Source organism: Podarcis erhardii (assembly GCF_964252035.2).
Source record: "Podarcis erhardii genome assembly, chromosome: 10".
Taxonomy (NCBI): Eukaryota; Metazoa; Chordata; class Lepidosauria; order Squamata; family Lacertidae; genus Podarcis; species Podarcis erhardii.
The window spans coordinates 30,808,534-30,880,098 of NC_138500.1; the positions used below are offsets into that span (position 1 = coordinate 30,808,534).

The window sequence follows — 71,565 nt, forward strand, 5'->3', positions numbered from 1 at the left end:
GTGGGTGCTTCCTCCACAAATAGTCATGGCTTACCTGAAGAGAGAAGAGTTGGGGTAGCTTAGCTAGGTGTTTGAGAGGGAGAGGAAAAATAAGTGCTGGTATAATTTGGTCCAGTTCTCTGGGGGAGTTGGAGTGGGTTCAGGTGGGGATGGCAAAACCCAATTCCCTATCCAAGTTTTTCAGGCACTGACAGTATGACTTCATTATTATAAATATTTCATTTTTCTCTCCTGAGTACGATCTAACATTCTGTAAGAGGCTTTGCACAATGTGATGCCAAATCTGACTCCATCCTAGACACGTTACTGTCATGTGCTTCTGTAAATATTATCAACTGGAGGTGGAGAGAGCAAAAGAGGAAATGAAAAAATGCATGGAGAGGAACAGGGCTGCAGGAGTCAAGACAACAGGGTTATCATCTTTACACATAAAATATACACAACAGTGTAACATTATCTTCCTCATCCTGTTTGGTAGTGAACAAAAACAGATGTGATAAAAATCAGCAATATCGCTGTCTGTTGTTAGAGGTAATTGTGTTGACTAATTTAAACCAGATTTTTGGGGGGATAAGGTGCTATGTATAATGCTGGCTAAGGAGATGAGAAGTGCAACCTGAACAGGCATTAAATTGAGAACAAGAGGATGAGTAATGAATTATTAACTCTTCTTTTCACGAATGCAAGGTGTGCTCTCTTAAGCCTGTGCAGATTGACCACTTTGAAACCACTTTTCTAGCCAAACTTTTAATTCAATCATCCTACTCTTAGCATGGTATGCGGGTGGCACTGTGGGTTAAACCACAAAGCCTAGGACTTGCTGATCAGAAGGTTGGCGGTTTGAATCTCAGCGATGGGGTGAGCTCCCGTTGCTCGATCCCTGCTCCTGCCAACCTAGCAGTTCGAAAGCATGTCAAAGTGCAAGTAGATAAATAGGTACCGTTCCGGCAGGAAGGTAAATGGCGTTTCTGTGCGCTGCTCTGGTTTGCCAGAAGCGGCTTAGTCATGCTGGCCACATGACCCGGAAGCCGTACGCCGGCTCCCTCAGCCAATAAAGCGAGATAAGCGCTGCAACCCCAGAGTCGGTCACGACTGGACCTAATGGTCCAGGGTTCCTTTACCTTTACTCTTAGCACATACAGATTTATATCTTATATTTTGAACCATTTTGTTATCAGTTGTCATGGATGGCAAAGATTAAGGTTTTTCTTTAAACCAGGCATCCCCAAACTCAGCCCGCCAGATGTTTTGGGACTACGATTCCCATCATCCCTGACCATTGGTCCTAGAAAGGGAGTATTCTAAGTAGCATAGTTCAGCCTTTAACCAGAATAATAAAGCATATATTTTACTAACCACAAAACCAGACCTGCCAACTCTTTTGCTTTGCCTGGTTTTAAAACTAATTTCTCCCATTTCAGAAAAGGAGATTATTTTTCATCTTTTTTGGGAAGCTAACTTCTAATTAATTTTAAAAAGTGATCTTCAGTCTTTCCCTGTCTTCTGTTCGATTTCTGCTGTGAGACTGCTCCCTAAAAGAATGCTGTTGTCCTCTAAGTCTAAAGCAAATTGCCCAAGAGCTGAGCAAATAAGCACGCACTTCAGCATGCTTGCACAATATGAATCATAGTCGCTAACTAAATTCAAAGACTGTGCAAATTTGTTGGCTCTGAAAAATATCTGAATTAAGTTATCATTAGCTGGACTTTAGTCAGAGCCTCAAGTAGCTGAGCAGAAGAATGTTTCAAACTACTGATCAACCTTAAATCGTATCACATGGCAAGGATAGGACTGCCGGCTGCTGTGTATCAACAGCAGCCTGACATGCAGACATTTAACAGGCAAAGTTTCCCCCGTTAGCGATAAATGGGGGGGGGGGGGTGTTGGATTTATGTGTGTCATTCTGCTATAAAAAACAGAGGATCTGAGCCAGTAAAAACTGGCAAATCTATGCAGGGGCCACATCAGTTTGCAAGACAACAAATTAAGGTCTTTACTTAATACAATTTTTAACCACACATGGGTGTAGCCAGGATTTTTGTTGGGAGGGGGCAGAACCTCAGATTTGTATTGTTTAGTAGGGACAGCTGCCCCCCTCCAGCTATGCCCATGTAACCCCAATCATGTTGCACATTGTATGTATAACTTGCCAAAGCTGCCTTTCTAAAATTAATTATTCTTTTCTGAATGTAACAAGATTGAAAGACTGACTCTTTCCTGCAATATCCTTTTCACTTTACAGAGTTTCCATTACGTGCGTGGCTTACAAGTCAAGCAAAATATCACTTTCTTTCCTATTAATACAGTGTCTAACATCAGCTAGAAATTGTCTCCTGAGTGTACCAGTGGGGGACCCATTTCATAACGTGAAGGCATTCAGAAAAGTTTTTTTATTGGCAGCTCTAGAGCTATTGAATTTTCATGTACTGAAGACTTGCAGCACTTGTTGGGTCTTTTATTTCAGCGGTCTTTCAAAGAGCTGGTGCTAAGCTGGAGGATGTAAAAGTGCTCTTGTCCTCTAGATGTAAAAGATAGATGTATTTATTTTTAATGCTGCATGACCAGAATTGGCAAACTGTTTTTCTCCAAGTGTCTCAGCAAGTACCTGCTGAAACATGAAACAAAGTCATCAGAAGTTTAAGCAGCATTGCTGAGCCAAAGCTAATCTGCCCTGCTACATATAGACATCATGCTGCTGTCATAGGCAAAGATGTACAGGACAGAGTCTGTGACATCAGCACAGGAGAAAAGCAGCACAAAAGCATGCAAGGCCAAGTACTGTACCTTTTTTTTTAAATAGAATAGTTTAACAAGTGGGTTTTTTAAATCTTTGATGAAAAGTGAATATTTAACTTACTAAACAGGATTGCTCTGTAACCCTCCTTTTCCTAAGAAGCTCTAGTTTACAGACAGCACTATAATAGCACTAATAATATCCTGTTCATTTACTTGAGAGCAAGTCTCACTGAATTATGGTGAACTTACTTTTGGAGTAAAAATGCAAGGGATCAGGTTGTTAGGTGGAGAGACCCCAGGCAGATAAGGGAATTTCTTCCTGTCCCAAATGAAGTAACCCTAGATAGCTGTTCCTTGTTTAGCTTTCAAGCCATTAGGAATATTATTCACACAATTTCAACATATGAACTGGTGTTTTTCTTCAATATGGGGTTAGTTTTATGAATCTAGCCAGTGTGGGGTACAGTAGTGTTCAGAATGCCAGAGTATTTAGTCATGAAGCCCTTTGGGTGACCTTGGGCCTGTCAGTATCTCTCAGCCTAAACTACCTCACAGGGTTGTTGTGAGTATAAAATGGAGAAGAGGAAGTAATATACCATCTTTTAACACTGGGTTAAAAACGTATAAATAAACAAATATTATCAGCACACACTGCACTACAAAAAGCAGCTGCATGAAAGAAAATCAAATGGTGTCTCCCACTGGGTTCAGGGGGGTTTACGTCTATGTAAGTCTGCAAAAGCTTTAAAGCTCAATCAATGCACCTTTTGGCATGACTCTAGCAGGCTGTAGGTCTGGCGAAGCATGTACTGTACTGTATAAGCATATATACCCCCCTCCACGGAGTCTCTGAGGTGCAGAAGCCCCCACAGGCCTGCAGAGGCCCACCCCCTCCCCGCTCCCTTCGCCCCGCCCCCCATGTTGCCGGGGCTGCGCGGGCAGGAAGGCGCGCGCGCTCTTCCTCCGAAGCTCGCGCCAGCCCCATGACTGCCGCGAAACCGGGGGCGCGCCTGGCTTGCCGCTGAGCCCAAGCCTGCCACTGGTGCCCTGGCTGCGAGCGTGTTGCGCTCTCCTCCATCGCCAGCCAGCCAGCCAGGCAGGCAAGCAGGCAAGCAGGCGGGGCGGTGAGCGAGAGGCGAGCCGGAGCGCGGGCTGCCATGCCCAGCTAGCCTTTCCCTTGCCTCGCACACCACCCTTGCGGCACTGCCTCCGCTAAGGCTGCCCCTGCACGGCGCGCCCTCCTTGCCGGGCAGCGCGGGCTGGCTCGTTTCCCCTTCGCCGAAGCACCCCCGGCCCGCCAGTGCAATAAACTTTTCGCAGCCGACAGAGCGACCAGCAGAGCGGCGGGTCTTGCCCCGGGGTCGCTCCCAGGATGGAACAGGGCGCGTACGGAGCTGGCAAAGCCGGGGGCGCCTTTGACCCTCAGACCTTCATCCGGCAACCTCACACGATCCTCCGGATGGTTTCTTGGGTAAGGACTCGGAGGACGCCTCCCTGGCCGCGCGGGGGAGGGAAGGCCATTGGCGTGGGAAATAACAAAAACACGTGCAAAGCAATCGGCACGTCTGAAAGAGAGATCTGCAGAGAGCCCTGGGCGGGCTTGACTTGGCTGTGGGGTTGATCCCTATCCTGCTGACTGAGCACCCAGGGCAAGCTTTAGATGACACTCAGCGGGGCTTTAAGGAGGAGGAGGAATGTCCTTCCCAGCGCGCGCGCGCGCACGCGAGATCGTGGAAAGGAAGATTAGGAAAGCCCAGCGCCGGGTGGTTGGATTTGGGGGACCCACTTCTCGGCTTCCCCTGCCCCCGTGGGGCGAAGGAGATCGCGGGGTAGGGGTGCCGGCCAAGCGGGCAACTGGGGTGGGGGGAATCCTGCAACGCCGCCTGCCCAAAGTGACCTCTAAGATGGGAGCGAGGCCGTGTCTTCGCTGTCATGGAGCCCCCAGCTCGGCTTGCTTCTTCCATCTCCGTTTTCCGTCTCTTGTGCAGCGCCGCTTCTAGTCGGCGGCGGGGCGGCAGTGTTTGCAAACTGGTGCTCTGTGTGTGTTTGTGTTGTGCAGACTGTGGAGCACACAGCTAGCCCGGCAAGCAAGGTGCAAAATGGCATTGTGAGCGCCCTTCCCCCGCCTCTCTTCATTGCCCAGATCTCTCCGGGTGAAGCGTTTGGAAAACTAGGAAACATGCCCTCCCAGCCGCCTTCTGTATTGGAGACTCCCCCTCTCTCTTGTTTCTTCCCCTTTCCAAAACTACTGCCGGCTTCCTTTGAAAGATGGAAATGGTTAAGCCGGTCCTCCAGCCTCGTAAGCCTGACGCTGCTATTATTAAATGTTCATGAAAACATGCAGAAAATGGGAGAGTTTCCCATAACCTGCGCGATGAGCTGTTAATGGTGAGGCAGTTGGACGAGAGAACTGCAAAAGTGATTCTGAATTTCAGCTGCCCTTTTCCTAACCCTTCCCTTAATTTATTTCAGTTGGTTCCTGCTTATTTCATTTACAGAGGATGGGGGGGGGGCGCGGAAGGAGGGGAGGGTGCAAATGCGTGGTGTCCTCCTCTTCCAAATCCTCCTCCACCTTCAGTTTTACCGTGTAGCAAATTTTATGTAACGTTCATGTGTGATGGAGGAAGCGAGTTGATGGGATCCGTCAGCAAGAGGAGGGAAGGCTGGCTGCTCTCTCGACTGTGCGGCTCCCTCTGGGTGGGGGGAGGTCACTTATCTTGTGACACTTTCGCCATGGCTGCCCGTGTGTGCCTGGAGCATTTGCAAGAAGGTCACTGGGATTAAGGGAGCAGGCTGCAAACAATAAGCTGGAGGGCGGCAGAGAGAGATTTGTCTCTTGTGGGAGTCTGTAGGGAGAGAGGGAAGGAGGACACAGCCAGGTAAAGCAGATCTTGGAGGTGAGATGCCTTCTTCTCACCCTCCCCCAGTAGGCCAAGAAAGAGAGAGAGGGGGAGAGTAAATGTTGGATAGGAACAGGGCATCTCTTGTTGTGAGGGATGATGGTGTAGGAAGAGTTTGTTGTTGTTTAGTCGTGTCCAACTCTTCGTGACCCCATGGACCAGAGCACGCCAGGCACTCCTATCTTCCACTGCCTCCTGCAGCTTGGTCAGACTCATGTTTGTCGCTTCAAGAACACTATCCAACCATCTTGTCCTCTGTCGTCCCCTTGTGCCCTCAATCTTTCCCAACATCAGGGTCTTTTCCAGGGTGTCTTCTCTTCTCATGAGGTGGCCAAAGTATTGGAGCCTCAGCTTCACGATCTGTCCTTCCAGTGAGCACTCAGGGCTGATTTCCTTAAGAATGGATGCGTTTGATCTTCTTGCAGTCCATGGGACTCTCAAGAGTCTCCTAGGAAGAGTTTAGCCTCTCCTATTGCAGCCACTAAGGCAGGGGTCAGCAAGGTTTATCTTGCCTGGGCCGGATTGGTGCCGCAGAGACCCCTCTGTGGGCTGGATTCTGCACCTGTGATTTTCAGCATTTGCGCTTGCACAGACGCGATTTTAGGCGCCGTGGAAGTGAGTCCCCATACTGCACTGTGCCGGTTTAGTGCAGCATGCGAATGGGCAACTCAGTTTGGGGGCAGTTCATGGGCCAGTTAAACAACCTCCGCAGGCCATGGGCCTTAGGTTGCTGACCCCTGCAATAAAGTTAGCCCAGGAAGTTGCCTTGAAGTGTTTTGTTCATCTCACCCACTATTTGTCTACCTTTTGCAAGCACAGCATTTATCTTTGACATTTATATCTCACTTTTCTCAAGGTTCTCCCCCTCCCCATATTCCAAATAGTTGTTGCTTTTGGGCAAAGAGAGAGTTAGCAGCCTCCCCAAGCACAACCAGTGTGCCTGCCACCTGTTTTTCTGTCGACTGCTGGTGCCCCTTCCCTTCCTGTGCTGCCTGACTGCATGTGACTTGGAGGAAATGTTTGGAGATGAGAGAAGGAGGAAGGAGCTCTGCAGAATTGCTAGCAGTGCCCTGAAGAAGGGATTAATATGGTTGGCTGGTGTGTCTGCCTGGGCTCATTTTGCAGTGCTGTATGCTAGTGTTCGAACCAGAGGGCGGAAGACATTCTAGCAATAATCTCCTGGCTTTCACATCCGCCAGTGAAATTCAACATGATGTGGTGGGAGAACCTTTTTTGCTGTTGCGCAAACACTTGAATGAGGCAAAGCAGCAAAGAGCACAGGTGACAGCGCTGGCCCAATTATGATTGACATGACGTTAGATGGGACACTTCTGTCCTTGATAATCTGGGACAGAATGTTCTCCCCTTTAAAGCTGTGACTTCATTCTGTTACTGCAGGGCTTTCCAAGTACAGGAGAAGAGAGAGGGTTTCTGCAGTCTGCTTCTTTCTGCTTCAGAATATCACCTTATTGGCTCTCTTCACGAAATCAGATGACTTCCCAGCTGCAGAAAGAAACCCAGCATCCAAATTATTCTTGGATGTCCTCCTGTTTCCCCAAAGCCACCAACTGCCTACTGCACCTTGACCTTGGAAGTGACTTTGATACCCTTCTATTTCTTGTGATAGTGTGTTACTTTGCTTTGTAAAAACACGTGAGTTGCAGAATAGTGGAAACTCTTAAAGACCATTCCTGTGCCTAGGAGTAGGTCCCATTGAATTAAAGGGGCTTACTTCAATGTGCATGAAAATCTCAGGAATTGGAGTACTGGCTTAGCTGAGCAAGTCAAGAGATGGAGAAACTTAGAGCCTCATTCCTCCCGCATTTGAATGTTCTTCTCTCCCATATGGTAAAAGTTCAGTCTTTGTGCCTCTCACTCGTTTTTCACTCCTGTACTGTAGGTTACAATTTCACTTTAAATGCAAGCTTAAGCATGCTTACTTGGAAGTAAGTTCCACTGAGTTCAGTGAGACTTGCTTCTAGGCAATGTACATAGTAATATAGCTGTACTGTACATGTTTGAACTCCGTCATATCATTAGAGATGTGCTCGGTACATTAACTTTGCATAGTAAAAGAAATCCCCCCTTTCTCCATCAAGTCTGAAGTGCTTAACAGATGAGGCACACAATATTAAATCTGCTAACCTATTTTTTCCTTTTTTGTCTCAAGTATATTGCAGTGGTGGCCAGAATAGAATTTGTACCCTCCATGCTGTCTCCAAAACTTTCAGACTCTTATTTTTGCCCCCCTCCCCCCAATTACTGCGGCAACATTTTAGAACTTTAAGGTGCTTGTTTTTTAAAAGCCATATTCTAATCCTCATGGCATTAATGGCAAGGCTGAAAATGCAGTGGCAATGCCTGCTAATGGAGCCATCTCCAACTTGGTGCCTGTCAGGTAAACACCGTCTTGCTGGCTGGGGCTGATGGGAGTTGTAGTCCAAAACTTATGGAGGGCTGTGTTAATGGCTCAGAAATAGGAAGGTAAGAACTAAGTTCAGTTTTTCCAAGTCCCAGAACCTCCAGATGTACTTCATGAACTGCATGGGAGTGTTCACTATTGGGGCTTCTGGAACAATACATTGCCGTGTAGGTACAATATATTGATAGGTTGTGGTTGTACCTGCAGCATTCCACCATCGGGATGAGCTTCATGACAAGCAAAACAAGCCAACCCATACAGATTCCCAGTGTGGCCCTAACCCTAGCCCTCAAAGGAAAATAATGAGATACCTCAATGGTTAGATGTGCAGGCGCATCCGATTTGCAGATTTCTGATGTTTCAAGCCTTGTTTGTTTATATGGAAACTCATATGGCTGCAGAAGTTGGGAGATTTGTAGGCCCATTCTATCCACAGTTAAGGAATCTCCAGTTGGGAACGGTAGTGACTAAAAGAAGACAGGAAAGAGTTTCTGAAATTCCTGGCACTTTTCTAGAATGCCATTGTAGAGCTCAAATCTCCACAAGAATCTGGGGGCAAAGATTGTGGGACAGAAAATAACAGTAACAGACCAGCCCTACGTAAGCTTACTTGGAATTAAGCACCACTGGGCTCAGTGAGACTTAGGACTAAGTAATTGAGCAAAGGTCTGCAAGAAAAGACTGCACACTGAATTAAAGGCATTTTGAGCTAATAGTGACTTCACAGCTGCTCTGCAGAGTTGCCAGTTTCTCAACCAGCCACTGCAGCTGTGCCTGTAGCAGTAGCTTGGTGTGCAGATATTTAAAAAGTGATAGCGTTTTCTCTCCATCGTGTGAAAACATGCAAATGCTGGGATTTATTCCGCACCTCAAGCTGCACAGGAGCAGACCAAATTGATTTTCATGGTCATTTGGCAACCCTAATGCTACACCTGTCAGATGCAGTGCAGCTTTTGGAAGCCCATGATCAGGAATACAAAAATAACCCCCCTCTTCTGTGAGGTGTCATTGGTGGTGGCAGTCCAATTCGAATTGTGTTTGGAATTCCTATTTAATTCGATGGGACTTAACTTCCCAGTATAAATATGTTTCAGGCAGCATCTTTAAATGATCAGGCCCTGGCATATTACCATGCTGATGGTACTAACACTGTTGGAGTGATAAGATGTCACAGAAAGTAGGGCTCAATATCCTAAGTGGTTTTTAGAAGAAAGAAAAGCTGTCTTCTGTTACACCTGCGCATCCTGAATGCTAGGTGAGATTATATTTGGGCGTGAAAGACACCTTTAATTCACTAGTTTAATCCAGTTTTTCTCAACCTTTTCCTGACCATGTACCCCTTCTGACCTTGTTTCCTTCCTGTGCCTCCCCCCCCCCACCACCAAGTGTAGCCAGGGGGAATATAGGGGGCAGCTGCTCCCCCAATAAGTAAAAATCAATACAAATCAATGGTTCTGCCCCCCCCCCCAATATTGACTATGCCTATCAGGTAAATAAGGTAGCTATTTAAATGTTTTATGTGTAAATAGAACTTGTTTTATTTATAATTTTTATAATTTATACAAAATACAATTACCGGTACAGTACATAAAAAAAGGAACATAATGAAATATTGTTGAAACAGAAAAACATAGCTCATAGAGCTGGCAGGGACTCTAAGGTAGGAAACTTAGCTAAAGCATCCATGATAGATGGTCATCCAGCCTCTGCTTAGAAACCTCCAAGAAGGAGAGTCCACAGCCTCCCGAGGGACATCCATCTTCCATGTATTATAAAAAGTAAACAACACTTATTTGGCCCCAGTTATTTGACATAGAGGTTGAAACCTACAGATACAGTCCAAAAGGCACATGGGGAGTTCTGTATATATGGGAGAATTTTGAAAAGCAGATGATCCACACTGAGGATTGTCATCTGGAGGAGCCCTGGCTGCCTAGATAAAACACTATAGTCCCACACACCTTTACCTGGGAGTAAGGCCCGCTGGCAAGTTCTTAAAGAAATGGGAGTGCCTGATCACCTCATCTGTCTCCTGAGAAATCTCTATGTGGGACAAGAAGCTACAGTTAGAACTGGATATGGAACAACTGATTGGTTCAAAATTGGGAAAGGAGTACAACAAGGCTGTATATTGTCTCCCTGCTTATTTAACTTATATGCAGAATTCATCATGCGAAAGGCTGGGCTGGATGAATCCGAAGCCGGAATTAAGATTGCCGGAAGAAATATCAACAACCTCAGATATGCAGATGACACAACCTTGATGGCAGAAAGTGAGGAGGAATTAAATAACCTTTTAATGAGGGTGAAAGAGGAGAGTGCAAAATATGGTCTGAAGCTCAACATCAAAAAAACGAAGATCATGGCCACTGGGCCCATCACCTCCTGGCAAATAGAAGGGGAAGAAATGGAGGTAGTGAGAGATTTTACTTTCTTGGGCTCCATGATCATTGCAGATGGTGACAGCAGTCGCGAAATTAAAAGACGCCTGCTCCTTGGGAGAAAGGCGATGGCAAACCTAGACAGCATCTTAAAAAGCAGAGACATCACCTTGCCAACAAAGGTCCGTATAGTTAAAGCTATGGTTTTCCCAGTAGTGATGTATGGAAGTGAGAGCTGGACCATCAAGAAGGCTGATCGCCAAATAATTGATGCTTTTGAATTATGGTGCTGGGGGAGACTCTTGAGAGTCCCATGGACTGCAAGAAGATCAAACATATCCATTCTTAAGGAAACCAGCCCTGAGTGCTCACTGGAAGGACAGATCCTGAAGCTGAGGCTCCAATACTTTGGCTACCTCATGAGAAGAGAAGACACCCTGGAAAAGACCCTGATGTTGGGAAAGACTGAGGGCACAAGGAGAAGGGGACGACAGAGGACGAGATGGTTGGACAGTGTTCTCGAAGATACAAACATGAGTCTGACCAAACTGCGGGAGGCAGTGGAAGACAGGAGTGCCTGGCGTGCTCTGGTCCATGGGGTCACGAAGAGTCGGACACAACTAAACGACTAAACAACAACAAGGCCCGCTGAACTCAGTGCAACTTTCTTCTGAGTAGACACATAGTTATTTACTAGATGCAAGTCAGCTGCACCAGACGACCCTTCTCGGCTAGGCACTGTGGTGGATTTCATCCTGCGCCTTGCAGAGCTGGGCTGACATTGCCAACGGGCCCAGCGCCCATTGGCAACATCTAAAGGCACCGATCCAAGAAATGCACATTTTCAATGCAAAAAGGAGCATTAGGCCCTGGTGGGCCTTCCCCTTACCCACTTGTGATTGGACAAGCAAATAGCCAGCCAATCAGGATTTTTTATTTTAAAAATGTGGTTTTCCCCCTTCACTTCTCACTTCCCTCTGTGGCCACCTAGCCTTGTGCTGTGGCCCCCCATTTATGCAATTTTCACCTGTGCCCCCCTTGGAATATCCTGGGGCCCCACAGGGAGCCATATGGCTCCTGCTTGGGAAACACTGGTTTAATAGGGAATTAGATCTGCTCAAGTCCACTAATGACCAAAAATAGTTCTGAAAAGAAAACAAAAACCCTTCATTTTTTGATGATGTACATTGTTGCCATAGCAGGAATTACCTTAGTAGAGACGTTCCTTACTGCGTAGGAGAGGAGCAGGATCTTAAGAAGGCGATCTGCAGTATTTAAAATTATTAAATATATATTTAAAATAACTTTTTAAAAAATAACGAAGTGCTGCCTAATTAACTGAGGGCGGTTCTTTTTAGTGAATTAGCACCTTATGTACAACCAATTGGAACTGCCTTCCAGATAAGCCTGCAAAAGCTGCTACCCTGCTCATTCCCACTTACTTCATAAGTCACTTGTAGAACATTCATGACATCAGCGAACAAGAGTAAAATAACCAACACATTTTCACATTTGCAAATGCTTCTCTGCTTGATCACCTGGAGGTAATTCTTACCTTGCTGAAGGTGATCAAGCAGGAAAACGGCTGTTTCTAAGCCTCAAATAGATCAGCCTCTATTTATGGCACTAACTTTTATAGATGCGAATGCTCATGGCCAGTAGTATACCACTGCTCCCAGTAGCCTTCCTGTTAAGGCTACACACACACACAAAAGCAAACAACTCTTGCTTTGAAGCTATCTGGGAGGGCAAGTTTTCATTGTTTACCTTTCCGAATCATTTTTTGCATGCAAGGCTATACACAAGCAGAATAATATTGGCATAGGAAGAAACATGCCTGCCTTCCAAACCACTTTTCTGCAGTGTTGAGTGTGGAAGTAAAAATGTGGCTAGCAAGATCCTTGTAGTGAGGTGTGCCTGTTGCGTGTGGTTCAGGTTTTCCAGTTTGCCTGGGGAGCTCTTTGTTCACCAACAGCTGCACTCTTCCTTTTAATAATAATCGAACAGCTTTGTGGTGTGTCTTTGTTTTCTGAATGCAGTGCCTTTTGAAGTGGCATATGTTCAAGGAAGCTAGCACATAAGACAACTCTGTGTAACAGGGGAAGCTATGCTTCAAATCATGCAGGAGTTGGCAACCTTTTGGTGCATATTTGCAAACCAGAGAAACTCTCATGGGCACCCCAGAAACTGCCACTTATTCTACTGGCTACAACAGGATACATCCTTCATGCTTAATTTCAACAGTGGTGGCAACCGTCTGGGAAAGGCCTCGTTGGGCCCCTTTGTAGCTGTGGTTGTCATGTTGCCAACTTCTATTAAAACACAACATGGCCCCTAATCTTCAGAAGAGGGTTGTTGTCTTTTTGTGTTAGTGGAGCCTTACCTGAGAATAAGCCTCACACAGTGCAACTTAATTATGAAGCCTGGAATTGTGATGCAAAGGGCAGAGTTGATAAGCTTTCCCCCATAGCGCTTTCCCCATTACTATCTGGAAAATGTTCCTCCACCTGCCTTGCGCATGTTAAAAAAGGCATGGGAGCTCTGGTAGAGAAAAGATTTGGCAGCCTTATTTGTCACATGATATACAGCAATCATTCCTGTCCCCTCCATTTTGCAATTTGTCTCTGGGTACATCAATATATCTGGCACTGAGCAAGCTGTAGCTTTATAGGTTACACATTCACATTTTATTATAGCATTATGTGCTGTTTCAGGAGATCTTATTCTGGGCATTCATTTAAAAGTTCTTTGACAGGAACTGCATCATGTGAGTAGGAAAATGGCTGTCTGGAAAATCATAATAATTGTATGGTAATGATTGTTAACAAGCTGCTGCCTGTTTAAGGTTTTTTGTTTTTTTTAATCTGCTTGCAGAATAGGGCTTTTCAAAAAATAGAATCCAAGCCATATTTAAAGCCCACCCTTTTCACTTGGAAGTATTTAAATGTAAAAAGACCTTTGCAAGCTGTCTATAAAATAGAGCAGAGCTGAATTTTCATTGCAGCGCAGAGGGAAATAGCACAGAGGGACGAATCATCGGGCAAATGGGGATATGCTGTATTTGTTTTCGGGAAATGGCAGAGAAAGTGCTCCAAAATGAGAAGGGCTCATGCATGAAGCTTAAATGCTGAGAAAGATTGGAGGTGGCAGCTGTACTGTGAATTAAATGTGAGCTTGCAGCAAGTTGTGGCAGAAAAGGTACTCCTCGTTATTTCAAGCAACATATGCAGAGACACAGAATGTTTATTAACGTTGTGAGACTGTTACATTCAAACCAAACCTCTTGGTTGCAATCCTATGCACCTGTTATGAGGGTGTGTTTTTTTTTGGGGGGGGGGTATGCCTGAGTCCCTCTTCTAATTCTTGGATCCAGCACAATTGCTGGAGTAGCCAAGCCAGCATAGTAATGGTCATTAAGGGAACAAAGGGAGTGGCTCTGTGCTAGAGGACAAATGGGTGGGCCTCTCAGTTAGTTAGAAAGACAAAAGGCCAGAGTGGAGAGTTGAGTTATGGGAGCTAGAAGCTGGAACAGCAGAGAGAGAGAAGCCATGGCTGATTTCCAAGGCTGTGGCTATGTGAGAAGCTTTACCCTCTTGTGGTGTTAATGCTACGAAGCCTTCCATCGTAGGTTGTGCAAATGAACCATATAACCTAATGATACCGCAGTCTCCCTGAGTAGGCGCCTGGAACCCCCGGCATCTTGTGCCACTCAGAGGTTGGGGTGGCATGCAACAAACCTTTATCTAAGTCCAATTGCACTTGACAACAACAACAACAACAACAACAACAACAACAACAACAACAACAAATAATAATAATAATAATAATAATAATAATAATAATAATAATAATAATAATAATTTATTATTTATACCCCACCCATCTGGCTGGGCCTCCCCAGCCACTCCGGGCAGCTTCCAACAAAACATTAAAATACAGTAATGCATCATGATGGATTTACTTCTGAGTAGACATGGAAAAGATTGCCCTGTTAGTAACAGAAACATTGTTGGACATTCCAAGCAACACAAGCCTTCATATCGCCCTCATGAACTTCCCCTTTATGTGAAGGAAAATTCAAAGATTCAAAGTATGTCTTTGAATGACGTCACATGGAAGAGGGAGGCGCCACGAGTCCCAAAATAAAGAGAATAAGTGGTGTGCAATAGTCTGTTCTGCTAGTGCAAGATATTTCTGTTAGTGGAACAGGACTTTCCTCTCTGTAGCTCCCACCCACCCAAATCTGCTCTGGAGGATTGTGGAGCTTTGTCTACAACCCGTTCAGCAAGCATTGTTAAGCAAAGCAATGATCCCAGTGAGTTTTAAGCAACAATCCAGGGCATCTTCTCCAACCTGCTGTCCTTCATATGTTGTTGGACTACATCTTCTCTCACCCCCAGTCAGCATTGCCAGTGGTCAAGGATGATGGGACTTGTAGTCTGGCAACATCTTGAGGGCACCACATTGGGGAAGGCTGCTTCACTGAAATGTTTTCAGAGCATTGGGGCGTGGGTGGCAGTGGAGCACCCTTTTGGAGCGAGGGAGCCACTGTGATGCAATGGTTAGACTGCAAGAGGAGGAGTGGAAGACCCAGATTCAGAGTCTCCGCTCTGCCAGAAAGCTTTGGACCAGGTTTTATCTCAACCAACCTCATGGGGATAGCGTCAGGATAAAATGGGAAGGGAATCGAACTGTTTTTGCCATCCTGAATTTCTTGCAGGAAAGGTGGAATAAAAACAACAAATTGAGAGTTCTAAAATATTCCCCAATAAAAGCTTGAACATTCAAAACTCAGGATCATTGTATTTGACAAATACCGCTTCATATTCCCACTAGGATAGTTCTTACTTTGTTTGAAAAAATAAATAGCAAAGAAGTCATTTTCCCTCGTAATGGCATCAAAATCTCTCCAGCATACAGTTATTGGGTCCAGAGCTCAGGATTCCTCCTGGGCTTTGGTTACATACAAGGCAGAAATGACAAGTCATCTTGTGATACCTTAAAGGCCAACAAATTTGTCAAGGTGTAAGGATTCATGGACTTAAAGTATGTTTCCATCAGATGCAGTAAGTGTTATCCTGAGTTGCAGGTAACACTGTTGGAGTTCTTTAGGCTCTGCTTTTTGCAATGCTGCAGAGACAGGAGAAGCCACGTCTGCTGAGATCCTAGACCTACCCCAAATGAAACTTTTAAGGTGCAAGAGCTCTCTTAGTGTCTGAACCTTGTACACCATTTAGCATTGTATCAGAAATACAGATCAGCTTCCAGACTGCCATCAGATGCAATAAGAGCTGATGGTTCTCTGATTTAAAAAAGAGAGAGCAGCAAAGCAAACTCTGTTCCACGAGTAACGTTGACTTTGGAATTATCAACACAAAAGAAGGGGGATTGAGAGAGACTCTTGCTTTAGTCAAATTAGGCAGACAAGTCTCCAGGTAATGACTATCCTTGAGGACTGCCCAAGGCAGGTGTATGGGTCATTAGCATCCATAGCAACAGTGGAAGGTACCTGCAGTCTTATTTTTCCTGCAAAGCGTTCTGCCAGCTATATGTCTTGTGCTGTTGTCCATTCACAAAAGTCAGCCAATTACGAAAACATTGCAGTGCTTTTGAGAAATATTATATGCCTTTTCCTGCATCCCACCAGCTGGAGCTATCCTGGGGTATAGGGGCAACTTGTGTGACTCTTCCCTGAGGTTTTATGAACAGCAGCAGTAGAGCCATCAGATCAGACCCCTCCAGATGTGTTGGTCTAAAGCTCCCATCAATGCCAACCAGTGTGGCCAATGGTCAGGGATGATGAGAATTGTGGGACATTAACGTCTGTTGAACATCTGGACAAGTGGTGGGGAACATTTGGCCTTCCAAATCTTGAACCACAACTCCCATCAGCCCTAGCAAGCATGGCCAATGGCCTGGGATGATGGGAGTTGTAGTTCAGCAACAGGTGGAGGGCCAAAGGTTTCTCACACATGATCAAGCCCACTGGGTTGGGTTGTACAGTTCAGTCTGTCAGGATGTCAGCTGTGCTGAAGGAAGGAAGCCAGGAGGTAGCTCTCCAGAGGCTCAGACAGGGGTCTTCTCAGTTGCCTGATTCCTGGTCGTTCAAACCAGAGAAGCTAGGAGTTGATCCTGCGACCTTCTGCGTGCAAATCATGTGTTCTGCCACTGAGCTCTGCTCCCTCCCTGCAACTCACAATCGAGATCTCTTCTGCGGAGAGGGATATTATTATTGTTCCCCAAGGCTGACAGGTCCACAGGGCTCTTGTCTCTTCCTGATTTGCATGGAAAGAACAGTTCCCCCGCTGTGCCCTTTTCCATCGTAGAGCTGCAATGATAGGAGAACTCCTGCCTGGTAGAAATTATTCTTCTGAGCAACTCTTAAAGGTACAAGAGCAGACTTGGGATCGGACCGCCTTACATGTTCCCTCCTTGTTTTTTCTTCTCTCTGGCTAGGTGTGATAAAGATTGCTTAAACGCAGCCTTTCCCAGCCTAGTGTTCTGCAGATGTTATGGGCTGCAAAACCCACCAGCCCCTGCCGGCACACCTGTCCCATCTAGAGCTGATGGGAGTTGCCCAAAATATCTGGAAGGTTTCAGGTTGGCAAGGGATGGGTCAGAGTAAAGCAGATGCTTTTGTTAACGTAGCCTTAGATTAGGCCGCAGTAGGATCCAGTCATGGTTCCAGATGAGTCTCCAAGGGAACAGAAATGGCTCTGTGTGCTTCCTTCATTGGTGCTGATCTCTTCCAGCGGGTGGTAAACCAGCTAATGCTATGGGATCAGCAGTTAAGCTGGGGGAGTGGGCAGGGGATAGGGGCCAGATGCAGCAGCTTGTAAATACCATTCAAAGGCAAGGAAGGAGAGTAGGCCGCAGTTCACATCCTTATCAGTTTGCTGCAGTTCAGTCGCTTGCTCTCTGTGGGCCATGAAATGTTTTTACTGTTTGCCTGTTTGAGGGGTGTACTAAGGAGGTATTTAAATATATCCGAAACAACTAATTGCTTTGAAGAGCAACGATTCAGATTGAGAAATGGAACTTGCGTTAACCCTGCCTTTTCCTGGCAGCTCCATGTGTGAACTATGGTGGTTCCACATAGTGGTGCAAGCCAAGTAATTTTTGACTCTGGACTTCATGGTTTCACCAGCGGAGGGGACAGTTTTCAGTCAGTGCCAATGTGTGTTACTTCATTTCCTTCCAAATGTTTCAAGGTAGCCCAGCTGTCTTTGGGGCTCCTTCTGCACATTCTGCTGAGTGGACCCCCAGACTTTTGCCCTGAAGTCTTGCCCTTATGGCACCATTGGCTCCACATTGGCATTTGTTGCAGCAATCACATAACTCGGAAGGCTGTTGCACATATGTCTGATCAAAGCTGCCCCGATGCATGTACTCCAGTCTATGCCACTCACAAGTTACCTGCTTGCTTTGGGTAACCTCAATATTTCCAGTAGTGACTGTAACGTGTGGTGAACTGGCCAGCGTGCTCCTGCTGTTTGAGTTTCTTGGCGCTCGTGCTCAGTTCTGCCACCAAGCATGTCTCTGGGGGTGTAATACGGAATCCTCTTATCTTCAAAGTCCATATGGCACAATTTTGGATGGATGCAGCATAGACGTTTCTGAAAAGCATAGCTTGGGTTGGTTCTGCTCTCTTTCTATTCTAAAAAATGTGTACTTAACAGCATGGAGTAACTTAAGAAATCTGAAAAGCAGGATTGGGGTTGGAATCTGACCTCGCTTCCTCTCTCTCACAGGTTATTCCAGGTGATGGCTCAGACGTATTATCAGGGAAGCGTGTGTGAAGCTTTGCTGGGGCACTCCGACTGATTCTGTGTGCATAATGGATAACATCATTTCTTAAAACACTTAATCCAGCAGCATTTTCATGATAACAATAAAAGCTTCTTTTTTTAGCATATTTTTGGTGTATATGCCTTTGAGGTCTTTTTGATACTACAGTCGTACCTTGGAAGTCAAACGGAATCCGTTCCAGAAGTCCATTTGACTTCCAAAACGTTCAGAAACCAAAGCATGGATTCTGATTGACTGCAGGAAGCTCCTGCAGCCAATTGGAAGCCCCGTTGGATGTTCGGCTTCCCAAAATAGTTTGCAAACCGGAACAGTCACTTCCATGTTTGCAACGTTCAGCAGCCAAAACGTTTGGGAACTAAGCTGTTCGAAAACCAAGGTACGACTGTATATGTTGTTAGGGAGTGGCCCAGGTCCCAGATCCCAGATTCAAGGCCTTTGCCCAAAGTGTTTCTAAGTACCCAACAATACCCTTGCTTCAAATAAAAGTGTGTCCGCTTATAGAACAGCAGAACTGCTACCAAACACTTTCATCACCCTTGAAACATTACTTGCTTAATAGCCGCTCTTTGAGTCTGAAACTTGTTTTCCAAGAGATCTGCTAAATTCTGAGCATGGGTATCACCCAGAAGTGATTTATAGCTTTTTTAACATTTTGTTTTCAGTGGTGGGGAAACGCTATAAGGATGTGTTAACCATTAAATGTTAAATCTATATGTATGATTGAGTATATTACTTTATATTGATAAAATGGCTGTTATCCCATCCTGAGGGATTAGGCTAGAAATAATGTTACTTTTATAAATGAAGTAAGAAATAAGAATACGCAAAGGGAGAAATAATCTCGTTCCTGGCTCTCTGGAGGTACCCAAAGCTTGCAGCTGTGAATGGCTGAATAGAAATGAAATGGGAGTTGGATAATCTGTAGCCAGCAGCTTCCTCGTTTTTCTTGCTGTGAACTTGGAACTCTCTCTATATTTGGCAAGTGGTCCTGCAAACGCAAGAAAAGCTTTTGCTTTGTTCCATCCGGGGTAGATTTGATTATAAATCCAGCGAGGAATATTATGTAACAGAACAATTTCCTTTTCATAACTCAATTTATAAAATTTCAGCAAGGGAGATATTGTAGCAGCCTCGTGACTGACGGGGAATCATGGTGAGTTAAGGGCTGGGAGCAAAGAGGCATGCAGAGCCTAACTGAAAAACAAGACGAGCATCGTAGGATGGCGAGGGAGAATGACAAGAGTTCTTCCCATGGTGCTCAAGGAACATTAATGGGCTGAGTTGCAGAGGCATCACATGATACTCAGGAGGGCTTAATAGCCTGCTCCAAACGGGCATCATGCTGCACGCATCACATGGCACTCAGAAGGTTCATCTACGCTAACTGCCCAGTTTACTGTGCAGCACTGGGGCCAGAAGGGGGGAAATTGCACGTTTGCAGGCCTTGATTTCTGGAGGTGGCAATGCAAGGAGAATACAGTGGTACCTCGAGTTACAAATGCCTCAGGTTACAAATGCTTCAGGTTACAAACTCCGCTAACCTGGAAGAGTTACCTCGAGTTGAGAACTTTGCCCCAGGATGAGAACGGAAATCGTGTGCCAGCAGCGCAGCAGCAGCAAGAGGCCTCATTAGCGTAAGCACGCCTCTAGTTAAGAACAGTTTCAGGTTAAGAACGGACCTCCGGAATGAATTAAGTTCATAACCAGAGGTACCACTGTACCTCACCACAACAGTTTGCTTTAGGGAAATAGATGGATATGCAAAGAATTTTCCAAAAGAGTTGGCAAGCAGAGTAAGGAAGCTATGGGGGGCAGTTAAAATGGTAAAGGATGCTTAAAATGGTATCTTCTGGACACTGGAATTCTTCCCCAGACCTCATCTGAATTTAAAGTCTTCACAATGTACAGTATTCACTTTGACCAGGCTCCTGATCCGGTCCGTGGTGTGAGAAGGGTTTTTCTTCTTTCCCATGTGCAGTGATCGGGTCAGGAGGCAGGCAGCCAATTCATTTTGCTCCCAATCAATAGCTAGAAGTTTTCTTTTTTATTATTATTATGTGGCCAGATCATTTTTCATTGCTAGAAACAGGGTTTAGAAAACGGTTGCTTCAGGCAGACAGCTTCAAGGGGAGCACAGTTTTTCTCCCTTCTCTCTATGAATAGAAAAGGAAAGAAAACCGCAGTCCAGAATTGAGTGGAGCAATTCTGACTTCTTAGTTCAGGTATGGATGAACCATGATCAGTAGTGTTGGATTCCGTAAGCTCTGAGAAGCCTTGTCTGGGTTCTGGAAATAGACTCTTTCCATATCAAGGTATACCTCGGATTGTTCCTTTCTGCACTTAAAGCACTATTGGGCATATTTATTTAAGGAGTTTTATACCGACTTTTACCAAACAGTTGACAGGGCAGTTTGCAAATTCAAAGCAAAATACATAATATAAAATGGCATAATATAAAACTAAAATAAGAACTAGATTCAGGTAGGTAGCCGTGTTGGTTTGATGCAGTCGAAATAAAAAATTAAAAATTGTCCAGTAGCACCTCAGATGGCATTCTTCAGATGGCATCTGAAGAAGTGTGCATGCACATTAAAGCTTATACCCAGAACAAACTTAGTTGGTCTCTAAGGTGCTACTGGACAATTTTAATTTTTTTAAATTAAAATAAGAACTGTTTCAGCAATCACCTAATTTTGCAATTCTGCTATTCCTCATCACATTTCCTCTCCAACAAAGGCCTGGTGGAAGAAGTGTGTGTTTACCTGTTTCCTAAATGAAAGCAGCGATGCAGCAAGGTTCACCTCCATGGGGAACTTATTTCAGAGTTTCAGAGATGCCACTGAGAAGTTGCAATTACAGAACCCCTTGCTCTAGATCATCAGTGGAACACCAAATGTTTCCCCTCCACTGTTCTTAAAGGACAGCAGATTGATATGGAATTCTATGGAGTTCTAATTGTATTAAATATATATATACAATATAAGAAACAAAACAAGCAAGAACAATACAGTTACAGCATCTAGCACAGCACATTGGAAGGCAGAAAAAAAACACATTAAGCAGTCTACCAAAACAACCAGCAATTTCCAAGTGGTCCATGGGGTTGGGGGAGTTGGGAAAGTGCAAACGCATTGCATTGGTGTGTGATTTTGGGGAGCCAATGTTTCAGAGGAAAATGTTTACACATAGATGATCTTGTTGACTATTCCATGATTACGATGCTTGCAAAACTATATCTGAACGTTTTCCAGAGGTACAGTCAGGTTGTCTGTATACTGGGATTGCTGAGTGACTGCAGATGGGGAGGTAGAACACCTCCCCAGTTTTACAATTACTACTCTGGGTCTTAATCTTTATAAAAAGCCTTAAATAGCTTGGGAGCAGATTACCTTAAGTTACCACTGGCTCCCAAACAAGCCCGTCCTGTTATTAAGACATTCCTCAAATGGACCCTCTTCCCCCACCCCATCAAATATCAGGCCATTGGAGGCCTATGTGGAAGCTTTTTCAATGGCACCGCCCTGACTTAGTAACTGTCCCCACAGAGACTCTTCTGGTGCTGAGGCTGATGCCTTTCCAGTGCTAGGCAGACTTAAAAAAACAAAAAACCACACAGCAATAGTTGCCGTGTGTTTTAGCATTAAATAAATGAATGGGGATTGGAGAACTGTAGCAGTAGTAGTCGTAATATTCAGCTAAGCAAAGGAAAGTAGGCGGTGGCAGGAATACTGAGCTAACAGATGGGAAAATAGATGGCAGAGATGGCAGGTGGAAGACTGAGTGGGTGCTTGAATCGTGGTGGCGAATTACTAGTTCTGGGTGACTTAGAAATAACACTGCTTCCGTTCTCGGGCATCTTCCAGCTGGATTAGCTACCAGCAATGGCTGAAAGCAAAGGAGGGGCTGTTCAGATCTAGGGAGCTTCTAAAATAGTGCATTAAAACACCCGGGGTACAATCCAGCCACACACTGCAGCATAGTTAAGTCTTAGTTTGGCTTAACTTTGCCCAAGCTTTCCCTCCACCATAAGATCAGACCCTATCTTATGTGTTTGAACCTTCCGAATTCCTGTTCTATAAGCTATTTTATTCATTTTAGGTTGCATTTTTGTCTTGGCTGTCTTTTAATACTGTGTACTGTGTAGAGCAGGCACAGGAAAACTCGGCCCTCCAGATGTTTTGGGACTACAACTCCCATCATCCCTAGCTAACAGGTCCAGTGGTCAGGGATGATGGGAATTGTAGTCCCAAATCATCTGGAGGGCTGAGTTTGCCTATGCCTGGTGTAGAGACTGGGGGAAAATATTAAAGGCTTTAGAAATGATTTTGAATAAATCTTCCATTTAAATGAGTTGGGTTTGTATCCCCAGCATGTAGAGTGAAATCTTCTAAACCCCTCTCTCGCCTCCCCGCACCCAGCTCTTCTCCATCGTTGTGTTTGGCGGCATTGTGAACGAAGGCTACGTCAACCGGCCAGATGAAAAGGAAGAGTACTGCATCTTCAATCGCAACCAGAACGCCTGCAACTATGGCATCACCGTGGGAGTCCTTGCCTTCCTCAGCTGCCTTCTTTACCTGGCGCTCGATGTCTACTTTCCACAGATCAGCAGTGTCAAGGACCGCAAGAAAGCTGTGCTCTCTGATATTGGTGTTTCTGGTGAGCTCTCCAGCGGATCAGAACCGCAGGGGTTTCCATATGGATGGTGTGTTTATACCATGGTTCTTTGTGAAGGAGGCTGCAGTCCTGTGCACCCTTGCTATGCTTGCTATGTTTCATTGTCCACAGAGGGGCTTAGTGATGGCGCCTAGGACTGGGCTGCACAGAGACCTCTTATTTCATAAACTTACTGATAAGCCACCACAGTTGGAAATGCCTCTACCTCTTTTCCATCATCTTCATTTCCCCCTTCCAGATTTTATTATTGGTTTTTCTTCCTGTTTCACCCAATCGGGTTGGGGAGGACCCCTAGTTCAGTGGTGAATGGGGCAGATAGGTAATTTATAGATTTAACTGGTTTTATGGTCCTGTCCTTTCCTTCCATTTAGATGCTAATGGTTCAAAATAGGGTAAGCCAGCCCTGCTGTATTTGGGAAGTGATCAGCTGCTCATTCTGTTGAATGAGGCCCTAGATCTCTGCCCCAAAAGCCCTTTCCTGACTGCAAAATTATCCATGATAGGACACAGCTTTGGCATGCAGAAGGTCCTAGGTTCAGTCCCAAGCATCTGAGATGGCTGTTGTCAGTCCAAGGGTCTCAAGTGTAAAACTGCTCCATACATTCCTATTTATTTCATTGTTTCCTATTTTATCATTTATCTGACCAGTTCTGTATATGTCCAACGGACGGCAAATTGGTTCATGTCCTGACTGACCTGTCTTCAGATAAGCCACTTGACCTGCAGTGTAACTTCTTCCATGCTCAAGGACAAGGATCGATATCTGTACAGAACAAATTGATTTAAATGACGCCCACGTAGATCAGGATCTGTCCCTGCAGAATAACTGCAAAATGTTAGTTCACGCTGCACTACACTAGTTGGCAAGACTGTCTTAGGCTCAGTAGTTTGCAGCTGTCACTAGTAAGGTCACCAGTGAGCCAAGATTAACCCACAAAACGATCATTGATTGGTCATGTTCATGTAAGCAAGAGTACACAAATAATTCCTGCAGAGAAAGGCAAAATGACCTACAGGGGAGTTACATGTTAGTTTTGGACTTGTTTCTGTAATGAATAAAAGTTGTTCGAGAGGTTTTGCAATCACTCCCTCCCCCTATTTCATCCCCTGCCCCCGCCCCAGTTAGAAATTTCATATTTTGTGTGAGAGCTCTTGGACAAAACCAGAAATGAGAATGGCAGCTTTCCAGATATTTTAAGTGCAGGGTGGTGGTATGTTGGGTTGCAGAATTACCTCCTAATTGCTGATGAGCTTTTTCCAATCAAAACATATATGAATCCAAAGTCACTTTCGAATACACCAAATTAAAGCACCATTGAAACCAGTGTGCCATGCGCTTTCTGGGGGCTCTGAAGGACTCTGTCGAACTCCTGACTCTCATAGCAAGGCCCAAGTTATTTTCTGCTTCCTGTGAACCATAAGAACCAAACTGAAATGCAAGTGCAATGGGGGAGCAGAGAGGCAAGAGTCAGCCTAGGGCTGCGATGGTAGTTCTCTCTCAGCACAGAGAATAGTCTGCCAATGCAGCCACCAGGATCCTTGAAGTGGAACAGAAAACCGCTGCAAGGTTTTAGAGCTGGAGCAGCTTATGCGCACCTAATATTTTCAGCCGGAGGGTTGTAGAGCCTGGAGGAAAATCCTTGCGCTCATAACCACATCATCTTTTGTATGCCTGGCTTCTCTGGCTCTCGCTCTTTTCTCTCCCACCCCCTCCATAATTAATGCAGAGCTTCTTGTTTTGATGCTTTCCTCCAGTTCTCTCTTCATCTGTGATTTCATTATTATTTCTAGCCTGTTGTATGCCTCTCCTTGCGCGCGCGCGCGCTCTCTCTCTCTCTCTCTCTCTCTCGCCTAGTTCTAATTCGTGTGTGAGTTCTTGCTATGATTCATCCATCCTTTGTCTCTGTGAGCATCAGTCATACAAATAGGCAGGTGATTTTGACAACATGGTAAAAATGCCCATTGGATTGGGTTGGACCCTAGAACTCTTTTCCGGCTGTGCATTGTAGGGGAAAATTGGTAGTGGTGAGCAAGTGACCTTTCAGAGAAACCAGCCTGCCATTACTGATCTTCTCAGTGAAGAGCTGACAAAGATCCAGGAATCCTCAAGTTTCCCTGGAATGCCATCTGGAAACTGCAAAAAGTGCTTCTCCGTCTCTTTGGCCTTCCATCACCCAACTTCCAGCTATAAATATATATATATATATATTTTAAATAATATTTATTAAGAATTTCCAATATTATAAAAAAACAAAACATCCAAATTTATGATCTTATTTTCCGTAACATCTTTCCAGGACTTCCCCTCCCCTCCCCCTCTTGTATTCCAATTCTTACAAATAAATTCAGCAATTTATTATCCCAAATTTTAACCTTATTGTCATTAGCCCTATTTAAAAATATTTTCCCATCTCCTAAGATCGACCTATTCCCTTCCGCGCGTTCCCCCCTTTAATATACATAATAGATTAAAATATAATAAAATAAAACATAATTTTGATTTTACAGCCTTTGGATTCCAAATCCCTCCCCCTTTTCCTGGTTGCGTTTCCCGTATTGATCAACATCTGGTGTCTTCCTGGAGTTCCCACATTTATTTAAGCCATAGTCCTTTACCAGTCTTCTTTAATTTTAAATGTCCAATCTTGGAAGGAGTCTATCTCAAAAAGGCCCATTTTTTCCATCCAGATTTTTATATACTTGGGAGTAAAACTCCAATTTTATTTCTTAAACCTTTCAAATCTGGATTTCCCAAATGTTCCCACTTCCAGCTTTGTCCAATTCTTATTATTCTTGTTGTTCTTGTTGGTCTCTCTCCTCTTTCTTTTCCTGTTTTCCTGCACAAATGTTCTAATTCCAAAAGCTTCTAAATTCCGCTGCAGAGGCTCTGTTATTCAGGAACGAAACATAATGCCAAGTCCCTTCCATTTTCAATAGATAAGTCTATTGTCTACTTTAGTGTGTAAACCTCTGTAGTCAAAATAATGTTCCATTTCTGCAGTTTCCCAGGAGATAAAAAGTTCTGTCAAATTCGATGTCAACAACTTGTAATATCCCTCGGCTCCTCTAGGTGGATTATAATAACTCAGTTCCCTTCCAGATCACGTCCACCAGTCAAAGTAACTTTATTATTCCTTATTTTAAACATTTTGTATCCAAATTGTAGCAAATATAACCGGCAAAGTCCTCGTAACATAGTTCTCATTATTGTTCTTCTGCTTTGACAGCTCTTTGACAGCTGTCAAAACCTCTCCTTGTCTTCTCCCGGCGCTCTCACTAAGATGCTCCCAGGTTCCGGGGGGGGGGTTGCTTTTTGAATAAATTCCACTTTTCTCCTCCAGCTCAATCTTATAATTTTCCATCGCGAAATTTCATAACTTTATCAAAATAAGGTTGCGCTCAATCTTAGATGTTAAGTCCTTTACTTTAGCTCCTCTACAACGGGGGGGGGGGGCTGACTTCCTTTTTATACCTCCCCCGCTCGTTCCGAATTATTTAAAAAATTTCTCGCCTTTTTTAATCCAAGTTCCGATTACTCACGGGTTATGCTTTTAAGTCCAAATTTCCAATGGAAGAAGTCAGCGCTCTCCGTCGAATGGCATGCGGCTTCGCTCGGCAGGGGAAGCGGAGGACTCAAAGCACCCCCCCCCCGTCACCCGTTCCGCAGCCTTTAAAAAGGCTCCTTCGCGGGTCGGGGGGGGGCTCAAAAGGTGCCAGCCGAGTCACCATGTCCATGGGTTCTAGCGCCCATGGTTTTTAAGGGTCCCCGCGTCGCCGGCGCGGCAGGACCCAGCCCCTACCGAGCAGGCTCCCTCCGGAGCTCGGAGGGAGTCCGCCATTCGGCGATGGCGCCAACCCGGAAGTCTATAAATATAAAGCTCTCTCTTTTTTAAAAAAATAATATTTATTAAAGTTTTGAAAGTTACAGGAAAAAAAGAAAAAAGATTAAACATAACAAAACCATACAATACAATACAATACGAAGACAAAAATACTACATATACATAACAAAAATAAAACAAAAACAATTAAAAAACCACATCCAATACTTTCAATGTTATTAACTTTCTTTTACTTGTTTCAGCGACCTCCTCACACCTCCCTTTTTTTGTATTCCACTTCAATTAATTGTTTCAGCAAATCCTTTCCATCTTCCTCAATTTTCTGTCCTATCATTTAACTTGACAAATTCTAACATTATTTTTTCCTTTAATCCATTTACAATCTATTGTACTTAATTCTTTATAACATTTCTGCTAAAGCCATGTAACTTCATTTCAACATCTTTCTAACATTCCTTAATTTTACAATATTTCTGTAGATAATCTTTAAATTTCTTCCAATCTTCTTCCACCATCTCTTCTCCCTGGTCTCGGATTCTGCCAGTCATTTCCGCCAATTCCATGTAGTCCATCAATCAACTTCAACTGCCACTCTTCCCGGGTGGGTAAATCTTGAGTTTTCCAATACTTTGTGATGAGTATTCTTGCTGCTGTTGTTGCATACATTAAAAATGTTCTATCCTTCTTTGGCACCAATTGGCCGACCATGCCCAGGAGAAAGGCCTCTGGTTTCTTCAGGAAGGTATATTTAAATACCTTTTTCATTTCATTATAAATCATCTCCCAGAATGTCTTAATCCTTGTCCACCAAAGGTGAAAGAATGTACCTTCAGTCTCATTACATTTCCAACATTTGTTTTCGGGCAAATGATAAATTTTTGCAAGCTTGACTGGTGTCTTGTACCACCTGTAAATCATTTTCATTAAATTCTCTCTTAAGGCATTACATGCCGTAAATTTCATACCTGTGGTCCATAACTGTTCCCAGTCAGCCATCATAATGTTATGTCCAACATCTTGTGCCCATTTAATCATAGCAGATTTCACCATTTCATCCTGAGTGTTCCATTTCAACAGCAAGTTATACATTCTTGACATGTTCTTAGTTTTGGGATCTAACAATTCTGTTTCCAATTTTGATTTTTCCACCTGAAAGCCCAGTTTTTTATCTGTGTTATATACCTCCATTATTTGGCAGTAATGGAGCCAATCTCGCACTCTATTTTTTAATTTTTCAAAACTCTGCAATTTTATTCTGTCTCCATCTTGTTCCAAAATTTCCCAATATTTCGGCCATTTGGCCTCCATATTGAGTTTTTTCTGAGCCTTCGCTTCCATTGGTGACAACCATCTTGGGGTTTTACTTTCTAACAGATCCTTGTATCTCATCCAAACATTAAACAGTGCTTTTCTAACAATATGGTTTTTAAACGCTTTGTGTGCTTTGACCTTGTCGTACCACAGATATGCATGCCAACCAAATACATCGTTAAAACCTTCCAGATCCAGCACATCAGTGTTTTCAAGAAGCAGCCATTCTTTCAGCCAGCAAAATGCAGCTGATTCATAATAAAGCTTAAGGTCTGGCAGGGCAAATTCACCTCTTTCTTTAGCATCAGTTAATATCTTAAATTTTATTCAAGGCTTCTTGCCCTGCCAGACAAATCTAGAAATATCTCTCTGCCACCTCTTGAAACAGTCCATTTTGTCTAGAAAAAGCTTTCTAGGGCATTAAACAAAATGAGATAAAGACTCTCATTGCAAGAGGTGAATCCCAAAGAAAACATGGTTTTAAATACAGTGGTGCCTCGCAAGACGAAAAGAATCCGTTCCGCGATTCTCTTCGTCTAGTGGTTTTTTCGTCTTGCGAAGCAGGCCCATTGACGGCTTAGCGGATTAGCGCTATTAGCGGTTTAGCGGCTTTTAGCGGCTTATCAGCTTATCGGATAAGTGGATAAGCGGCTTAGCGGCTTAGAAAAAGGGGGGGGGAACCGCAGGAACTCGCAAGACATTTTCGTCTTGCGAAGCAAGCCCATAGGAAATTCGTTTTGCGAAGCACCTCCAAAACGGAAAACTCTATTCTCCTGATGTAAATTGTTTTAACTGGTTTTAATGCTGTATTAATATAGTCTTGTAATCTGCCCGGGGACCTTATGGGTTTTCCAGAAGGAGCTTGGCAATGCCCATGTCTTTCTTAGGTATGATAATAATACACAGGACTGGTTGATAAAAAGCACTTGGGTTCCAACATAGGATGGTACCTTTTGAGAAATAAATCAAAAGTGCCAGCAGGCAACACACATTATTTCATTAATGTTACAAACTGTTTCTCTTATTGTCCTTTAAGTAAATTGTCTGCTCCTTCTTAAAACATCCTCTTCATTCAATAAACTGGTTTCTAGCTCTCCTTCAGTTAATGACGTCAGTGTGAAAGGGACATTGGCTCAGTGCTGGTTCATTTTTCTGCTTGTAATTAAGTTTGCAAGCTTATCCAGGGACAGTTTTCTTTCCCTTTAGCAAGTTCCTTAGTGCAGCTGGGCAGCATACAGCCAGGAAGAGACTATATTAGTAAGGAGCACTCGGACACAGTGAAGGGTAATAAACAGAAGCAAATTTTAAACTTAATAGCTCAATCCTCCTAGCCATCATTACTTGGAAGTAAGTAAGTAAGTAAGTACACTTGCTTGTGAGCTAATAAGAGGCTGAATTAAGAAGTTCCCAGTTAAAATCAGGCCTCTGCTATGAACTTTAAACAAGTTCATATTGATTTCACTGGTCCTAATCTGAGTGAGTTGGCTGGATACCCCTTGCAGTACTTCATATGTTCTCAAATACAACATGAATGCTGAGCTTTATTATTATTATGCAGTCTCTACTTTAAGACTGGAGACAGAGATAGCTTTGAAGGAAGCTGAAAGTGGTTTCAGAGATTCCACTTATTATGGTGTACCTATATGTTTCTTTTGTCTTGAGGTGTACCTATATGTTTCTTTTGAAATACCAAAACCTGCAAAACCTGTTTACCAGTGGAGGACGTGGGAGTGAGGCAGCCACCGCTCTTCTAAACTGCCTTCAGTGCTTTGAAAAACACATTGGTTTGGAGCTAGACTTATTAATACATAGAGTAGATCTACTGAAATCAATCAGGCTAACAAGTCCAGCCCATTGTCTGTCTCATCACACACAAGGCTCTGTTTCTATATTTCTAGAGTGTTTTTTGTTTTCTTTCTTACTGCTTCCTGGTGTTAATTTTCTATGCATTCCTAGTGCATGTACAACTCTTTTGGGTATGAAGCCCAGCAACCAGGTCATACCAGGGACCATTCAAAAGTATGAAAAGATTCAATGACACATTTTCTCCTTTAAAACAAACAAGCAAGTCCTGGGCTTTTGGCAAGAGTCCAGTAGCTGTGTATGCAGTCTGGAGTTCTGCTGCAGTTGATTTTGGAGCTGTTCATCCTTCAGCTTCCAAATACAATGTTTAATTGTATGGCTCAGTTCTGCAGAGATGCTGCATATCAAGAATAAATGAGCAATTGATGCTTCTCTTTTTGATGCCCGATGAATTAAGTGGATAGACCCATTGGCCTTACTAGGTACTTGAAGGACTGGGGATGGTGCATTGGACCCTTGACCCAGATTTGCAATAAATAAATAATGCATATGTTAATTTTTAAGCAAATAAAGATGGCAGGTGGCTGTGGTGTCACCTGCACTGTGCTTTGCAGTTTGCCCAGCAGTCCCGTAAGCAAAGGTGATTTTTTTAAAAAAAGAAGTGAAATGGGTGACATATCTCACATCTAGAGGACAACCAGGAGGACCCAGCCTTCCACCAAGCCCTGGGTCATCTGGTGATGAAGAGCCAGGATCCTGCAAATAGGCCAAGGAAGGGCCATCCATATACAAGGATGAGATCAGCCTCCTACTTTGAGGCTGAACAGGTCCCAAACCTGAGGAAAAGGTGGCGCCTCAAATGCCAGATGAAACCCTGTCTCTTCTGGAGAAGTGCTCAACCACAGGCAAGGGATCCTCAGGAGTAAATGGATAGATGTCTCCTTGGGCATAAGGCTCTCTTCTCTGGAAGCAGACGGAGCTGAGAGAAGTGGACAAAATGCTAGGCAATTCCTTTGGTTATATCCACTGTGCAGGGAGTTCACTGCTGCTGAAACTGCCTTCCCTCATCACTCCAGAGCATGGGTAGGCAAAGTAAGGCCCGGTGGCCGGATCCGGCCCAGTCACCTTCTAAATCTGGCCCACGGACAGTCTGGGGATCAGTGTGTTTTTGCATGAGTAGAATGTGCTCTTTTACAGTATTTAAAATGCATCTCTGGGTTATTTGTGGGGCCTGCCTGGTGTTTTTACATGAGTAGAATGTGTACTTTTATTTAAAATGCACCTTTGGGTTATTTGTGAGGCATAGGAATTCGTTCACTCCCCCCCCCCAAAAAAATCCAACCCCCCACAAGATCTGAGGGAAAGTGGACTGGCCCACAGCTGAAAAAGTTTGCTGACCCCTGCTCCAGAGGATGTCACTTCCTCACTTCTTTCATTTATTATTACATTTATACCCTGCCTCTACTCTGTGGTGGTTTAACAGTCACTCCGTCTTCCCAGGGAATTCTGGGAATTGTACCTCTGTGAGGGGACTGTGGGTTTCCTCACAACTCTCAGTTCCCTTAACAAACTACACTTCCCAGGATTCTTTGGGGCAAGGGGAGCCATGTCTGCTTAAAGTGATATGATGATGCTTTAGATGTACTGTACAGTATAGGGAAGTTGGGGCCTAAATGTTATGAGGGAACTATGAGACCAAGAAGGTGATAATTTTGCCTTTTAACCTGCAGTTCCATATCAAATGCCCTTGCAGCAGGCTACTCAATTGGACTTTGTCCCAGTATGCAAAATAGATTTGTAGGGCAGCCTTCCTCAACAAGATGCCCCCCAGATTCTTTGGACTACAACTCCCATCAGTTGACTACAACTCCCATTGAGCTGATGGGAGTGGTCGTCCAAACCTTCTGGAGGGCACCTGGTTGGCAAAGCCTGCTGTAGGGTATTTGTTGGCTGGGGGAATGCTACACCTTCAAACTCACTTAAACCTTCTCCTCCCTTGTCCTCCTTCTTCTTTTGATTGTGGTTTTTCACAGGCTTGTGGGCCTTCCTCTGGTTTGTCAGTTTTTGTTTCCTGGCCGACCAATGGCGTGTTTCAAAGAAAGAAAACAACCCATTCAACGAAGGAGCAGATGCCGCCCGAGCAGCCATTACGTTCTCTCTCTTTTCCGTCTTCACCTGGGTGAGTAATACAGGCCCAGACCTGGCTAGCGAGCTATGGATGTCATTCGCAGACCATCCTGTTGTCTCTACCTCCAGTCTTACTAGATGCAATGCAGTTCCCTCATTTCAGGCTCCAGCTCCACCAACTAGGAAGTCACCTTATGAGCCAAAATAATCATTGGCCAGAAAAACAAACAAATGTTGGGCAGTTTCACCGGCCATACATTTAGTTGCCCACATCTCTTTGAAACCTAACAGTCCACAACCACATAGGAAACTCAAAGAAAATATTTAGCCAGAAACTGCACACCAAATGCCTCAAGTAACTATGGCAGGGAGGTCATCAGAACATAAGATGAGCCTGCTGGATTTGCGCCACACAGACCTCCAGGCAGCAGCCCACCTGCCAGGAAACAACATAGTGACTGCTCCCTACCGGGTGAGCTGCCTCTGGATGAAGCTAGGGGGTCGGTTGCCCTTGACATCTATATGGATAATGCCAAGAGCGAAAGGAGGCCCTCCAGTGGCATTCCAGCCCTTCCCCTCTGCCAAAGAGACCTTAAACACCCTTCCCCTTTTGTTCCACGGGAGTCCTTATTTCAGTTCCAAGGCCTTGGTTATGTTCCTTCACCAGCTCTCTTCTCTCACGCCCACCCACCTCTTCCTTCCTGTTCTCTCCCTACAGGGCATCCTGACCTTTCTGGCCTTTCGGAGACTCGGAGAAATTACTTTTCAGGAAGAATACAACACACTGTTCCCTAGCTCCCCGCCAGTGCTCCCCTAATCCCAGTCCCCATTAAAAATGGGCATATCGGGGAGGAAATTTTGGAGTGAAAGTATTTCTGACTTTCGATCTCAGGGGCAGGAAGGAAGATAAGAGAGAAAGAGGAATAAAAGATACGCAATTTGTGCAGCTGATGGGGTGAGGGGAGAGGGAGAGAGGGAGGGAGAGAGAGACCCCCAGCACCCCTTGGAATTGTGGAGGGCTTCACCTATCCCCTACCTCTTAAATAGTTCAAAGTAGACCTGCGTACTGTTCAGGGTTCTCTCTTTTGTGCCTTCTCTGCTGTGCCTTCTCCCCAAATAACTAATGCCAAATAACAACCATGTGCCTTTCTCTCTGCCTCAGTCCTGTCTTAATATGTTTAACCACGATGGGTCACTGCTGAAATCAGACTTCTGTTTCTCCTCATGTCCTCTTGGCTCTCTCTTCTCCGGGCACAATCTCCAAGCTGACTATGTCACATCCACACCAGGCATTTAAAGCACTCCTATACCACCTTAGCTGTCATGGCTTCCCCCAAAGGATCCTGGGAGTTGTGGTTTACCAAGGGCTCTGACCTCACAGACCTGCAATTTCTAGCATCCTTAGCAGACTACAGTTCCCAGGATTCTCCATGGCTGTTAAAGTGGAGCAAGCGTGCTTTAAACCTGTGGTGCAGATGTGACCTGTGTCAGAGGGCAGCTGAAGAGCCACAATCCCTGCACCTCCCACACTCTTTGTTTTGCCAAACAGCATTGCACAAACGGAGCTTTAGTGATGGAGCCGGGCCTCTTCACAGCTGCCTTGAATGGCCGTGTGCTTGTGTGTGCGTGTGTAAAATGTCAGTCTTCCTCCCTAATCTGTAGTCACCCAGGGCAAGTCCTTGGAAAAGTCAAATATCTTTCCCCACCAAGCCACTGCTGCCGTTCCCATGCTGATGCTGCCAAACTGGCTACCCAGCCCTGCACTGATTCTGCCACCCCCTTTAATGAGTAGGAAATTGGCCTGGGCTGAAGCCCTCAACAAACCTAGGCTTAGTAGAGGACTTGTGTGCACTAAACAAGCACATCCAATCCCAGAAAGAGGCGCCGCCTTCTGTGTGGTCAATTGGAGCACCCACATTAGTGCTGCCTTGCTTCTGCCAGACTTTTTCATGACGACAGCAAAATACATACAACAGGTTGTGGAAGCAAGCCTTCTGCCAAATCATCTCCCACTGAAATGAGTTCCTCTCCCCAGTTGCTCTCTCTCTGTGGCTTCTTTCCTGAACTTGTACTCTCTCTAGAGTGTGCCAAATCTTCTTCTTGCTTTAGGATGTATTTGTGTTTTAACTTGTTAATTATAGTATGTCTCATGTGCTAAGTTAATGTCTTGTGCACTAACCACTACTAATCCGGCTTCTGTTTGTTTCTCCTCGGTATGCTTCCCTTTCTCTCCCCCCCCCACCCCCACCAAATGCCCTTTTTCTTCCGGAAACCTCTCCCGCACTGCCGCATCCTCCCTTAAAGGTGGGCCAGTCGTTCCTGGCATTCCAGCGATACCAGCTTGGCGCCGACTCAGCCCTCTTCTCCCAGGACTACACGGACCCGAGCCAGGAGGCTGGCATGCCTTACGCTCCCTACACAAACGAGGATGACACTATAGATAGCATGGGGACGTACCAACAGGCCCCTTCGGCAGATGCATTTGATGCTGAGGCACAGGGGTACCAAGCCCAGGACTACTGAGAGCCGGTGGAGCCCTCCCCCCTCCCTCCCCCTCTGCCCGCTCCCCTCTGCCACCAACAAGCCAAGGTGCAAAACAAGACACAGGTGCATCAGAGTCAGAGGGGGCTCTTGGCCACTCTCCAGCCTTCTAGGGTCTCTGTTTTTATTTCTTTTTTTTTTTTAAAAAAAAAGGGTGGGTGGGGAGAAGCAACAGCCCTGACACCTCTTCCCCACTTCTGAATTCGCCACCCAAACCAAATTGTCAATTGCAAAGTGTTTTGTGGTCCATTCTGCAGCGCAATGTCGCCCTCTCTTTGTAGGAGAAGCTGCCGAGGGCAGGAATTCACCCTTTTCTGTAGGGGGGGATGGGGTGGGGGAAGCACGGCTGCAGGGCAAGTGGGGGGGGGAATAGTATGGCTGAGGTAGTATCCGAGGTTGACATGTCTGTGTGTGAGTAGTGAGAAGAGACTTGGACGGGTAGGCAGACCTGGGAGAGTGAGCATGCAGGCATGCAAGGGCGAGTGATGTGTAAGCTTTGTGTGGTATCAGTGATATCAAATAGGACTGTGATTTGCCCTTTACCTGAAATTACAAAGATTCACATCCATTCCTTGCCAGAGTTGACAGTATTGAGCTACGAAAGGATACTCGCTTCGCTAAATTTCACAAACATTTTGACCCCGATAAGAGTGCTTGTTTTTTCTAACTGGCTATGTAAGGCTTTTATAACAAGCATGTATTGTGCTTGGGTGCTCGCTCAGCTTGCATTTTTGGAGAAGCCATTGGGAGCCCCCAACTGCAATCTGAGCCTGTGGCAGAGGTATCATGCGACTGCATTGCTAAGAGCAAAGTGCAGGTCAAAGTTAATCCCAGTTGAAAAAGTACAAAGTGGCTGTGAGCATTTGTTTTGGGTATGAGGCAGCTCTTTCTTCCCGGGAGAGGAATATAATTCCCTACCCATTCCATGTCAAACTAACACATGGTCTGATGAACTGAGATAATTTGCTTTTTGGTTTTTTTTAATGGAGGAAAAGTGTTGAGAGCCTGCAAGGAAGTCTGCAAGGAAATTTTTTCGGCACAACCAAAATCCACAGGAACATGCAGTTTTAAAGGAACATGTAGTTTTAAATGTTACTCCAGCTGTGTCTCATTTATGACTCAACACAGGGTTGGACTGGACTGAAGTGGGATCCCAAATCCAGGGCAGAGGCGATTACATGGGAGAGATTGCCATAGGCTTACATAGTGCGGAGCAAAGTTCAATAGGGAAAATAGCTACCTACAATGGTTTGGAAGTTCTTGGCAAAAAGGCTTAGATTATTTGTAATCTGGACACATCAGAGCACTGGCAGAAATGGTTCAATGTGCCAAAATTTCCGGAAAATATTAACCCATCTTCACTGTGTTGTAAATCAAGCTTCCGTTGAGCAAAATTACTATAGCTTTGTTGTAGCTCATTAGAAAGCTCCCTGCTTCCAAAGCTGATTTTTGCTCTCGGTTTATATGAAATTTGTCCTTCTGTACAAAGTATCGGGGAGAATAAGCCACACCTACAGCTTGATCCAATACACGTTTACTTGGAAATAAGCCTCAGTCAATTCAGGGAGGCTTACTTTTGAAAAAATGTCTCTATTGGATTACATCCTAAAGGTGTTTTTGCACATACACGTAATAATGAACTTCTAAAAAGAGGTGTATCAGAACCTCCCTGCAGACCACATGTAAAGCATCAGTTAACATAGGACCATGTTAAGATGTCATGGTCAGCTGCATTGGACTAGATGATCCTCAGGGTCCCTTCCAACTCTATGATTCTATAATTTACTTGGTGTGCAGTGTAGTAAAGCAGAAATTATTTACTGTAGGGTCTTCCCCAACCTGGAGCTTTCCAGATGTTACAAGCTACACCTCCCAACATCTCTAGCCGACATAGCCATAGATCAGCAATGATGGATATTCCAAAACATGCAGAGGACTCTAGTCTGGGGAAGGCTACTTTACTACATGTTAACTTGTCATGTAGAAGTACCCTCTGTGACTGCAATCCTTGAGATGAACAACATCATGGAAGAGAAAGAATTAATGGGACTGGCTTGCATGGACACTGGGCTATTCAAGCTTACAACCATGGCAGCCTTTGCCAAGTGGCAAATTTGTCCACTGGACAAATTCCCTAGCTTTCCTGGAATTAAGAGGGAAGCCAATTTAGCTCCAGGGCTGAGCAGACCATCTGTCACCCCTGCTATCTTTGTGCTCAAGAAGAATGAAACCAGCGTTTCCATTTGGTGAACACATTGCCACGCTGGGAGAAAAGATGGTTGTGTTAGTAAACTAGAGCCTGAATATTCTAGATTGGGTGAGATAAGTGAAAGTGCCTGCCCTGTGTTATGCTCATCTTCCGTTACCCCTTCATGAGCTAAGCATTCAGTAAATGGTTGAGAGAGCTGCAAAGAGAACACACCCCTTGTTTCTAAAAGCATCTGTGGAAGCATATTGACATCGCAGCACTCTCTTATTTCAAATTAATCTATTTGAAATAGTTACAAGCTCTCCCATTCGCTTCTTGTTATTCCTGATCAGATGAATAATCATTCAATCTGTAGATAGCAATGCATTAAAACATTTGGTAGAAAAACCTCCCATAGCTCTTTCTATGTATCTGATCCTTTCAGCATTACCAGAAAAGAAAATAAAAAAAGCTGTCTTGGCCATTTGTGTTTTCACACAAATAGGGAAATACAATGTGAAAAGTGACCCAAAGTAAGTAGGGTGGTGGCATTTGTTTGCCCTAGACTCTCTGCTGCCTTCTGAATCTTAATCTCTTGGTTCCTGATAGCTGGCACTCGGTTCATGTGGCTCTGTAGCTCAGGCATGTTACCTTAAGAGTTTCATGCTTTCAGCATCCCAGGAGATAATTACCTTGCTGGTCAGCTGGAAGACGTAGTGAGCTAAGGACTATATAGTTAGGATGAGATCTATGGATTTCTACACCAGAACATCACAAACCAAGGCACTACATGGGCCCTGTAAATGTTTTAGTCTGCTCTGGGTGATTGCTTGCCAGGGGAGTATATTAATGCAACAAGAAGTAGGCAATCTTGTTAAAAGAATGTTTTATATGTGCTCAGAGCCACAGTGGCTGCATAAAATCATCTGTGGAACATAATTAGCAAACACCAACTAGTTCCTCACTTATTAATCATCCATTTGTAGAAATGCCTGCCTGCTTCTAGTTGCATCATCATGCCCCAGTGACAAGCATTTTCCCAGAGCCAGTCTAAAGAAAACAGTTTTGCAGTTGACTGGTAAGAAATATATGCTAGAGGAAGGCACACAACAGGCCTGAAGAACATTTTGATTGTAGCATTACAATGTAGAGATCAGGAACAGAGCACTACCTGTCAAGAATGCAGGGAGTGCATAGCTCTGAGCCCAGAATGAAGAATCAGTGCTCACCTGAATATGCCACACTAGTTCCAATACTACATAGTCCTCCTATGTAAAGAGAAGCCTGCTTTGGGTCTTCGCATTGCTGAAAGCATCAGATACAGTCACCTGTACTGTATTTTATGAAGCTCCCACAATCTTGGTCTTTAACGTATGTGTAGTTGGCCTTGCCAACATGACAGGAATAGGTTGGTTTGACCAATTTGTAGCCGAGTCTCTAAACTGATGCCCTCCAGGTGTTTTCAACGCAGTGCTGGCTGCGGCTGATGGGAGTTGTAATCCAAAATACCTGAAGGATACCAAGTTGGAAAAGGCTGCCATACATTTTTTTTAAAAAATGTAAGCGAAGAACAGTGTTTGGAGTAGATGTCATTTGGCCACTGTTTCACTTTGCCAGGACCCAGCTAGGAAAAAGATAACTGAAAAAGACACAGCTGTGGCATCAAGAGAGAAGCCTTCCTTTAAACAGCATGTTGTTATTTGAATTGAGAAGACATGGGACCTCTCTCAAGGGATGCAGTGGGAAGGAGCCAGTGTAGTGACAATGGGTCTTCCTCTGGTGTGTGGTTTGCATGTTGGTGTGAGTGTGGGTGTGTGGAATTGCCTCCAGATCCCCTGTTGGTACCTCCTTTCTAGAGATCCACTAAATACTGTGTGTGGCTAGAAGCCGGCAGGGAGTGAGACAAGGGGTATAATAGCCTGTTACTCATAAAGCACAAAGAGGAACAAAGTCTCTCGCTTTATGGTCCCAAGAGAAAGCAATATTGTACAGGGCTTGAGGGAGGGGAAAATGTTCTCCATCCCAGAGTTCCTCTTCTATTGGGATGGCCTAATATTTAGGCTTGCGGGTGGGTGGGTATTTTACTGAGTGGGTTTCTTTATAACTGTGGTCAAGGAGAGGTCTTTTCTTCACTCTCCCCCTGGAGGGAAAGAGAGAAACATGGGATTGGAGGGTAGGGAGGGGGGAGGAACCCAGTGTTGCAGCAAAGTTTTATGGGACTCCATTGCATGCTTTACACGTGGGGGTGGAAGGGGAGATGGTCCATTTTTCAACATCTGTTCCGTTAGCAGATTTATAAATGGGTTTTGCCTTGGGGAATAGGCCAAGACTGTGTTAAGCTACATATGTAAAAACTGAATCCTAACTTGTGCAATGGGGATTGTTTTTACATCTCCTTCCCTGTCACATATGAATAGATTCCTAAGACCAAACAGAAATGCTTTTCCTGGTTATGCACAACACACTCACAAAACTACAAGAATACCCTGCACATAACTCTGGTGGAACATGTCAAGTTCAGGGGGTCCCAGTCCAAGAAGAAAGCATGTAAGGCCATGGATTGCAGTTAGTGCTGGCACACCTGTAGAATTGTTGTTACCATGTGTGATAAAACTTTCACCTGGAAAGAAAACTAGGTTCTACTCCTGTCCTGGCCAATGGCCCATCTTGGCCTTTTCTCCTTGCTCTTTGATGATTCCCAGTTAGTATTTGTTGGTATATTTTCTGTTTTATCTGATTGGTGCAAGAACAATTGTTTTGGGTGCGTTCACAGCAGTCTTAATTGCACAAAGAGTGTCCATATAGCCAGAAAATGTGTGTGACGATACTGGTTATCATGCTGTGCAAGCCCCTCTGGGCATCCTTCAGTGGGCCAGGCATTCCATGCATCTGAGGAGATAATTCTGGAAACCCAGAAATTGCACTCCAGCGATTGGTGTTTGATTATGCTGCTGGAATACCTTTGTATCCTGTGAAGCTACAGTCTAGCACTGTGTTGCACATAAATATTTGCCATATATGATTACTGCAAACCATTTCATAGTTTATAGAGCAACTGAATTATACCAGTCTTTCCCTCAGTCAACACGTCAAGTGTGAAGGACCAATGAGAATCACTTGCACATAGCAGACATGCAGGGAGCTGGGATCAAGTGTTGCTTCCTGATACATCCCCGTGTGTGTGTGTGTGTGTGTGTGTTACCAACACATACCTGCCTTTCACACTTTGTGTTTCCCATGGGAAACTCTTGACATAATCTGCTGAGTCAAATGTGAAGCAGTTCTAAATTGATGTTATTAAAAACCCATTCTCATTGTGCTTGGATACTGCATGATGCTTCTGTAGTGTGACTGCAACCTACAGCTTTGAGTTACTCAGACTCATGGAATGTAAGCCATGCACACAGAGAGAAATATTGTTAAGCACATGAGACATCTCCCTGTCAAAACAGTACTGTCAACCAGGGCCGTCCAACTTCTGACCCACCAATCCAAATGTGGCCCACCACCAGCCCGGTAGTGCGCCTTTCAGGTGTTTTGGGTCCCAAGCGGGCATCAAAACCAAGAGTGTTTGTTGAACCTACTGGCTTGAGATCTGTGTTTACTGGTTGATGAATTGGAAGTTCTGTGTGTCTACTGTAGTGTTTTAAGTGCCCCCCCCCCATCTCTAGATAGAGGCCCTTCTGATGCACCAATATCCAAGAGTGCAAACCAGCTCGGTGTCATTCCAGTTCCTTAGCCATTGCAGCAAAAATAAGGTCTCCTTTTAGCTCCAGATAGGCATATTCACTTCTCGCACATCTTGGGAATAATGGAAGAGAGACTCGCTATTTGATGCTGCCAGTCCCCCATAGCTTCACATACATGTGGGCAGAACCTCGTATGCCTAGACAGGCAGTCTGGTCTTAGGAATCTAAACTGGAACATATTTGAAAATATGATATCATAGACCTCAGTTCATTTTGCCTCATGCGACGCACACAAAGACTTGTTCTGACATTCTCGTTGCTCCTGGGGCGTTGATAACATTGTGGGGTCTCTACAGCCCTCATCTACAGCATTACTGCCTCTGTATAGTATATATATTATATATGTATAATATAAAACTATGCATATGTATATGCATACATATGTGACAATGAAAGGGTGGCCTGCTCCATACAGGATCTACAAAACGTCCGATGAACTACAAGCCCTACCCCAACTGGCCCATTTTCTCCTCCAGTATGTCTCCCTCAACTAACATAAACCCTGCCACCCTGGCACCTGTGTTTACGACGTCCTGTATATTTGTGGTTAAAAAAAGTGAAGGTGGTAACTACTGGTGTGTCTTATCAATAAAGTTATTACATTCAAAAACAATTGTAATGGTGGTGTTATGATTTCTTCCCCCTGGGTTTAAATGTTACATTGACCATTTATATCTGCATTTGAAAACCTTGTACAGTGTGTTTTTCCACACATCTTCACCGTATAATTAAAGCACTGGTTCACCACTTGTAACGGTTGTGTTTCCACTGCCCACCCCCACATTATTGGAAACTATAGTTTGTTAAGGGGGCTGAGAGTTTCTTAATTCTCGCCACTGAATTTCCCATTGAAAGAGCTTGTCCAGTGAAGAACGTGCTCTTGAACAGCCATTCTTAGCATAAGTAGACAGCATTGGGTTAGTCAATATGGTTTCCTCCAGATGACATTGGACTCCAACCCCCATCATCCCTAACCATTGGTCATGCAGAATGGGGCTGATGGGAGTTGAAGTCCAATAACATCTGGACAGCACCATGTGGGCTCCCTTGACTGATGATCTGACTCAGTGGAAGACAAGTGCATACGAAGCTGAGCAGTATCAAATACGTATGTACCCACGTTAACAGCTGCTGAAGGAAAGACTTGGTAAGGTCTGGAACAGGAGGAAGTACTGAGGTCTCTTAACTCTGGAGCATATCCACACTATACATTTAAAGCATATTTAAAGCACATTATTTCCTCCCAAGAATCCTGGACACTCTAGTTTGTTAAGGGTGCTGGAAATGGTAGCTCTGTGAGGGGGAACTTCAGTTCCCAGAATTCTTTGGAGGAAGTCACAAGCTTTAAATGTGTGTTGAATATGCTTTAAATATAGAGTGTCGATCTGCCCAACAACTCATACTCGGCTGGTATAAACAGATTTGAGTGCCACCTACCCCTTTCTAAAAATTAGCCATGAGTTAAGGCTATGTAATGAGTAGTCTTCCCATATAGCCTGTGGTTGCTGCTGATTAATGCCGCTAGCAGTGACATTAAGATGTACATACCTATTTTGGGAATTAGCTACATTGAACTCGGTGGGAGTTTGAATAAGCATGCAAAAGATCAGGCCACGCTTCTGCCAGTTTGTTTCTGGTTGTTGGCTGTCTGTTTCCAGGTATAATTCATGGTGCTCATGCTAAATGATTCAGGCCCCAAATATCTGAGAGACGGCCTCCTTCCCTGCATTGCCTTCAAGTGTTAAAATCAGCGGAAGGAGCCCACTTGGTAGATCTACTACCCCCAGAAGTTCAGAAAGTGGTGGCCCAGGAAAGGGCATCGTTCTCTGTGGCAACCCCTGTTTGCGCCCCACAGAGGGGCTTCAGGTGCCTTCACTGCACAGCTTTCAGGGAATGCTGAAGTAACATATCTTTACCCTGGCCTTTGATGTGTGTTTTCTGAATCCACCTTATTCCTGTGACTAATTTGTTCTAACTGTTTTTAATATTGAAGGGCAGGCAATAAGTTTATTTATTTAGGTATTTATTTTATATAATCTCCCTCTCTACAGTTGCTTAGCAGTAAGCCCTATTTAAATCAGTAGGGCTTGGTTCTGAGTACACCAGCTTAGGGTCATGCTGCATAGGACACAGGTAACCATGGTAGCTTCAGAGTAGCGTAGGCTTCGCCAGCTCAAAATTTTTTGATCTCCCAGTAGGTGACACTTATATAACCCAAGTGAAGTAGCTGAGTGCAATAAACTTTATATGAACCATGGGTTTGCATAAGAACATATTGTCAATTCCAGGCTTCATTGTACTGGATGCTTCTGAGTTTGTTATGTATGGCTGGAACTGCCTCCTAGATTACCTGCCTGTGCCACCACTGTCTGCTCCTTAAACCTTCCTTTTTCCATGAAGACCATGGCACACATACACACGTCTGTGTGTGTGTGTGTGTGTGCGCGCGCACACACACACACACACACACACAGAAAGCTCCCATGCCCTACGGATTCTATTGTCAAGTCTAATTATCTGTCATCGAAATAAGTTTATATTCTTCCTCTGCTTCCATCTTCCTCCTCTATCAAATGTTAAGATTGTAAGCTCCTCAGGGCAGGGACACTCTGAAGTAGTGCCACATATATTGATGGTGCATAGGCGGAGCTACAGTGCAGCCAGTCACTTCACCACTGATGACATCCACCACAAATATGGGACAGATTTGTACAGCCACAACAGCTCAGTGCATGCAAAAGATTCAAGATTATGCCTTTGCTACGTTCAGGGTCACAACCAGTCACTGCACACTGAGCCAGTGGTCTGATTCGTTATAAGGCAACTTTGTTTTCGGTGTGTGTTTGTGTGTGTGTGTGTGTGTGTAATTAAGATGCCAAAGGAAACTGGCACATTGCTGCCCACTGCACCCTTCCATCACCATCGAGAGCCTCTCTGCCCCATAGCCCACCCCCTTCCAAGAACGGCTTGGAGAAGTGGTTGTTGCTATTCAACGGCGGTCCTTCTGCCACCTCCAGGATCACAGATGCCTCCCTTTGGAATACTAGCTGCTGGGGACGAGCAGCAGGATGCGGATATGGAGCTGACTTCCCAAGAGGCGCCTGTTTGGCCAGGGTGGTAAATAGGATGCTCAGCTAGGGGGCCTTTTGGTCCGATCCAGCAGGGCTCCTCTTATGTTCTCCCCGGAATACGCGTACAACCCACCCGCCGCGTCCCCTGGAATGCCTGCAATTTCATTTTTTGACCTGACACAAAACAACTTCCAGCAAGCGGGGAAGATGATGGGAAGAGTCAGTTGCCTGCGATGCCTCCCTCCGTCCTCCTGGGGGCGCTGTGACCGAGGTTTTTGTGTTTTGTTTTTACGCTTCCTGTCCACCCGACGGACGCTCTCGCCGCTTCCTCTCGCCTGCTCCTCTCCCTTGCCAGGGGAAGGGCGGAGGTTGATGTTGCTTCTGCGTAAAGATGGCGGCGGCGAGGAGGAGTCTCCTGCAGAGCGTGAGCAGCCGAGCCTGTTCTAGGGGGGCGCTATGGGCGGGAGCTCTCCGGGGCCAAGGGGAGGGTTCGGGGCCCCTGGCCTTCCCTCTCGAGGAGGCGGCTCCCGTCTTGGGAGCACAAGGCGAGGGTGGTAGCCTGGGAGCGAGAGAGGGAGGGTGCGAGAGGTGGGCTCGTGTATCTGTGCAAAGCAGGCATTGGGAGCCTGTGGCCCTCCAGGTGTTTTGGGCTCCAGCTCCCATCATACGCACCCAAAATGCCCCGTGAAGAGGTATGGTGGGAGCTGTAGTCCACCAGCCTGTGAAGGGCCAGTTGCAAAGAAAAAGGCGTGTTGCTCTCCTGCCAGAGCCAAAGGAAAACAGGGCGCCTTGTGCCTTTAATAACCACATCAAGAGAAGGTATTTGGGACAGGTGCAGCTCACCACGGGAGCACTTGTCAGTCACTCTCTGCAACAAGGTGATATAAGTTCTGCTCTCCTCTGCTTCTGGTTAACCGGCTCCAGGGATGGGAGACCTATGACCCTCCATAAGTTGTTGGACTCCCATCACCCCCTCCATCCCCAGTGCCAGCATGGCCCATGATGGGAGCTGTGGTCTCCACAAAATGGGCGAGGCAGTGGGACAGGTTCTCTGTCCCTCTCCTGTTCCCGCTACCATCACCATTAGCACCACTAGCTGCAGAGAGTGTAGGATGGGTGTAAGGATGCCAGTGCCAAACTCCTAAAGGGCTTGTTGAGTTGCATAGAAGAAGTAATTTCTTCAGAGGCTGCTGCTTCTCCAGTTTCCATACCGTGATGGGGAAAAGCTGCCCCTGGGAAAATTTTCTCAGCCTGGGGTTTGAGACTGGCAACTCAAGATGTGTGTTTGGGGGGGGGAGGGGACACTGATGTAAGTCAGAAGTTAATGGTCCCCAGATAGGAAGTTTGTGGTTGTATTATTTGTCAATATGTATCTGGGAAGAGCAGAGAGAGGTGGTTTCCAAAATTCTTGATGCTTTGATCAGCAGAAGGGGAATTCCTTGAGGGGAATAAGCTCCTCCTCTCCTCATTTTTTTGTGGCAGGGAAAGGAGGGCATAATTGAAGAATTGAAGGAGGGCATAATTGAAGAATTGAAAGCAAAGTGTGATGCCCACAAGATGTGCTTATTTAGTACTCCTGGTCCTCACCATTCCCATATGCTTTGCTCAAGTCCCTTGCCTGTGACCTCTCATCTGTCTACACTCCAGAAAAGGATCATAGTAGGGTTCCTGAGGACTGCATGGGGTACCCCAGCATATCTGTGCACTGGTGCCTGTCCAACTTTGTACCAGCTTTTCAGAGCCCCCCTTTCAAATTTGTGGATTAATGCTAAAATATTGATCCTAAAGCAAATGTATATGCGACTGTGTGTCTCTTGAATGTACAGAGAGAATTGTGCAGGTGTTTCCAACCCAACCCAGTGTGGCCCACCAAACTGAATGCATTCATCAGCTACATATGGCAGTCTGTCAGAACCTACATCAGGGACCCCAAATTTATGTTCACTGCCATCCCTACAGGGTTTAGTGGACCTTGGAGAGCCAATCAACTAAGGAGATTTTCCCCTTCTCAATAGATGTAGAGAGGAAAGCAGGGACACATTAATTGTCTTGCTAGATAGAAGAGGGACATGTACCTTGGCAAGCACTTTGTGAATCTCATGGCTAGATCTTTTGGATTTAGTGGCCCTTGGAAAACAGTGTTTCTCAAATCCCTGGTGAGCCACAGTACAAGGTGGGATGTGTTCATTCAGTGGGGTGTGCAGACCTTTTCCAGATGTTGGCTTTCCTCAGCAAATCATAGTCTTTCCATGGATAACCAGCATAATGACATGCCAAATATCCACATGCGAGCAGGAAATTGGGCCACTCTGCATCCCCATCACTGCTGGTCCAAAGTTAGTAAAAAGATTAGTATGTAGAGAGAGTAACAGTTGTGCAAAATCAGTGACAGGAGCTCCAAACCCATGCAAAACAGGTACCGTATTTTTCGCCCTATAGGACACACTTTTCCCCCTCCAAAAATGAAGGGGAAATCTGGGTGCATCCTATGGGGCGAATGCAGGCTTTCGCTGAAGCTTGAAGAGCGAGAGGGGTTGGTGCGCACCGACCCCTCTCGCTCTCCAGGCTTCAGGAAGACATCCGCAGCCTAGGCAGCCCTGCGGGAACTCCCGCAGGGCTCCCTACGCTGCGGATAGCAGCCTGCCGCCCAGCGCGAAGAGCGCCCTGAAGCAGAGCGCCCCTCATGCCGGGCAGACATCCGCAGCATGTTGGAGACCTGCGGGAGTTCCCCGCAGGGCTCCCCACGCTGCGGATAGCAGCCTGCCGCCGTGCGAGGGGCGCCCTGAAACAGAGCCCCGCGCGCCAGACAGACATCGGCCAGCCCCACAAGCTTGGGGGACAGCAAGGAGGCGCAGCGCCGCCATCACGCTGTTCCTCGACCTGGTTCGGTTTCTCCGACCTGGTTTTGGGGGAGAAATAAAGGAATTTCCCCCCCTTTATTCCCCCCCCAAAAAAATCAGGTGCGTCCTATGGGACGAAAAATACGGTACCTCTTGTACAAAATTCTTCCTATGATGCTTCTGGGGAAGCGGATATCTGGATGACCCCTTATAGTCCCATAGTTCTGTAGAAGGACAGAGTGATGTCACTTCTTCCACAGACCATGTATAAGCACAGAGGGATGGTACAAGCTCCCTACTGCGGGGGTGGGGGACCTTTGGACCTCCAGATGTTGCTGAACTACAGCTCCCATAAGCCTTGACTATTGGCTGTGCGGGTCAGGGTTGAAGGGAGATGTCGTTCAGCAATATCTGGAGGGCCAAAGGTTCCCCACCCCTGCTGTACTGGGAAAGGAATGTTACCCTTTCCCCTTGCAGAGAGAGCTGGTTTACATCCCCCGCTGCTCTGTAAACAGGAGTTGTGGCGTCCTGAAAGGCAGCTGTTTAGAAGGCACAAGGAAAGTGTTCAGAAATATGTACCAAAATATCCGAATTATGCTCAGAGAAGCATTTATGTGGCAAGAAAGCTTTACTTCTCTAGTTACAGTCATTAAAATGCATCAAACGTATCTGGCTTTGCTCTGTAGAACCAGCTATGTATCTGAAATATGTTTCACATATCTTTTGGAACCTAATGCTAGATGAATTTTGTGTGTGCTTAATTTGTGGGGAGAGGTATGAGTGAAGGAGGACAAGGAAGCTGGGTTACCAAAGAAGTAGCAGGAGGAGAAGTGTGGGCAGGTAAAATAAAGTATATAACTGAATAAAAAAGAAAGGCAACAAAGGGATCAGCTGCAAGTGGGAAAGGGGACTCAGGAAGAGATTGTCAGCTATCTTAAAGTAGCACCCTAATTGGGAGGCTAACTCTTCAGCTGATGTATAGTCATCATCCTTGTGGCTTTTGCTGGAAGAAGTTCATTGGGGCTTCTTTCTTACTCTGTTATCCAGGAGCAGCAACCAAGTTGGACAGATGACTTGCCTCTTTGCCAGCTCTCCGGTGTGGGTTCAGCTCCTAACCGTTCCTATACCACAGATGGAAAGGGGACAGAAATTCACCCCTTAGAGGATAACTGGCTGAAATTCAGGTAAGCAGCCTGTAGATTTGGGTGGAGCAGGGCAACAGAAATAATGGCATTCATTCAACAAGCCCATTTTAACCTAGCAATATTTTTTGTAGGGGAGGCCAAACTCCCATCAGCCCCAGTTAGTATGACCTATTTGTCAAGGATGATGAGAGCTGTATTTCTGCAGCACCTGCAGGGCATCACATTAGAAACTCCTAATTTATTGAATGACCTGTGGGCCAGGTTTTTACTCCCAGACCACAGGCTGAATGCCATGCCTTTAATCGTCCCTTCCCATCTTTGGCAGGAGTGAAAATGACTGCTACCTCTATGGGGTCTTCAATGGTTATGATGGCAACCGGATCACCAATTTTGTGGGGGAAAGACTCTCTGCGGAGCTCCTGTTGGGCCAGCTGAATGCAGACCATGATGATGCTGATGTGCGCAGAATACTGCTGCAGGTAATGGAGTTTTTTCTTTGGAAAAAATCAGCCATAAATTGGTACTTGTTGTTAAAAGCTCCTCAGTGGTTTGTAAAACATACAAAGTTTTGATGTTTTATGCAGGGAGAAATAAGTTTGGGAGATTCTGTGTAGTTAGCAGTTCAAAGCTTCTGTTCTAATACATACTTTTGTGTTGCCTACCTTCTGGGCCTCCGCAGGCTTTTGATGTGGTGGAAAGGAGTTTCCTGGAGTCCATTGATGATGCACTAGCAGAGAAGGCCAGCCTCCAGTCCCAGCTGCCAGAGGTAACTTCTCTTCCTAGCCTTAAGGAAACATCATTGAATTCAGGAAGCGGTAACAGTGCATTTTCTTCTTGGAAGGACCTTGGAGCCTGCTGAACGAATTTGAAAGTGTGTGTTGGGAGGCAGGTGGCAGCAAAACAGGCTTAGTCCCGTTTGCAGCATTTCATGTTTCAAACTCCCACCTTCATTGGTGCTTTTTGAAGAATTGGTGGTGGTCTCGGAAACACTTAATGGCAGAGAGGTTAAAATTAGGACCTGCCAGAATTGATGTGGCTCCTGCAGTCTGGGGTGAGAAACAGTCAGTGCAGTGCACCTCATCTGTTCATTTTGCACTATAGGCACTAAACTGCATCCTTCTACTGCTCGCTGAATAATACAGAAGGGATACCACTCCTTTGGTTTCCTGGTTTCAAAATCACTAAAGTGAATTTCAGTCCCCACTTCACCTATAAAGCATGCCTGTATAATAAAATCCGAGGAAAAAATCCTTTCACAACCCTGATGAAAGTATTTTAAGGAGTGGCTGGTCTATGTTGTATGAAATATGTTCTGTATTATTTAAGAGCAGGCATAGGCAAACTCCGGCCCTCCAGATGTTTGGGACTACAATTCCCATTATCCCTAGCTAACAGGATCAGTGATCAGGGATGATGGGAATTGTAGTCCTAAACATCTGGAGGGCCACAGTTTGCCTATGCCTGTTTAAGAGCAATCTGCCTAGAGCCTGTCATGATGCTGTACAGTTGTTTTAATGTGAAAATGACAGACTCCTGCAGTACCTTAAAGGCTACTGCATTTGTTATGTCACCAGCTTTCATAGACTAGTGCCCAGTTCACCAGATGCCTGAAGCTGGCAGGTATCTATACACCTGGGTGGAGGTGTGTAAAAAGTGGGATCAAATGTTTTTGGTATGTCTAGAGAAGGCTTCAGAAATGCTGCACTGATAAATTTTTACACAGGCTTCCACAACCCTGTATTCTAGGGGGTGCCCCATCACCAGCTGCCTTCCCAATACCAGAAAATCATGGAACGGCTGAAAGCTGTAGAAAAGGAGATCTCTGGAGGGGCCATGGCTATTGTGGCAGTCATCCTCAACAACAAGCTCTACATCGCCAATGTAGGTGTGTTCCTCTTCAATGCCGTTTTTGATTTGGGCACTTCCTGGTCGCAGCACTGAAGGATGAAGAGTTAGAGCAGTTGCATCTAGATTACTTTAGCCACTTTGTACAAGAGTAATACTTCACTGACATCCTTACAGAGCCACTAAACCTAGTTGCCTGGGTAAATACAACAGGGAAAGCAGGAGAGATGAGATGTTGGCATTGACAAGCACCGCTTCCAGATTTTGCTGGAGAGGGGTAGTACTGGGTTTCACTTAATAAGTGTGTGTATTTCTCAGGTGCCTCACTTGTCCCCCTTTCCACTTTTGCAAAATGCACTCCTTCTCCACAGGAACAAACAGGGCACTCTTGTGCAAATCTACAGTAGATGGGTTGCAAGTGACACAACTCAACATGGACCACACCACAGAGAATGACGATGAGCTCTTCCGCTTTTCACAGCTGGGTGAGTGTTGCATTCCTGGAGCAGCAGAGAAGTAAGTCTGGGAGAGGATGGGCCTTGGTGAGCCAACAGAGCAGGGGTGGCTTTAGCTGTGGCCCTCCAGATGTTATTGGGCCAGAACTTGCTTCATTCGCAGCCAGTGTGGTCAAGGGTCAAGGAAGATGGGTGGTGCAGTTCCTTAATGGATGGAGGGCCATGGGTTCCTCAACCGTGCAATAGAGAAAAGGCTGCCAGAGAGGAGACTCTTGTGGTGATTTCCCCACCTCTGTAGCACATCACTCTCATTGGTGGCTTTTGTGTTTACCAAACACAGGAGTGTCTAAATGACCAAGTTACAGTGTTAATGTCTCCTCTTCCCCATAACAGGGAATACATGCTGGATATAAAAAATGATCAATAACTGAGGCATGAGGTAGCTTTCTTACTTTTTCCTCATACTGAATCTGGGTGGGGAATTGAGTCAAGAGAACAAATAATAAAAATAAAAACTAACAAATAATATACAAAAATTTCAAAATTATATAAATAGATGTAATCTGCAACTAAACAATTCTGTTGTAAGATAAACAAGCAAAACTACAGCAACAAACATTAATATTTCCAATTTAACTAACTTTCTAGGTAAAAACAAACAAAAAATCTGTACAAATTAAACAGACAATGCTTTTACCAACAGTTCCCACCCCATTTTTTACTTGCAACAGCCCACTGACTCCATCTCTGCCTCTGACACAAAGAGGGCCCCAAACTGTGGCTTTTGAGTAACTTAACCTCTTTAGTGGCTCTCCAAACCACCCTGGCTTTCATGCTGAGCTGAGTGGTATGTATTGTTGCCCACAAGCATTGATTGCAAAAAAACCCAAAAACCCTCCCATGCCTTATCCACTGTAGCAACAGTCATGGGTTGTTGCACATTAACTGCCCCCTAGAGGGCGAGCTGCTAATAATTGGTGCATGCTTCAAAATAGGACAGTGGCTTACTCGCTGCCCTAATCAAGGTTTTTACTCTTCAAAATACTTGGCCATCTGCATCAGTTTTTTCACCAAACGGTTATGAAACCAGTTCGGTTGGAATCCTTGTCCGAACTGAAATCCTGTTGAGGCCCATAATGCAATAGGGGGCTCACCAAGGAGAGCCCTCCATTGCAGCCAACTAGCACACCTGTATCACACTCTAGTGGAGCTGTGAATGCTAATGCTTTCTTGCTTGCTTATTGGCTTTCTGCAGCAGCAGCAGCTGGTGATACTGGTGGTGATTTGCACAACTCACTGCAACAGGGGGGCTGTAAAGAGTGTCTTGCGCATGTTCCCTCCCAAACCTAGAGCCAGCACTGCAGCAGACTCTTCTGGCACCTTAAAAACTAACGAGTTTTTAATAGTATAAGCTTTCATGAACTAGATTCCACTTTGTCAGATGCAGGACATGTAATCGTTGGTTGACATGGGTGCAGGAAAATAAAATTATTATTTTTACATGAAATCTACCTGTTGACTGAGGGTAGCTCATCCTGCACTGTATTCCCAAAGAAAGCTTATGCTAAGATGGTGGCTGATACTGAATCATTCTCATAGTGAGTTCAGTTATGAGTCCAGTGCCTATTAAAGAAACTGAGATTCTTTCTTCCAAGGAAGTGCTGTGACACGGTAGAGTTGAGTGCAGTGGGGATTCATCTGGCTGGCTGTCTAATTCTGTTTTTGCCAAGTGTAAAAGATCTCAGGCTGCATCAAAGCACCCTGACCACTTCTGAATGCATGTGCAGACTTCCTTTCTTGTGTGAATAATTTACAGATGAAAAGCTCCTCGCTGTCCTCCATTCCTTAGTTGAGTTTATTCTGTCTTCCCTCATTCATCAGCTTTTTGTTCAGTCAAAATGCCTGTTTAGCTGAGGGTGGGGTGGGCTTCCTCTTCTTGCCTTGGAATAGGACACATTTAGCATCTGCCCTGAAGTCAGTGAACTGATTCTTTATCTGCAGGTTTGGATGCAGCAAAAATAAAACAAGTAGGAACCATATGCGGGCAGGAGAGTACCCGGCGCATCGGGGATTATAAAGTCAAATATGGCTATAGTGATATTGAACTGCTGAGGTGAGGCAAGACCCAATACTTGGTCTTACTTTCCTTTCCTGCTTTGCTTTTGAAGACATAGCTGTCTCTGTCGCTCTGCCCAGTACTAACGTAGTTCTTCTCCCTTTGCAGTGCTGCGAAATCTAAGCCAATCATAGCAGAGCCTGAAATCCATGGAGGGCACCCACTCGATGGAGTCACGGGCTTTCTGGTTCTGATGTCAGAAGGGCTCTACAAAGCTCTGGAAGCAGCTCATGGGCCTGGGCAAGCCAATCAGGTAAGAGTGCCAGGGCAGCTTTAAATTGACCTTGGAATCCTGTGCAGGTCTTCAGGTTGACTCTGTCTGCACAGCATACTTAGATGCACCCATCATTAGATTTGAAATTTGCCCCAGAGTGTTTTTGCTCTCTGGGCTCATAGTCCCCTCTGGGTAGCCCTAGGCTACAGAGATGAGCAAGGCTAATAGTTATAAGTACATAAAATCCGTTGTGCAGGAGAAGGCCAGAGAGGTGAAGAGGATTCCTAGGGACAACTTTTTTCAGGGAAGTGAAATCATGTTCCTGCAGAAAATGTTCCCTCTACTTTCCATCCCTGCTGCCCCAGCCAGTGGCTCTGCCAGGGAGGAATAAGGAGTAGGTTCTGGTCTGCCTGCTGCATCTATTGAACATTGATTCAATAGCTGAACTATGGGATTCCCTCCTATAGGAGTCAGTGACAGACACCAACTTGGAAGGCTTCAAAGAGGTTTAGACAAATTTATGGAGGAAGATAAGGCTGTCAATAACTACTAGCCACAGAGGCTACGTTCTGCCCCCACAGTTGGAGGCTGGATGCCTCTGGATGCCAGTTGCTGGAAATCACAGGTGGGGAGAACGTTTTGGACTTCCCGTAGGCATCTGATTGGCCCCCTTGAGAATCCTGGGCTTTTGGCCTGATCCAACACCTGATCTTCCGTTTTATCCTTACATTTAAGTCCACCATAAAAAACTGCAGGCTTCTCCTTTCCTCCACTTCCAGTTGCAGGACAGGGAACGGAGGAGACAAGAGAAGGTAGTATTTATTTAATGCTACTTTAATCTCCCCCCAAATAAGCAAATGTAAAAGTTGCAACCCACAAGGGTGGACGTGAAAGCCTCCTGTAGGAATGCAATGAATGCCTTCACCATTTAAACACAATGCATCTTTCAAGTAGTCGAACAAAGGCACCCTAGAGGGTGACATGTTGCAGCCTTTCCCCTAAGGCTGATTACTTGGGTGCCCTTCAGATGTTCTCCCAGCTGTTTAGGAGATGCTTATCCATCAGAAGCTTCCAAGCAGCTTCTGTGAGAATGTTTGAAGGGCCCATGCGCATGGGCAGGGCCACATTGCATGGTTCTTTCCCTTGGAATCAGTCAGCACAGACTTGCTCCACCTGGTAGGATGCCACTTCCGTGGCTGACACCTGCCCCAGTCAACCGGGCGGTTGGGTCCTTTAAACATTAGCCCAGCTGCGCAGGGCCTGCTTCTTTACATGGCTGGGAGAATATCTGAAGCAGCAGCTCCAGTTTCCCCACCCCTGACAACTCTTTCTCTTTCTAGGAGATTGCAGCCATGATTGCCACAGAGTTTGCCAAACAAAGCTCACTGGATTCCGTGGCTCAAGCAGTCGTGGATCGAGTGAAGCGCATTCACTGTGACACATACGCCAGTGGTGGGGAACGGTCCAAGTTCTGTGCTCGGCATGAGGACATGTCGCTGCTGGTGAGGAATTTTGGGTACCCGCTGGGTGAGATGAGCCAGCCCACACTGACTCCGACGCAAGGTATGGGGGAGCTCAGTGTGCTTGTATGGGAGAGGGCGCAAGGCAGATCAAAACTGTTCTGCCCAACTGTGTGTGTGACAGATAGATAGGCAGACAGGTGTGCCTGCATTTATGGTGAGCTTGTGGGTGCTGTATTTGTAGTCTCTCTCACTGTGCGTGTGTTTGTGTGTGTATGGATGCTTGGGTACATTGGCCGTGCTCTTTATTTGCATGTGGCCCTTGGGGATGACTGAGCATTAATGAGTCAGAAAAGATTCATCATCCTTGTCTTGGAGAGTGATCTTTGTCCATGGTGTCCCAGGAAATTCTTCCCACTTGTAGAGGGACAGAGGTATGGGGTTTTCTGAGAATCTTGGCCTTCCTAGTGCTTACAATGTTTTATTCTGCATGTTCAGGAGGTCGAGTTTATCCTGTGTCGGTGCCGTACTCCAGTGCCCAGAACACAAGCAAGACCAGCGTTACGCTATCCCTTGTCATGCCATCCCAGGGTCAGATGGTCAATGGCGCCCACAGTAGCTCCACGTTGGATGAAGCCACGCCCACCCTCACAAAGTAAGTGCTCCTTGCTCAGACCAGCTGTCCTTTTGCCCTTCTTTTTGCTGGAGGCAACATTCCACTTCCCCTGTTAGCTGCTTCTTAGGCCTAGCAGTGGAGGCCTACTAGCCGTTTCACTTTTAAACCCGTATGATAGGGGCAGGCAATCTGTGGTCCAATGGCCTAATCTCAGAAACCCTCTTTAGATGATGAGCAAGAGTGTTCTGTCCCTCCCCCTTGAAAACATAACCAGGTCATTCATATCGGACAAAGCTCAGCTAAGAACAAGCTGCTGCCTTTTAGCTGCTTCCCAGAGAAAGAGTGGGTTGCCTGGTTGTTGCCCAGAAAAATAGAGCGATGGTACTGCTCTTGGCTGATCTTAAGTGTTGCCTCCTTTGTCAGGGATAGGGACAAAAATATCAGCATGCAAAAAAAAAAAAAAAAGGACCCACCCTGTATAGTTGTAGGATGAAAAATCAAATCTATTAGCAGTATTTGCTGAAAGTTCCTCTTCATCATTATAAAAAAGCAGAAGTGGCTTGGATAAGAAAGGAGAAACTTCTCTGTGTTACACAGAGGTGCACGATGAGAGGCTTTTATTAATAGACTGTATATGCATTTACATTTTTAATGCCCTCTTCACACTCAAAGACGTTCCCAATGGGTGCCTCAAGCCTGAATTTTGCAGGTTTGTGTACTGATACAGGTGCTCACATCAGGCAACAGGGATTGTCTGTGATGCTCTGTGACAGCCTTCGTCAACCTGGGCCCTCCCCATGATGTCGGACTGCAACTCCCATCAGCTCCAGCCAGCATGGCTAAAGATCAGGGATGATGGGAGTTGTAGTCCAACATCATCTGGAGGGCTGCAGATTCCCCAGAGTTGAGGGGAGAGGCCTTAGGTTGCATTTGCTGTGTCATTTGTGCTGACTGAAGGTTGCTTCTCTTTCTCTTTCCCTCCCTGCAGTCAAAGCCCAACAGTGACCCTCCAGTCTACCAACACTCACACCCAGAGTAGTAGCTCCAGCTCAGATGGGGGCCTCTTCCGTTCTCGCCCTTCCCACTCCCTCCAGCCGGATGAAGATGGGCGTGTGGAGCCCTACGTGGACTTTGCAGAATTCTACCGCCTCTGGAACATGGACCACAGTGAGCAGGGAGCACTCACCGTGCAATAATGCGCCGAGAGCAATCCCTCCGAACCCCTGTCAGGTGGGGGGAAATAGAGCCTGGCAAGCAGGAACAGTTCACCGCCTGACAGCCCACCTTCTGCCATTAAGGTCAATGCTGGGACTGATCGCTCATAGCATTTGTTTCCCATCAACTTGTCAGGGCATGTTAACACGTCCCTTTTCTAAAGGTCCCTTCCACTGTGAAACCTTGTGGGCATTAGAGAGGGTTGTGACCAACCTCTCCTGTACCTCCAGTATTACAGACAGTTGCTCTGTTGCGGAGAAGATGACAACTCAGATGTCTGGCAGGAGAGGTACTTTGTGTGCATATAAGCTGCTGCTGGAGATTTAGGTGTGCCTCATGATACTGATGTGTTAAGTCGATGAAAGATACCTCTGTTCTGCAGAATAAATGGTAACTTATAGCAAACGCTCTGGCCAGTTATGTGATGTTAGTTTAAGAAATGGTATTAACCTCAGCTTCCTAAGTTTTTAGTTGCCTTTGGGGCCCAAGACCTAGATGGAACAGGGTGGGCAGACAGAAACACACATGCACACACACAAAAACACAGACAGCTCCTCTAATGCATCATCTACAGGTGATCCAAATGTCATTTGCAGTTGTTAGAAACAAACATGGAAGGTGGGGGTGTTGTCTTCTGTTTTGGTATCCAAGATGCCACAGCCACTGTTAAATGCTTCCTTTTGTATCCAAGATCACAGTCGGGTGGAACAGGCAACATTAGAAAGATTTGGAGCCAGATCTAACCTCTCTGTCTCTTATCTGGGTGTTCAGAAGATTCTCCTGACTTCCTTAGAAGGAGTGGCATGTTTTTCCCCATCATCATATTCAGGTTTTGGAAATGCTTTGTTGCTCTCAGACAGTCATCATGTAAGAATTCCTTCTGGGAAAGCAGCTTAGCAGACCCACCATGCATGCATGCTAACAGGAAAAACGGCAACAGAAGACTACTGTTGTAGACTTCATGGCACCAAGTGCCCTGGGCTCCTCTTGAAGAAAGAGCAGGATATAAATTTCATTATAAATAAAACAGTTTTAATTTTTTCTTAGAATTTCTAAACTACTGTTAATTTTCTTTGCTGGTTCTATTCTGGTTTGTTTTACAAGGTATTTGTTTTTTTAAAAAGAATCTTAGATTTTCATTATTCTTTGCGTTTTACGGTTCTTACCTTTACTGCAGAGGTGCCTAGCCTGCACCCCTTCAGATGCCATCAATTGACCCCACGAGCCACAGCCAGCATGACCAAGGGTTAGGAATGATGGGAATTGTAGTCCAGCAACATCTGGAGAGATCCAGGTTTCCTACACCTCCTTTACTGTAACTGCCCAGAGAACTTTTGTTACTGGATGATGTGGAAGTGTTGCAAAAAAAAGCTACATTTAATTGCAACGAAACCCAAACCAACTTTGTGCATCCCGCAGAAAGGTGAGGCCAGAAGGAGAAAGCGCCAGGAGGTGGCACTAGCAAAATATGCTGAAGCTGGATTCGATGCAGTTTACAGGAAGGCTGGAGGTTGCTTTAGCAACACCTGCCTGGAACACTGGGGAGAGTGGACGTTCTTGGACTGGGATCAGGAATATTATGATAAGCAGCACGTGCTGTAGGGTCAGGATCACACGAGTGGGCTGGACTCCCACATTGTGGCAATGTGGAAGAGCAACATGCCCTCAGTGCCTGCGTGGGTGGCAATTCCTGCGAGTTGCAAATACAGACGCAGTTGGCTGCACCTTACTAAACTTGGACTAGCCCCAACGCTTTGGCTCACGGCCTCTGACTGCTTTCGCTGACTCAGTCCTGGTGAGAAATCCGCTCCACTGCCTCTCCTGAATGGTACAGGGACAGCTGGGTGGAGCCAAGCATCCCTTTGCGAATTCTTTGGAACCCAAGGGGGGAAGTGGGCTTGAGCAATGTGCTGAAGCAAGCAGGGTTCCAAACAGCAAGGCAGCGAGGGCTGAGCCCATGGATTGACCCACCGTCAGATTGAGCCATCTTGGTGTGACCCTCAGGGTCAAATCAAAAGGTGAATTGTTAAGGAGGAGGGTTGTGCAACTTGGGGTTTGCTATAATTAAAAAGCTAAGCCGTAACCAAGGCTAAACTGCTTAACCTGTTGCATTTCCAAGGTGCTGCCTGTGCAGTCTCTCCACTCTCAGAGACTAGAAATGGCCATTGCATTAACTGAAAATTTAGGGGTGCACCTCTTGAAGGACGGCAGAGCAAGTGCTTGTTCATGGATGCACAGACTGTAGATTCAGTTTCAGCACATGAAAATCAAGCCGCCTCACCCCAGGAAAGTTTTCTAGCTATCTAATGTCACTGAAGGCCCTACAATGCTATGCTAAGCCCAAAAGTTCCAGATTATGAACCACCTTTGTTGATGGATTGGACAGACAGATAGAAGCTAAAACAGAAAAATGTGAGAAGAGGCCCAAAGGCCTACCTACTTCAGTGTCCTGTTCTCACAATGGGCAACCAGAGGCCTAGATGGAACCCACAAGTAGGGCATGTTGCATTCAGTCTGCTGTGTTCCTTGGACGGATATGGTACATTACAGAAATTCCCAGGTAGAGAATTTGCTGCTGGGATCCACCAGCTGCCACTGTGTGGCCCTTTAGATCAGGAGGCAGTGGTGGAAAGCTCCCACAGACACCATTGGGGGTGTTCCTCCCATTGCAAACAGCAGGTATGGAAGGGGAGATTTCAATCGAGACTCCCATGGGTACAATTATTATAGCTCCCCTCCCTTCCTGCCATGGTCCAGATTTGATTTGGCCGCTTTCAAAATAAAGCAACTGCAAGGGTAGACTATGACAAATGTCAAGTTTAAGGCTTAATTCCAGTTTGGATATGCATTTGCTGGGTGGCCTTCCCTGAGCCATCTTATTTATGGTTCTACATCAATAAGAAGGCATAGGGACCGCACAGATGAGTCACTCAATTGCCTTAAAGGTAAACTATACAACGACTGCAAAGCATTAAAAAAACACAACTGGGACAGAAATGGTTAATGAACATGACAGATTATCTGTGTTTAGCAACTTAAATATTCTACTTCCTCAAACTTCTAGGTCGCTTTTCAGAACTTGCATATTTATTCACTTCCTTGCTTATGCTCTCTGTTTAGCACATGCCCTATAAAAATTGTTCCTAGGATGATGTACAGACATAAAAGAATAAAATAAAAGCACAGTTCTGCAGGAATGACCCAAGTGACTAACAGAGAATCCTGGAGATATTTCTGTCTTCTGTGCTATGACCAATCACCTCGTTGCCCAGCTGGACAAGTCCCTCCCACCCGCCTCTAGGTACAGAGGAACATGTTTTACCAAATTAGCATTTTGCCTAGTCTTCATCTCCATAGTTTTCTACCACAATTTCTGCTTACCCTGATGATGGGCTACAGATATCTGTAAAAAATAAATTTGAAGTTGAATTCTATCAGCTGCACCAGTGGGGAATAGCTTTCCAATATGGAGAGATACGAGTATGCATGTGGCTTTCATTGAATTCTGGCTTGTTTTCTTTTGCTGCCAAACTTCCTAAAATTGGTATTATGCAGGCTCCAGATGTTTTCACACATGCATGCTTCACCCACAATGATCAATCACACTACAGTGCAGGCTTTGTAGACTGTAACTGATGCAGTTCATTACTGAACATATAAAATTAGCAAACATGAAACCAGCCTAATTGCAGAAAAAGCAAGTTTGGTATAGTAGAAAACCCATAATACACCACAACTGTGGAGGAACAACAAATGCATGAACTCTGCTTATTGTCAGATAGCAGTGCAGCGGAGATCAGCCAGAATCTGATGGAAGCCATACAGATGCCAGTATGATTTAGATAAACCATTTTAATTCCTTACTTTTTACCAAAACTCACCAACAACCCTGTTACCTTTCCCTGGCCAATGTCCTGTCTACCCTTGTCCTTGCCAAAAATACTGTGGAATCTTTGAAACCTCAAACATTGCGATCACGGTACGGTGTCTACTTACGCACCACCCAAAAAGGGAACAAAAGAGCTGCAGATCTGAATACAATTTACATCAGCTAATTTATAATTTAAAGCAGAGATATTACCTTGCCAACAAAGGTCCATATAGTTAAAGCTATGGTTTTCCCAGTAGTGATGTATGGAAGTGAGAGCTGGACCATAAAGAAGGTGGATCACTGAAGAATTGATGTTTTTGAATTATGGTGCTGGAGGAGACTCTTGAGAGTCCCATGGACTGCAAGAAGATCAAACCTCTCCATTTTTAAGGAAATCAGCCCTGAGTGCTCACTGGAAGGACAGATCCTGAAGCTGAGGCTCCAATACTTTGGCCACCTCATGAGAAGAGAAGACTCCCTGGAAAAGACCCTGATGCTAGGAAAGATGGAGGGCACAAGGAAAAGGGGACGACAGAGGACGAGATGGCTGGACAGTGTTCTCGAAGCTACCAGCATGAGTTTGACCAAACTGCGGGAGGCAGTGGAAGACAGGAGTGCCTGGCGTGCTCTGGTCCATGGGGTCACGAAGAGTCGGACACAACTAAACGACTAAACAACAACAACAACAGCAGCAATTTATATTTATAGATGCACATTTAGAAACTTCGTTATTATTTAAGTAAAAATATAATTCCTCCCATCATAGAAAACTGAGCAGGTGAGCTGTGTGCCTGCACAGTTTGCTCTCTAGATGCTAACCACTGATGGCAAGCTTTTGAGGGTTTTTTATATTTCAATCTAGTTTGGCCCAGCCAGCTGTTCAAACAGAGGATCCCTCCTACAGAAGACAGTTGCCTGCAAAGTAGGACAAATGGCCGCCCTGATTCAGAGCAATGTGTGCAAATTAAGATGTATTTAATGACATAATTTCTCTTGAGTGCAGATTGGCGATTTCCTTTTCATAGAATTTGGATACCTTTCATACGGAAAAGTACCTCCTGTACCAGCCGCTCATTAGGTGTGTTGCTCATGTCTTATTAATGTGTCTTTATTTTTACTTTAGGCCAGTTCCCATTGAAATAAGGCAGCCGGTGATTAGCAGTTCCTGACAAGGTGCAAGAACTGTTAAAACACAGAAAGGAGGGAGGTCAGGCTGCACTCCCCGCTTTGGTGTAATTGCCTGCTTTAGTAAATATAGGCATTAACGTAGCTGTAATACCCGCATGGGGGCCTGCGCTGATGTATTTCATGCAGTGCCATGAGAAGGAGAAAGATCCCTTCCTTTAAATGCTACAGAGGGGTTTACAAATCGAAATAATGGGCCCACAGGGAGGGTGTGGGTGAGGTGTGGAAAACAGGATACCGTAAGTCTAGAGGTCCATGTTTTAATATCGTTCATTAGAGAGGTACAAGGAGAGACAGACAAAAGGAGCGATCAGATTTCCCAACGCCATTCCAGACGTATCGGATATGTATCACAGACGTAGGCGGGTGGACCCGAAACGACAATGCCATCCCGGGGAGTCCAGAACAAGGCCTCAAAATGCAACGTGATGAAACCCAACCCCGACGAATACGAATGTCCTGCTCTGGAGGGTGGGGGGGAGAAAAGGCCCAGCTGGGAGGTTGGGGACAGCTTTGCAAAGACTGTCGAGAATGCGCCAGCGAAATGGGGAGCGCGCAGGGCAAGGCAGATGCAGGAAGATGAGGAAACGGGCAGGACTTTCCATCGCCAACTAGCTTCATTGAGCAATGTCAAAACAGCCCAGTCAGTAACCTCAGGATAGTGTGGGGAGCAAGAGCGGGAGTGAGGTCAAATGCAGTTCTTCTGCTCTTCGGAATAAGGCCTGGAGTGGAAAAGGCGAGGTGGGTGTGTGCAAATTGATATAAGGCTGGGAGATGGAGGCACTAAATGCCTGTAATTTAAAGCAGAGGCTTTTGGAGGGGAAGCTCAGCACAAAGATATATGCATTCTCAGAACACCTTGAGGGGAAGGGGGGGAGGCATAAATCAAGAAAAGTGATTGCTTCCAGACACACACATACACCCCTGGGTGGGTAGGTGTGGAGCGTGAGGCTAAAAGAATAATGTGCCCAAAGCAAAAACCATGTTGTGGGAATGTAGATATCTGAAGATGGATTATGAAAGTGGCTGGGACCCACTTTTAGATCCTGGAAGGGGGAAGGGCCTTTTCGCCCCAGTCTCCCTCTCAGCCTGGTGAGCTCATCTCTGGAGTCCCCAGCTGCAGATCAAGCTGGGTCCCAAATCAAGCAGGGACTTGCCAATAAGCAGCTTCCTTTCCCCGTTGACCTTTGAGCAAATGTCAGCCCCATCACTTCAAGGTATGGATTTGCTGAGCTCAGGTAACAAGAGAGTGAATTCATTGTGGGGTGGGAGTCGTGTTGCTTCTCTTTTCTCTCGTTACCTTTTTAAAAAATCTTGCCCTTCCTTCAGAGGTGAGCAGCATCTTTGCCTCAGTACAATCCTGCACTGAAGGTGCACCATGAGAGCTTCACGCCTGACAAACGATTTGATCCTGGCTTTTCAGTGTACTCCCTTAATCACACTGCATCTCTGTTTTTGTTAGGAACCTGCCTTAACACTGGTCCATCTAGTGCAGTTTTGTCTACATCAAGTCATTTGAAGTGTAGTTTTTTTTAAGGGCCCCTGTTCACCTCAGGAGAGCTACAGTTCCCAGAGTCCCCCAGGGAAGAAGGAGCAACAGTTAAACCACTCCAAGAATTGGAGCTCCGTGAGAGGAAAAGGGGTCTCTGAACAACTCTCAGCACCCTTTTAAAGACACTTTCCAGGAATTGGGGGGCGGGGGAGGCCTTGACTGTTTAAATGGGCACAGTACTGCTTTAAATGTCTAGTGCAGGTGGGCCATACGGGTGGCAACCATTTTGCATGGGGGTTCTGTTCCTGTCCCCCATGTGCGTCAGCGAAGCATGGAGAAGCTCACCCTCGTTCTATCCACCCTGCCACAATTCTGCCCTCTTCCAGGACCAAAAGGACCTGTGTCAATTGGACGCGCGCAGATGGTCGCCACCTGTACTCTCATCTCTGTATAAGCTTTGTGCAAGCAAACCAGGAGGAGCGCTTAACATAAAGGTTGTTTGGAGCATCCCCTACTCTCACGTATAGCATCTTTTCCTCAGTATGGGTACTGCTTGCTGCTGTGTATCTAACATTGGCACACACTTCCTTGCCAGTTGTAACAATTTGACCTTGGAAGTTTTTCACAACTTTTCGATCCTGCCCCCATTTTTATCACAAGGAACGGTTTTGTGCTTCCCTGCCCAGATGTATGACATACAAGAAGTGTTTCTTTAACCTCAAATATGCTCTCTGGGTTGCAGGAGGCCCAGCAGAGTAGCCTGAGACTTCTCGCCATCCCCCAGAAGAGGAACGCAACCACATGTGGGTGAGCCAAAGGCTGACAAAAACAGCAGGGGCCTAATCCCAGCGAAGATGGGATCCAACACAAACAGAGCAAGACGATGCAAGTGGTTTCATCTGAGTGCTCCCACCCAGCAGTCTCAGGTCCAAAATCAATATATAAACAAAACAAAATGTGTCCACTCGCCTTTCAGAAATGGCACATCTCTTTCCAAAGAGACTGAAGTTCAATAGTTCACTTGTTCTGGAAGCCAGGTATTTAATCTGGCCCCTATCTATTTCATTGTTTAAGCCCACTGTGATGTGGTGGAGGGTACTTTTCTTTTTAATTTTATTTATTTTTCGCCCTTTTTTTTGCTGTGCTGGAAGAAGTAACTTCTCCAGACCCAAATTAGATTGTTTGCTTATTATTACTTGCGCAGGGGAAGGTCACAAGAACACAACCACACTCTGTGCACATTCTTCATCTTTGGCAATCACTCGTAGCCGAGTGAGATTGTCTTCCATGAACACAGTCTTAATAGTGAGTCCGTAAGTGACTGCGGAGGCCAATTCTGGATCCACACATCCTTCCACAGAGGGGACATAGGTTTCTGGGCGGGAGTTGATCATGGAGAGGGTTTGCCAAACGTGCCTTCCTCTTAGCTCATTTCTCCCTTTCATCTTGAATTCGAGCATCTTCAAAGTCCATGACACTTTTGGTAAAGGCTGCTCTCCAATTGGAATATTTGCAGGCCAGTGTTTCCCAGGTGTCAGTGTTTATACTACATTTTTTTAGATTTGCCTTGAGATTTGCCTTTAAACCTCTTTTGTTGACCACCAGCATTACACTTTCCATTTTTAAGTTCTGAATAGCGTAGTTGCTTTGAAAGACGATAATCAGGCACCCAAACATTGATGTTGAAGAATCATCGCTTTGACACTGGTGATCTTTGCTTCTTCCAGTGCACTGGCATTAGTTTGACTGTCTTCCCAAGTGATATGTGCACATGGCAGGGCTCTGGGGCTCTTCCCCCTGCTCCCCAGCACTGCAGCTTCAAAAATTAGGATAGCATCAAAAACAGTCTGTGATACATCAGATGGTCTGCCAGGCACAGAACTAAAAAAGAAAAGCTTAAACACACATATGTACGTCCTCAGTAATCTTGCAACAGCAACGTAATTGGGCAAATGTGAAAAGCAATTACAAACTCATAATCAGTTGTATGTGGAAGGGGATGCAGGCCCCTTTGAGAGAAGTTAGCTGGTGCTGGTGCCACTGCATATATCCTGGAAATCCCATCACTGATAACTCAAAAGTTGCTAGAACATCATCTAACATGAAGCTATTCAAACAAATGCTGGATTTTAGGCTCAGTACACACTCAACACAAAAGTGGGTCTGCTACAGGGCCCAGGAGGTGGGCTGAGGTGGTGGACACACTGCACACCCCACTGCTGACAGAGAAGAGGTGACAACAGTGAGTTCTGGCAAGATCTTGCCCAAATCTCACAAGAGCTTTGTGCTCTGTGGCAGCTTGTGAGATGTCTGCAAGATCTTGTGAGATCTCGCCGGAACTCACTGCTATCACTTCATGTGCATCACCACACAACCCAGGCAAGGGAGGCATTTGATGGTAGCAGGACAGCAGCTTCCCATTTTGCCTCAGGCGACAAAACAGAACATACTGCCCCTGGTCCACTAAAAGGTTTATTATATAATTATTTATGTCACCATCTTTGGGTTGGATCCATACCTAGTCATGCTTAGAGGATACTGGTTGAAATTAATGGAACTTCAGTTAGTCATGATGACCACTAATTTCAAGCCATTTGCTCTAATTATGACTAAGCCTTCTGGATCCCACCCTTTTCCAAGAAAGTATTTTACAGTTTTCATTTTGTTTGCTACCCTTTTCACACTTTGCTTTGCCCGGGTTACTCATTCCAATTCTTTCTTTGCTGCCAACAATAGCAAATGTTTTGGCAAGATCCCAAGCCACAAAAATGTGTTCATGATGGGGATGGAGTGTGTTGTCAGGGCAGGTCAAACGCATAGCGGCACCTCATAACTTTACAGATTAATACAGAGTCAACTTTGGATCAAAGACTTGGGAGAGGACCTTATTTAACAAGAAACACACTGAAAAGTAGTTTTATCAAAATGACTATCACCATCATTTGTTCCCCACCAAAGGTTTAACCAAAGGTATCTGTACACAAATCAATAAAATACATGTAACAGAGTAAGAAATACAAACCTGAAGGAAAACAGAACCAAAAATAATCAAGCAGCCCCTAAGTTGTGGAACTGGTTTCCCACAGAGGTGCATCTTGAACCTTCCTAATACAGATTTTCACAAATGCTGGAGACACACCTGTTCACTCTACTTTTGAAACCTGAGATGCATATTTTTAAGACCCACCTTATTTTTGTAATTTTAAGTTGTCTTCAATTGTTTTCAATATTGTGTTTTAGTATTAATGTTGGGTTTTAATTGTTGCAACCCACCATGGAGCAAAAGTATGAAGGGTGAGTAATAAACTGTAGCAGCAACAACAACAACAACTTACCAGGAAATATAATGTTAAACCACAGAAAGGCCACTGTAACCAGACTTGCAAGCCAAGCTACAGTTTACACCTGTTTAATTAATTGTCACGATTTTCCAGAAAGAACCCCGAGACTATGGCTGCATAGACACCATGCATTTAAATAACATCCCCACCACCACTAAGAATCCCAGGAACTATAGTTTGCCCCTCACAGAGCTACAATTCCAAGCACTCTTAGCAGACTACAGTTCCCAGGATTCTAGGGGCCGAGGGCAAGAATGCACTTTAAATGTGCTTTATATTCATGGGGTTCTATGCAGCCTGCAGTCTGTGGGGGGCAGGGGAGATGCCCAAAATTCTGCTGCAGAATGCTAGCCCTCACTCCTCCACCCACTGCTGGCAGAACTACAGTTCCCTCAGGCTAGGGAATGACTTGACTACTAAACCAATTCAAGTTAGGATAGACAGATACGCCCTATGTTTTCTCGCCTTCCATGCGTCCTCCAGGGAATCAACTGCTTACAATTATGTGTCTTCCGCGTTGGAGGAGAGAGGTATTTTTGAAAGCCTCAAGCGCTCTCACTTGTTCCTAAGAACTGTTTAGTTGCTAATCTGAGCGCTGTGGTGTGTGTGTGTGTGTGTGTGTGTGTGTGTGTGTGTGTGTGTGTGTTTTTCAGCCAAAGAAGGGCTTGGTTTTACTCCCGCTGCAAACCACAGGAATTTTGCCATGGGGTTCTATGGAAATAACACCTGCCTCCCTTGATGCAAAGAACAGAAACCAAGAACGATGATGTAAGTTCAGAAATATAGCAGGAAAACAACAGAAGTGGAGATCCATCCCATGAATCCCAGTCACAGTAAAGACTTGCTTATACAACCAAGGCTCAGGACTGAATTAGGCTGAAATAACAACACTCATTCGCGCAAACAAGGATTTCTTGCTGTCTTGGGTCATTCAAAGGTGGTGTGTGCTTCTCCAGGGCTGTCTATTTCAACCTGGTGCTTTCAGTGCTCCTGGACTATGGCACTCTAACCCATTTGGAGTAAAATAATGTAGTTTTTCTAAGTCCAATGCCCTTCATCCTCACCCTGCTGCTTTCAATCTAGATTGATTCCAGGTCTTCCAACCCTCAAGGGTGGGTTACCTGAACACATTTGAGAACCCTCCCTTCAATTAGGCTCTCCCTGCCCTTTCCTCCCAGAACATGCCCCAAGTGAATGAAGTTGGGAATAGTGATGGCAGTCTTTGTGTATTTCCTGCCACAGTGTCTTTGGGCAGGTGTAGATACAGACCCCATTGCTAATGTACCAAATACACGAAGAAAAACTGGGGTTTTGTGACCTGTTTGCAATGTAAGGCCCCCATCAGCAAGCAGCCCAAGCAACACACATGTATTGCGGTGCTGGCTCAGACTTAAGGTCCCTTTGCTCTCGCCTTCTGTCTCCAAAAGCAGGCAGCCAGGTTAGGAACATGGGAAGCTGCCTTATACTGAGCCAGAGCATTGTTCCATCTAGCTCAGTAGTGGCAACATGGATTGGCAGTGGCTCTCCAGGGTTTGGGGCAGAAGTCTCTCCGTCCTACATGGAGGTTCTGGGGACGGGGGGGGGGGGCATTTGAACCCAGGAACTTTTGCGTGCAAAGCAGTTGTTCTGCAGCTAAGCTACAACCCGAGTGTGCTTAACTTAAATAGAAGACCACATCTAATCTATCTATTTATCTATCTTTAAAAAGGGAAGAAAGCACCACTGCCCCTGAAAAATGCAGCTCATTCAAATTCACATCACTGCACCTGAAAGAGACTGTTTCACTACATCAAGGTGGGAGGGAGAAGAGGGGGAGAGAGAGAAAAGCTGAAAGGGGGAAAGAAATTACTGGCACAGACTAGGATCCAAAGAATCTCAGAGGTATTTGATGCCTGAATGCTCAAATCAAAAGCCATTGTCAGCAGCCAAGCAGTCAGAGTCAGTTATTTATTTAAACACAGAACAGGAATGTTACTCAGGTTGTCTGCCAACAGCTGTCAATCGGCCCAAAGCTTCTGATGGGGATGAAATCCTGCATGGGGAACAGAGGCAGCCCCACATGAGAAAATGCCAGCTTACAATCTCCCACTTCAAAATAAATAAATGAACAACCCTCAGAGACATTTCCAATGCTTCCATTAGAGAGGAGACCATGCTTTAAGACTTGTAACTGTTTAAACGTTTAGTTTTGTGGGATAGTGTCTTTTTTCTTCCATACATCTTCACTAGTGAAGTGCCCGTCCATCATTTTGACAGGCAGCTTGTTGGGGAGCCTGTATATTGCAAGATTCCCCAAGGGGTGTATATATGGTGACTGCTGCTGGGGTAGCCTCAAACCTGCCACACCTAGCAACCACACACCCTATCATCTGACACTTTCAGTGTGCCAGAGAAGAGGCTCTAAGTGTGCACCAAGGAATACATGCAGAGATCTTCCATTTGAGTGGATCATGTCTGAGCCAGGATTCCCTCCACTCACCTCCCAATGGTAGTGTAGTATTTAAAGATGGACAGCGATGCACCTAGACACCGGAGCAACCTCTGCCACTAAATGAAGTGCTGGGCAAAATTGTGCCCCCAAAATCTGAATCTGATCTTTCATGGGGAGTGAAACTTAAGACTTCAAAACATCTGGTGGCAAAGCAGTGGCCCCATGTATCAAGCTGCTTTGCAAAACCAGTTCAGACTACTTACTTCCATAAGGGAAAACAAGTCCTTCATGATGTTGCTCCACACCCAGGTGAATGCCTTCTTGAGCAAGGAGGGGCACTGGGCCAGAACCATGCTATTTCCTATCTCTAAATGTCTTCAGCTCCAACACCAACGGACAGTCTTTGAATGCCTGCCTTGACCACTGTAACCCTCTCAAGTCTCCAGTGAGGATTAGGATCAGGGTGAAAATGAGCCTAGTTTCATCCCTGCCTACAGCACAGAAGGCAAATGTAGCTTACTTTGCATTGGAATCTAAACCATTAGGGCAAATGGGACTGCCCCCCAGACTGCCCCCACCTGCCTGCCTTTTCACAGTAAGTCAGGTGGTGCCTCTGCCTATCATTGGCTTGGACTTTGCCTGCTGTTCGTCTCCCTGCTTTCAGCCTCAATCACCAGCCACCACTGTCTGGACCTCCCAAATTGAAATAGTTAGGTTTAATGTCCTTTCCCAACAGAGCATCAGAAAGACATAGCATTTTTCTCCCACTGAATAGGGACCAAATCGAGGAGCATTATTAAAATGGGATTGTGCCATAACTGCTCCAATACCACCATAAACACAAACGATCAGGAACGTTCAATAAAAATTACATCTGGAGGAGCCCTCCCACACCAATTTAAAAGAGGAAGGGTGGGAAAGCTTGTAGAGAGAAAGTGTTTCAACAAGAGAGATGGGATTGGGGTGGCTGTGAATCGATTTCTACTATGAACCATTGATTTGTACTGTGGGCTGCTAAGGCAGTTGAGAACATCAACGATAAAAGCTGAACTCCTAAGTGGTTCAGAATAGTGTGCAACAGCCAGGCTGCTAGCTCCAGAGACACCAGATATAACCAGATATAACACAGCGGTACACAGAAGTCTGGAATATAGCTTTTCTTTTTACAAGGTTAACAAGATATTCCAAGCGTAAAGAAGATTGAGCTGGTAACAAAATCATTGGCAGATAAGAGTTCATTTTTAAAATTATTGGAATCTTAGATTTCAAGGTAACATTCAACAGTATGTTTTGTTCAGTTTAATTTAAAATGAATCAATATTAGGTATTTTACTGATTTTTTCTTATTTCCCTTATTTCCTTACTATCCAGAAAAACTTATGTAGCATTTTGATTATTAATTACATATGGCATTATTTGATTGTTTTTATGTACATAGCAGCCATTTATTTTAAAACAAAACTACTACTACTACTACTACTATTACCAATAATAATAAAGTGATCAACCTACAATTTGGTATAAACATTCTGATCACATTTTTCAGTGTTATTTCAGCTGTATGGGCTGACAGAAATTTTCCAGGCTCAATTAAAAATGCTAACCATAACCTTTAAGGTCTTGGACTAGAATTCCTTAGGAAACCTCATCATTCATACAAACTTGCTCATATACTTTGTTCAACAAATGAAGCTCTGTTGATTTCCCTCTATTACCTGATATATGGCAGGTAGGCCTACCTGGCAGCAAGTCAGTATGTCAAGTACTGTGGGTCAATCCACATGTCCAAAGTCCAAAACAAAGCACCATCTCACAGAGGTCCAGGAGCATCTAAGTCAAGGTCCACCAACATGGGCAGTGGAGCAGACAGAGCCCCTCAGCTCTGCTGCCCTTTTGTACTTTGCATGCTGATTGCAGCATCTGGGCTTGATGAGACATGTGACCCTCACCTGCTCCAAGCCTCCTCCAGTTAAGGAATCACACACCTCTTCCCAGAGCTAGAAAGACCCACCTGGCCAACTAGGGAGCTGGGCTGTGGGTCCTTGCCTGCCTTGGCCCCCTGGAGCACCCCTCCCACTGCTCCCTATGGCTCAGAGTCTGCTGTGTTCGTGAAGAGAGGGGCCTTTCTGACTCTGGTGATGGGTCCTGCTGCTCTGGTTCCTGTGCACTGACCCCCATCCCCTCATCATCCTCCATTACTCCATGAGTAATCCGCATCCCCAGCTTGCTCCAGTGTGTCCCATTTCCAGCTACACCCCTTGCCAGGATCATCTTCCTCTGCCTCCTCGTTGTCCTGCCAGTTCAAGACAGGTGAGGACCCAAGGAAGGGTCCTTTCAGCTGCTGCAGCATCACATCCATGCCATGCATTTAAAGCACATTGCTTCCCCCAAAGAGTCGGGTGAACTTCAGCTTGTTGGTGGCAGAGGCAGTTTTAGGGTAGCATGACCAGTTCAGCCGCACCAATGATGTCAAATGGAGTGCAAGAGGCAAGGGTGGGTGGGTGTGCTGAATTTTAATGTCACACAGGGTGCTGCTGAAATTTGAGAACCCCAAGTCTGCCACTGTTAATGGTAAACTGTAGTTCCCAGGATTCTCTGAGGGAAGCCACATGATTTAAATATATGGAGTGCCTTCCCTAAAAAGTTAGCTTTCCAGCGAACAGCCAGAACTAGCCTTTTTTACTCAGTGGATTGTGTTTTTGTAAAATAATAACAAATAAAAAGAGAAATGTCAGTGTATGGCCTCTTGTCAGCTATTTTATATGTTTGTTTATTTGTTTATTAATTGATTTGAACCCTGGTCTCCCAGGTCTTAGTTCAACACTCCAGCCACTATACCATGCTGCAGAAATGTGGGGGACTGAATTGGAAAAAGTAAGTAATGGAGAGAATCTGACACTCACAGATTCACCCAGCCCTAACATCTACCTTTTGGCATCCAAAAGTTGCTGCAGAAACATTCAGGTTCCCATTAGCTTTTCGGGAAGATTTTGAAGCATCTACAACCTTCAGCATCCATCTATGGAAATGCTCTAGGTCGTGCTCCCCTTCTCATCAACACACAGCAGACAGGATTTTATGTCTTAGAAGTGTTAAGAAGCTTCAAAAAATATATATAGAAGTGTTACCATTGCTGAAAGCAAACTCTGCTATTAAAATGTGGAAGGGAACACATGAAAGACGAGATACGGAACAAATCCCAGCTTGAATCAGACAGTTTGGGGACCGGTTTAGAGCCTATTGAGCACCAGCTAATTTGCTATTCACAACATGCAGAAAACAAAGCCAAGCCAGAATGGCCCTGAGGTAAAGTTACTCTGTGCTGCATCCAGAAGAGATACTGACTGCCACATCTGCTCAGATGCTGATCTGAAAACTTTCTGCGCCTGCTGTCACTCCTTTGTGTCACCACAGGATGAGACAGACCGATACAAGAAGTCACTGTTGCACGTTACAAGAATGCAAGGGTTGCAGAAGTAGATCACTGATGAACCTCCTGAGAGGTTTTGGACAAGGTGTCTAGATTTGGAGGAAGGCAGCAGTGGTCACAAGAGGTAGTGATGGGCACCAACTTGGATGACTTTAAAAGAGGATTACAGTGGTACCTCGGGTTACATATGCTTCAGGTTACATACGCTTCAGGTTACAGACTCCGCTAACCCAGAAATAGTACCTTGGGTTAAGAACTTTGCTTCAGGATGAGAACAGAAATCGTGCTCCGGCGGCGTGGCAGCAGCGGGAGGCCCCATTAGCGAAAGTGGTGCTTCAGGTTAAGAACAGTTTCA

General features: G+C 45.3%; 1 protein-coding gene across 4 annotated transcripts; it reads left to right on the forward strand.

Moving 5' to 3' along the window:
* The first annotated feature begins 3,715 nt into the window (after nt 1-3,715).
* Nucleotides 3,716-55,865, forward strand: LOC309350608 (TGF-beta-activated kinase 1 and MAP3K7-binding protein 1). Of its 4 annotated transcripts, XM_081877609.1 has the most exons (13): nt 3,722-4,207; nt 22,667-22,904; nt 31,912-32,057; nt 47,442-47,578; nt 47,865-48,018; nt 48,219-48,305; nt 49,286-49,424; nt 49,756-49,869; nt 51,841-51,952; nt 52,064-52,208; nt 53,510-53,732; nt 54,128-54,284; nt 55,234-55,865. In XM_081877609.1, the coding sequence occupies exons 1-13, from the start codon at nt 4,109-4,111 to the stop codon at nt 55,439-55,441; spliced, it is 1,959 nt and encodes a 652-aa protein (XP_081733735.1). In that variant the 5' UTR covers nt 3,722-4,108; the 3' UTR covers nt 55,442-55,865. The 4 variants fall into 4 exon arrangements, with proteins under 4 accessions (XP_081733737.1, XP_081733735.1, XP_081733738.1 ...); XM_081877610.1 differs by lacking the exons at nt 3,722-4,207; nt 22,667-22,904; nt 31,912-32,057 and adding an exon at nt 43,848-43,978; XM_081877611.1 differs by lacking the exons at nt 47,442-47,578; nt 47,865-48,018; nt 48,219-48,305; ... (5 more) ...; nt 54,128-54,284; nt 55,234-55,865 and adding an exon at nt 34,310-34,686 and having other exon boundaries at nt 3,716-4,207.
* The last annotated feature ends 15,700 nt before the right edge of the window (nt 55,866-71,565 follow it).

Excerpts from the sequence above, each read along its gene's own strand:
- LOC309350608 (XM_081877609.1), top strand. The coding sequence starts at position 4,109 with ATGGAACAGGGCGCGTACGGAGCTGGCAAAGCCGGGGGCGCCTTTGAC. Across the intron at positions 32,058-47,441 it reads TCTTTTCCGTCTTCACCTGG|GAGCAGCAACCAAGTTGGAC; the intron begins GTGAGTAATACA and ends TCTGTTATCCAG. Across the intron at positions 54,285-55,233 it reads GCCACGCCCACCCTCACAAA|TCAAAGCCCAACAGTGACCC; the intron begins GTAAGTGCTCCT and ends CCCTCCCTGCAG.